Source organism: Lathyrus oleraceus, chromosome 6, assembly GCF_024323335.1.
Source record: "Lathyrus oleraceus cultivar Zhongwan6 chromosome 6, CAAS_Psat_ZW6_1.0, whole genome shotgun sequence".
Classification (NCBI taxonomy): domain Eukaryota; kingdom Viridiplantae; phylum Streptophyta; class Magnoliopsida; order Fabales; family Fabaceae; genus Lathyrus; species Lathyrus oleraceus.
Genome location: NC_066584.1, coordinates 400869872 through 400941960, shown reverse-complemented (window position 1 = coordinate 400941960; position 72089 = coordinate 400869872). Strand labels below are relative to the sequence as shown.

General features: G+C 36.2%; 3 protein-coding genes across 4 annotated transcripts in view; 2 read left to right on the top strand and 1 right to left on the bottom strand.

The window, feature by feature from the left end:
- The window catches only part of LOC127095849 (uncharacterized), a 10043-nt gene extending 4236 nt beyond the window's left edge, over positions 1–5807 (bottom strand). The window contains exons 1-2 of the mRNA XM_051034481.1: positions 5286–5807; positions 4414–5198 (exon numbers count right to left, since the gene is read on the bottom strand). Coding sequence (XP_050890438.1) covers positions 4414–5198; positions 5286–5807 — 1307 coding nt within the window. The remainder of the gene's footprint in view (positions 1–4413; positions 5199–5285) is intronic.
- A 30929-nt stretch (positions 5808–36736) lies between these two features.
- Positions 36737–44295, top strand: LOC127092527 (uncharacterized). 2 transcript variants are annotated; one of them, XM_051031429.1, is made up of 15 exons: positions 36737–36990; positions 37088–37133; positions 37211–37581; positions 38480–38718; positions 38958–39114; positions 39754–39831; positions 40159–40233; positions 40333–40452; positions 41186–41350; positions 41489–42011; positions 42091–42247; positions 42665–42774; positions 43103–43215; positions 43344–43701; positions 43841–44295. In XM_051031429.1, the coding sequence occupies exons 3-15, from the start codon at positions 37252–37254 to the stop codon at positions 44143–44145; spliced, it is 2730 nt and encodes a 909-aa protein (XP_050887386.1). In that variant the 5' UTR covers positions 36737–36990; positions 37088–37133; positions 37211–37251; the 3' UTR covers positions 44146–44295. The 2 variants fall into 2 exon arrangements, with proteins under 2 accessions (XP_050887386.1, XP_050887385.1); XM_051031428.1 differs by lacking the exon at positions 37088–37133.
- Positions 44296–58161: 13866 nt separating this feature from the next.
- On the top strand, positions 58162–60239 carry LOC127093589 (uncharacterized). Its single transcript, XM_051032535.1, has 3 exons — positions 58162–58476; positions 59140–59536; positions 59800–60239. Exons 1-3 carry the CDS (start codon positions 58320–58322, stop codon positions 60086–60088), a joined length of 843 nt encoding a protein of 280 aa, XP_050888492.1. The 5' UTR covers positions 58162–58319; the 3' UTR covers positions 60089–60239.
- The last annotated feature ends 11850 nt before the right edge of the window (positions 60240–72089 follow it).

The window sequence follows — 72089 nt, the reverse complement described above, 5'->3', positions numbered from 1 at the left end:
GGTACCATTCGGAGTAAAACTCCCAACTTAAAATTTGCCGATTTAACGAGGCATCAAGGCTTAAGCCTTCAACTTTTAACTTTTGCCAATCCAGGCCAACGTGGTGTGAGCAAAGCTCCGACTTAATGCATATGAATTTACATGACATACACGACTTTAAAATTCTGACAACATAATAATAATAGCAACACAACAATGTTTTCAACATAATCAACTTATAATCAACTTTGGCTCACCAAGCTTACAACTCAGTATCTTTAACAACTTTCCGTACACGGAATAACTTAACAACTCAGTCATACTTGTATCGACACTTCATAACATAAACCCAACAAAATTACTCATCAAAATTAACTATAATATTACCCGACTCACCCCGACGAATTTCATTAAATTCTGAGCAATTCGATTTTTTTCACTTTTCCAACAGCGTTAACCCGTTAACGTCCTGGGTTAACCCGTTAATGCAAGACAAAATACAATTTTTTTCAGTTTTTCAACAGTGTTAACCGGTTAACGCCCTGGGTTAACCTGTTAACGCAAGACAGAATGCAATTTTTCAGTTTTTCAACAGCGTTAACCCGTTAACGCCCTGGGTTAACCCGTTAACGCAGGACAGAATCCACTTCCTGGCAAATTTTAACAGTGTTAACCGGTTAACGCCCTGGGTTAACCGGTTAACGCAAGACAAACAACAATTTTTCACAATTCATAACAGTGTTAACCGGTTAACACCCTGGGTTAACCGGTTAACGCAAGACAGAAAGCTGTTCCTGCGCTAACACGAAGCAGAATGCAGAATTCTCCGCATTTTCCGCCGTTGGAGGACTTCCGGACCTCCGATTCCAATTCCGTAAAAAGCTACACTTTCGGAAAATCAAGACTCATCCAATTACAGATTCAATTACAGCTTTTAACATAACTTATTCATCTCAATTTTTCAGCATTCAACATCCCAATTAGGGTCAAATCAATGGCTTATCACTACCCATTACATGTTAACCCATAATCCCCATTAAACGACGATAAACCCCCCTTACCTTATTATTTTGGATCGAAGGTTGCTCTAAGAATCGGATTCCGGAAGTTTTTCTCTCCTTCCCTCTCGTTCGTACAACAGTTCTCAAATTCCTCCTCTGCTAACTTCTCTCCACTACTGTTTCTTTTTTTTTTTATCACTTCTTTTATTTTCTCTTTATTAAATTAACTAAATATCCTAATCTCTAATGGGCCTAATATAACACCTCTCATTTTACTAATTAGCACACAATGATAAGCCCACTTACTCAAATAACACCACAATTATATTATTATTTCTTATAATAATTTCTACGACTTTCGACTAATTTCCGACTAACCACAATAATTACTTAAATATTAAAAATAACAAATAATTATTTTTGGGCGTTACAACTCTCCCCCACTTAGAATATTTTCGTCCTCGAAAATTTACCTGCTTCAAACAGCTCAGGATAGGAGTCTCGCATCTTGCTCTCCAATTCCCATGTCATGCTTTCGCCCGCAGCTCCCAACCAAACGACTTTAACCAACACAATCTCTTTTCCTCGAAGAGTCTTTGTTTCACGATCTTCAACTCGTACAGGCTTTGTCTCCATTGTTAAATTATCCCGCACTTGCACATCATCCATACTAACCACATGAGACGGATCTGAGACATACTTCCGAAGCTGTGACACATGGAATACATCATGCAAATTCGAAAGATTAGGTGGTAATGCCATCCGATAAGCAACTTTTCCAACTCGTTCTAAGATTTGATACGGACCAATGAAGCGAGGAGTGAGCTTTTTAGACTTCAAAGCCCTCCCAACACCGGTCACAGGCGTGACTCTCAAAAACACATGGTCACCAGCTTGAAATTCTAAATCCTTCTTCCGCTTGTCATGGTAACTCTTCTGCCTACTCTGAGAAGCTTTCATCTTCTCTCGGATAAACTTCACTTTCTCGGTAGTTTCTCGAACTAACTCTGGTCCAAGTACTACACCCTCACCAGATTCGTGCCAACACAACGGAGTTCTACATCTACGACCATACAATGCTTCAAAAGGCGCCATTCCGATACTAGAATGGTAACTATTATTATATGTGAACTCGATCAATGGAAGATAAGTGTCCCACGAACCTCCTTGTTCAAGAACACAAGCTCTCAGTAAATCCTCCAATGACTGAATAGTTCTCTCAGTTTGGCCATCAGTTTGAGGATGATATGCCGAACTCAACCTCAACTTAGAGCCCAACGAATCTTGCAGACTTTTCCAAAATCCCGATGTAAACCTCGGATCTCTGTCTGACACAATACACAGAGGAACACCATGCAACTTTACAATTACTCGGATGTAAATCTCTGCCAACTTCGCAATTGGGTAAGTGATGTTAATAGGTATGAAGTGAGCTGACTTCGTGAGCCTATCAACGATCACCCAAATCGAATCATGCCCTCTTAAAGTAGCAGGCAGCCCCGTTACAAAGTCCATAGAAATGCTATCCCATTTCCATTCTGGAACTTCCAACGGTTGCATCAACCCAGCAGGCTTCTGATGCTCAATCTTCGACTTCTGACAAGTTAAGCACGCATACACAAAACGAGCCACATCTTCTTTCATTCCGGGCCACCAAAATATTTTCTTTAAATCCTGATACATTTTAGTAGCTCCTGGATGAATACTCAAACTGCTTCTATGACCCTCTTCTAGAATGCTTCTTTTCAAAATCGCGTCATCAGGAATACAAATTCTTTCCCCTAATTTCAACGCACCTCTCGCATCAATCTTAAAGTCACTCTTCTCTGATTGACCACAACGATTAAGGATATCTACTAATTTCACATCCAATTTCTGTGCCTCTCGGATACTATCCATAAAATCATTATTAATCTTTAGCATTCCTAGCATTACACTCTGCGGGGTTACTTCGCAAACCAAACTCATATCACGAAATTGCTCAATTAATTCCAACTCCTTAATCATCATTGCTGACACATGCAAGGTCTTTCTACTTAAAGCATCGGCCACAACATTTGCTTTTCCTGGATGATAATTCAAACCGAAATCATAATCCTTAAGCAATTCTAACCACCTACGTTGTCTCATGTTCAGCTCTTTCTGATCAAATAGATACTTTAAACTTTTATGATCGCTGAAAACTTCAAATCTGGAACCATAAAGGTAATGCCTCCAGATTTTTAGCACAAACACCACAGCAGCAAGTTCAAGATCATGCGTAGGATAGTTCTTTTCATGAATTCTTAACTGTCGCGACGCATAAGCAATTACTTTATTATTTTGCATGAGCACACCTCCTAAACCCATCAATGAAGCATCACAGTAAATTATAAACGGTTCCTCCGGATTTGGCAAAGTCAAAACCGGCGCCGACGTCAATCTCCTTTTTAATTCATTAAAACTCTCTTCGCACTGAACATCCCACACGAAAGCTTTACCTTTACAAGTTAATTTAGTTAACGGAAATGCTAACTTAGAAAATCCTTCAATAAACCTTCTATAATATCCAGCTAATCCCAAAAAGCTTCTAATCTCGGTAGCCGACTTAGGAGTCTCCCATTGCAATACAACTTCTACCTTGGAAGGATCTACAGCAATACCTTTTCCTGAAATTACATGGCCGAGAAAACTGACTTCTCTTAACCAAAACTCACACTTGGACAGCTTCGCATACAATTTCTTATCTTTCAAAACATCCAACACTAATCTCAAATGTTCCTTGTGCTCTTCTTCGGACTTAGAGTAAATCAAAATATCATCAATAAATACTACCACAAAATGGTCCAGATAAGTATGGAAAATATGATTCATGTATTCCATAAATACTCCCGGCGCATTAGTCACACCGAAAGGCATCACAGAATACTCATAATGTCCATACCGAGTTCTGAACGTTGTCTTCTGGATGTCTTCATCTTTCACTTTGATCTGATGATAGCCCGATCTCAAATCAATTTTACTGAACACACAAGCACCCACTAATTGATCCATCAAATCATCTATTCTCGGTAGTGGATACTTATTCTTGATCGTTACTTTATTCAATTGTCTATAATCAATACAAAGCCTCATACTACCATCTTTCTTCTTTACTAGCAACACTGGAGCTCCCCACGGTGACACACTTGGTCTTATAAACTTCTTCTCAAGTAAGTCTTCCAATTGCTTCTTTAATTCATACAATTCAGATGCCGACATTCTATACGGTGCCATCGAAACAGGCCTAGTACCAGGTACCAGATCAATAGTAAATTTAACTTCCCTCTCTGGCGGCACACTAGGAATTTCATCAGGAAAAACTTCAGGGAATTCTTTCACCACTAACAGTTCCTCAATATTAGCTTTACTCTCAACCGACAACGTCGCCATCAAAGAAAACATCTGAGCTCCCTCTTTCATCAATTTTCGCAATTCTCTGAAAGGTAATAAGTCAACTCCTTCCTCTTCAGGAGTGGAAAACCTCACCGACTTATGATGACAATTTATATGAACATAATTATACTCTAACCAGTTCATACCAAGAATTACATCCATCCCATCCAACGGCAAACATACTAAATCAACATAGAAATCTTTATCGAAGATCGACAAAGGACATTTTAAACATACCAAAGAAGTAGTTATTGATCCCTTAGCTGGGGTCTCAACAATCAATTCACCATCCAAAGCGGACAATTTTAAACCCAGTCTTCGAGCACAGTTAGCAGAAATAAAACAGTGTGTAGCACCGGTATCAATAATAGTAATTAAAGGAGTACCATTTATGAAACATGTACCTCGGATAAGTCTGTCCTCACTGGAGGTTTGAGTTCCGGTCAATGCGAACAACTTTCCAGTTTGAGATTTCTTTGGCTTCTGACACTGACTTCCAATATGCCCTTCTTCGCCACAATTAAAACAAATCATTTCCTTGTGCTTGCAATCAGCTATTGCATGGCCAGTCTTACCACAGCGAAAACACCTCTTTACTTCAGCAGTGCATACATTACTCTTATGACCAGCCTGACCACATTTGAAGCAAACTATACCAGCAGGAGCACCTCCTCTACTAGTCCTCTGAGCCGGAGCAGCTCCTTGTTTCCCTTTTCCCACTGGAGCATCATACGGCTTGCCACGGTTTTGATGTTGCTTGCCCCTGCGGTCACTGACAATCTTGTAATGAGCATTATTGTCTTCTTCAAATATCCTGCAGCTATCAACCAATTCAGTAAAAATGCGTATCTTCTGATACCCAACAACCTTCTTAATTTCAGAGCGCAGTCCGTTTTCAAACTTGATGCACTTTGAAAATTCAGCACCAGCACCAGTGTAATGAGGATAAAATTTGGACAGCTCCACAAATTTTGCAGCATAATCAGTGACAGACATGTTTCCTTGCTTCAGCTCAAGGAACTCAATTTCTTTCTTACCACGGACATCTTCCGGATAATACTTTCTCATGAATTCCCTACGGAATACATCCCAAGTAATGACTTCACCTGCCACGGTCAACCTCTCGTGAGTCTCTAGCCACCAGTCATCAGCTTCGACTGCTAGCATGTGAGTACCATACCGAACCTTCTGAGCTGGAGTGCAATCCATAACACGGAAGATTCTCTCGATCTCTTTCAACCATCCCAAGGCTGCATCAGGATCATGCTTCCCTTTAAACACCGGCGGATTCTCTCTTTGAAAAGTCGCCAAGCTACGTGATCCAGCATCTCCACCAGTATTTGGCAAGTTCTGCACAGCTTGTGCCATCGCTTGCATTGCGGCAGCCATTGCAGCGTCATTCCTTCCAGCCATTTCAACTTATCACTACAACACAACTTAAAAGTTAGATTAGTAACAATACACAATTGTTAAACAGTAACGACACGACAACTGGCCGGACAGACCGACCTGCTCTGATACCACTAATGTAACACCCCATTTTCTACCCACGAGTTATAACAACAAAATCAGAGTCGTAAAATTTTCTATAAATGGAATATTACATGTTCAACTTTAAACAATTTCCACTTTAAGGAATCATAACAATATGTAACACTTTTCTTAATTCGACAAAATAATGTCATTCACTCCAATAATTCAACTTCATAAAATCTTACGCAGCGGATTCATAAAAAAAATTCTTATCATCTTTAAGCAACATAAATACGACTTAACTTAAAGAGTAAACAACTATAATCCTTCAAACAATTTAAATTTTATTAACAATTAAAAGATCCACAAAGTAGACACGCGACAATCCCCCCGAGTGCTACGTATCAGAGCGACTGACCACTGACCCGACCAACGGTAACCGGCTACTTCTCAGGATTACCTGCACGTTGTCACATAAGGACAACATTCAACAGAAGGGGTGAGTTACAATAATTATAATCAGTATATGAAAAACAATACAGTAATTAAGAATCGTACACAAACACCACTTCTCAATTAAATTAAATACCCATACAACAAACCAACAAAAATGCAACTCTAATGAGACTCGACTCGTCATGCATGTGGTACCATTCGGAGTAAAACTCCCAACTTAAATTTTGCCGATTTAACGAGGCATCAAGGCTTAAGCCTTCAACTTTCAACTTTTGCCAATCCAGGCCAACGTGGTGTGAGCAAAGCTCCGACTTAATGCATATGAATTTACATGACATACACGACTTTAAAATTCCGACAACATAATAATAATAGCAACACAACAATGTTTTCAACATAATCAACTTATAATCAACTTTGGCTCACCAAGCTTACAACTCAGTATCTTTAACAACTTTCCGTACACGGAATAACTTAACAACTCAGTCATACTTGTATCGACACTTCATAACATAAACCCAACAAAATTACTCATCAAAATTAACTATAATACTACCCGACTCACCCCGACGAATTTCATTAAATTCTGAGCAATTCGATTTTTTTCACTTTTCCAACAGCGTTAACCCGTTAACGTCCTGGGTTAACCCGTTAACGCAAGACAAAATACAATTTTTTTCAGTTTTTCAACAGTGTTAACCGGTTAACGCCCTGGGTTAACCTGTTAACGCAAGACAGAATGCAATTTTTCAGTTTTTCAACAGCGTTAACCCGTTAACGCCCTGGGTTAACCCGTTAACGCAGGACAGAATCCACTTCCTGGCAAATTTTAACAGTGTTAACCGGTTAACGCCCTGGGTTAACCGGTTAACGCAAGACAAACAGCAATTTTTCACAATTCATAACAGTGTTAACCAGTTAACACCCTGGGTTAACCGGTTAACGCAAGACAGAAAGCTGTTCCTGCGCTAACACGAAGCAGAATGCAGAATTCTCCGCATTTTCCGCCGTTGGAGGACTTCCGGACCTCCGATTCCAATTCCGTAAAAAGCTACACTTTCGGAAAATCAAGACTCATCCAATTACAGATTCAATTACAGCTTTTAACATAACTTATTCATCTCAATTTTTCAACATTCAACATCCCAATTAGGGTCAAATCAATGGCTTATCACTACCCGTTACATGTTAACCCATAATCCCCATTAAACGACGATAAACCCCCCTTACCTTATTATTTTGGATCGAAGGTTGCTCTAAGAATCGGATTCCGGAAGTTTTCTTCTCCTTCCCTCTCGTTCGTACAACAGTTCTCAAATTCCTCCTCTGCTAACTTCTCTCCACTACTGTTTCTTTTTTTTTTATCACTTCTTTTATTTTCTCTTTATTAAATTAACTAAATATCCTAATCTCTAATGGGCCTAATATAACACCTCTCATTTTACTAATTAGCACACAATGATAAGCCCACTTACTCAAATAACACCACAATTATATTATTATTTCTTATAATAATTTCTACGACTTTTGACTAATTTCCGACTAACCACAATAATTACTTAAATATTAAAAATAACAAATAATTATTTTTGGGCGTTACAGGGAAGCTCTGCCCTAGAGTTGTCATGCAATGTGGACCTATGTGTTAGGGTTTACAATGGGGGAACATCTACCTAATGTTAACATGCAAAGAATAAGGGAATTCTACCTATGTTATCATACAAAGGGTTCTACCTAATGGGTGCTACCTAAACGGAACAAGAGTCGACGGATGGAGCAAGGAGAGGAACCGAGGATAAGGGTAGATGGTGATACCTGAAGCAATCAACTTACAGGTAGATGGCGATGCCTGAAGCAATCGACTTACAAGAGAAATGGCGATGCATGAAGCAATCGACTTACAAAAGGATGGATGAATACGTGCTAGTTCTGTTAAGTTTTGAAAATGATTACTCGGCGTTGGATCGAGCTTTTGATCTTGTTTTGAAATGGTTATCGGATGTTCATTTTAATTCTTGTATTAATAGATGAATAAAGAATGAAAGAATAAATATTATACACTTCATGGGAGAGGGGTACATTTGTTATGAATGGGGATTGTTCATGGCAATCAAACAATAAGAATATATGCCTCATACATCATACAAGTAGGCAACAGTTATTAATCAAATCAGATAAGTAAACAAGTGTATAATCAAATCAAAGAATCAAATAATGGAGCATTAAACAATGCATGGGAGTATAAACATGTTAAACAATCAAGCAATAGAAAACATGGATGAAAGAAACAAGTGCAACAAATATCAGATGTATCAGACGGATGAAAATATGTACCAAAAGGGTTCACTGAATAATTAAATCAGGAAATGAGGTAAGGATCAAATAAAATCAAGATACAAGGCCTCTAATACATGGCATATGAGATGAACAAGGGAAGATCAAAAGATCTCTTCAATTGCCATAAGCAATCCCTAAGTCAAACATCGATCATAAAGAAGTCAAGTGAAAATTCAAGTCAACTTAAAAAATATCAAATAAATAGTAAATTAATCAAGAAAATTATGAAAAATTAAACTAAGTTAGGTGGGGTCAGGACATCATTATCCCCCAAAAATATTTTAAAAATAATGAGAATTGATGTATGAATTAATTGAAATAAAATAGAGGTCAAACTAAAAGTCAACCAACAAAGTAAATCAAGAATAAATTGAAAATGGGAAATAAAATTCCAAGAAAAGGTCAGGTTGACCATGGGACAGTGGTCAACCTTCATCCTAAAAATCAAGAACTAAAAATAATTTTAAGTCATAAAAATAAAATTAAGAATTAAATATGTGCTAAAATGGACCATTTAGAATAAACAATTAAAAATAAAATATTAGTATTAAATAAATACGAAAATAAAAATTAAATAATGCATCAAGAATGTGGAAAATATTTTTTGGGTATTTTTATGAATAAAGAAAATATTTTAAATCAATTAAAATCAAAACAGAAAATAAATGTGAATTGAAAAAAGAAAATGAAAAGAGATGTGTATTTGTACTGATGGGCCTTGAAATGCAGGGTGTGAAAAGCAAATGGCGTTGGCCCATGGTCCAATCTAACTTAAATCCAGCGTGACACATACTAAGTGAACATTTTAATAAAAATAACATGTAACATGATGTCGACTGGTCACGTTTCACTTAAACACTACAAGACAAAAAACCATGGGCGGCCACGATTAAAACAAGAGCATTGGATCTAGCGGTCCTCAAGGCGACACGCCATCGTCTCCTTCATTGGACCAGAAAAGCCCTAGCACCATGCTCATGCACACGCGAAACATGCAGTGGATTTTTCCAATCTTCAACTCAAAAACGCAAACATGATAGTGCACCAAAAACCATGAAATAAAAACCAGAATTCAAGTATGGAATGTGTAGAATAACATGGTATCTTGTTTTAGGTAAAATGATGGCTTAAACATGGAGAAATGTTGTCAACAAGGTGACAACATGGGCACGGGTATGAACATAAAAATAACAACACAAACTCAGCAACATGGACAAGCATATGGTTGGCATTGTAAACAAGCATGAAACAAACATGAGCATGATTAGCATGGAAATGATGATGAGCATGGTAAACAACATGGTAATGGCATGGATGTATCAAACATAAGAGTGAGCAAAACAAATAGCCATGGAGTAAGATGATTACCTAGTGGAAGCTAGGTCCACTTCCTCTTGGTTGTGGAGAAAATGGAAGAAGAAATGGTGCTTCAAACTTGAGAAATGGAAGAGGAATGAAAACAGATCTCTAATGCTTCTTGCCTTGCTTAGCTCGAAAATCATAGCCACCTTGCTTTCAGGTTAGGGTTTAGGCTTAAATATGATGGGTCAAGTGTCCTTAATGGGCTCAAAATGATCTGTTTGTGAGGTGAGCAAAATGTGCATTTGGTGGCAATGTGAGGTGGTGTTAGAAAATTGCTCATTTTGGCAAAGTTTAAGTGAATGGGAAAAAAGATGCATGGCCAAATGAGGTAAAAATGTGGGCTGGTTTGCTTGGTCTGGCTGCAGCATGGCTTGGAATTCATTTCAAGATGGTGACTTTGTGGCCATGTATCTTGATGAGCAAGCCACCAAATGATGAGATGATGCAAACAGTGGAAAGATCTCATGGAGCATAGCATCTTTCATGTTGAGCACAAGTTGAAATGATGAATGGAAGAAGGTGAAAAATGGCCCTCAAGATCATGTCTCAATATTGCAAAATGGTTGGGCCAGTTTGGCCTAACATGCTGCCTAGAAATTCAAGTCATGATGCCAACTTTAGATGAATGCATCTCTCAAACCATGGATCCAAATGAGATGATTCCAAAAGGAGGTGAAAGAGGACATGACAAGGTATAATTGTTGTGAAGAAAACATTTTCAATTGGTGCCTTGAAGTGCAAGAAAACTAGCCAAGAAGTCTTGACAAACTTTGAAGATTTTGAGACTAAGAAAATTTTCTAAGTGTCCTAAAAAAATGTCTCACTTTGACCAAGCATAACTTTTTCAATTTTGATCCAAATGGAGCAAACTTTATATCTCTAGAAAGCTTGGAACAAGAGGAACAACTTTCATGTTGGAGAAATTTTCAAATGGAGCTTTTATCTTGATGGAAAATGGGCTTAAAGTGAGTGCAACAATCATGAAAACTTGCCCTAAATGGAAAGTCAACCATTTCCAAATTAAGTAACTTTTCCAATTCATGATTAAATGATGAATCTAAGATCCAACCTTGATCAAATTTCACATGTAAGCTCCCCTAGGCATGGACTTTGAGATTCCACTCTCAAAATGTCAGGAGTTGACTTTTCTGGCCCCATAGTTGACTTTTCCCAAACTGTCTGATCCCGATTCCAATGATCAATTGAAGCACTTCTGGCTCAAATAAAAAGATGATTTTTTGTATGTAGACCCTTGTGGACATATGGAGGGCCATGGAAAAGAGTTTCACCCAAAGAATCAGAAATAAACTGATTTTATACCAAACCCTAGTTTTAAGGCAAAATGATCAAGAATTGATTGCACTGATTACCAATGGATCTTTCTGAGATAATTGTGAGTCTTCCTAGGCCAAGATGCCTCTCTAATCATGACATGGATGAGCCCCTCTACTTCCAACCAAATATTGCTTGTTGCAGATAGCCATGAAACCCTAATTTCCTGATTAAATCCAGATGAACACTCTGATAGCTCTGAATCCTTCACTGATGAATTGAGGACCATAGTAAGATACCTGGAGCCCCCCGAGACCCTTGAGACTTGTATATTTAGAAAATGAAGTCCAATTCTCAATCTTGCTTTGTGTAGGCTCCTTCTGTTAAGGAGTGATCAATCAAAACCTGATTCCTAAGTCACTAATGCAGTATGTAATGAGTATGACCTAGTATGATACTAATGAAGTGTAAAACACAATCCCATGCTTCCAGGAAAAAATGAAGGGTAAATTTTGGGGTATTACAATTAGCACGTAGTAAAATCTCATAGGTTCTTGTTTATCGCATGATAAAACCAAGTTTAGGTTAAAGCTTATCCTGATATTAAAAGCTTGTTTTGGTTCGAGATCAGCTCGGTGGTGAAATCTCACAGGTTATTGGTCAGTCCACTATAAAACCAAATTTTAGGTTCGAGAGCTCATTTCAGTTTTAAAAGCTCCCAAAGTTCTTTTGAAGCTTTAAGACTATCCGCTCCAAGATTCTTGTGGAAAGGAGAGTAACCGCTTCAATCCTCCGTTTAGAAGGAAGACTCGCTTATTTTCTTCCGTGTTTGATGTTTGGTTGGATGTTAGTCATAAACTTCATTTTTTCTTATATAAGGGGGTTCAAGAGTTTAACCTATTAAAAGATTTTAATTTGATTAGATACTCTCACGATCAATTCTTGGGGAGAGGATTAGTTATTTTTCTCTTTTGACCGAACTTCTATAATTTCTCGTGTCTTTTCTTTTCCCTTAACTCTTTAACTTCCGCACTTTACATTCTGCAATTTTATTTTTCTACTGCTTAATCTTAAACACTTCACTAAAAAAAATTCAAACTCTGATTTGAAATCTTAAAGTTTTTCAAAACCATATTTTTCTGAAACACATAATTTACCATCCTCTTGTATGTCAAGTCACATGAACAACAAGTGACATTAAAGCCTAACTCCTATTTAAGGACTAATCGTCTCATGAGGAAGATGACTTCTAATAAGATATCATTTTTAAACACACCACCACTCTTCAATTATAGTATATTTTATATTTGGCAAGATAGGTTTAAAATGTTTATTCAAAGCATCAATCATGAATTATGGGAAACAATCAATGATATGTTTATCCCTACTTACCAAGTAAATGAAAAAGTAGTAGATAAACTTGATTCCCTCTGGACCAAAGAGGAAAAGAGAAAGTTTGATATAGATTTTAAAACCAAGAGCTTTATAAAAATGTCTCTAGATGATAGTAAATTTTTCTATGTTCATCAATGGAAAACCGCCAATAAAATATGAGATACTCTTTAGATGATATATGGAGTCTCTCCAAGTATCAAACAAGAGAATATGAACACATGAGGCAAAGAAGATGAAGATACCACCTTTAGATGTTTTTTAAAATTTCAAAATATTAGAAATTATATTGGAACATTCGTCACTAACCAATGTCTAAAAATTAAGAATTGGAAGTTTAATCTAATCCTTAAATCAAAAGATGAAAGATGAGAGCCTTCATAAATTTTAGGAAAAATATAGAAAAAATGAGATTATAGATAAGTTGATTGAACTAGATCAATTACTCAAACATGAAGAAACAAAAACAAAGAATTCATCATACTCCTATCATACAACTCCAGTAGAATCCTTTGAACGAACATATTCAATAGTTGAACGATCATCAGAAGATTCAACATCAAATGAAGGAACCTCATGTTTAAGAAATGGTGAATAAGAATAAGTTTCTTCAATATTCAAACAAATAGGAGGAGGATAGACCTCAACCTTGGGGTAAAATATGAAAGAACCATCTTCCAATGAAGAATATGAAGTTTACTCAAGGGCATCCTACGAGGTAGATATTGTTCCATCAACTAATCATCTTACGAATAACTATTTTGAATGAGCGGTCACTAAGAGAGAAAATAATAAAATTAGGGAATGTACTTTAGGTCTTAAGGAAACTATAAGATATCTTGAAAAAATTATTAAAACATTCAAGATAGAAATAACTAAGATCATAAATTCAAAAGAAATATGTGAGAAATGTGTCTCCCTGAAAAGGGAAGTAATTGATTTATGCGAGACCATATGTAAGTTTACCCAAGGGAAAGAGAAACTTAACTTGATCCTATCGGTACAAATATTTACCATAAACAAGAATGGACTAGTATTTAAAAAAGATAGAAAATATAGTAAAGGTTTAGATTATAAAAATTGTCCATTTTGCAAGTGCACAGACTACAAAAGAGTTGGCTATTTAGTGCCTTTTTGTTTTTAAAAATTGAAAATATCTAAATGCAAAAACCTTAGATCTTCTGGAGCTAATGTACCTGGGCCCAAGAAGTTGCAAGCAACAAATGTGAAACCTTTGTGTTTTACAGGTACGCTTTGCAACTCAAAGTTCTAGCGATTATCTATGGAGTTATGCAAAGAAAGAATATACTTCTAAGTATATAATATGTATGAATTATTTGTTCCAAGAATGCACAATGATGGGAAATATCAAGTGGAGTGATCAAAGAAAAGGTTATTGAGAATATATCAACATTTATGAACCTTAGTGATCATTTGAGTAGACATGTATGTAATGGACTTATTCATCTCATTGTTTATACCAAATCCTGTATCCAACGATGTGTAGAGATATTCACACCATAATATGCTTGGTGTTTCCCTTTAAAGGGAGTTTTTTTTATCAAAACCTTTTGATATGAGAGGTAGTACACCATTTTAAGGTTTAAATGATCGGAAAACTCTGATTAAATCCTTTAAAATAGTGGTTTTATTCTTTGCTCATCTCGATAGAATATTTCCACTAACCAAAAAGATGAGTTTCTAAATGTTTTTAGAAAGGAGGTGCAATAAAGTTAAATTGGGGTGTAGAAAAGCAATTAAAATCCAGCACAATACCTAAAGGTGCACCAAAGTGGTTGAACATTGAAAGCCCAATCGATCGATATTGTGGCAATCAGTTGCAGAAGCTTGACGCACCTATTTTTAGATCATATCCAAGCCAAAATTTCTGTCTAAGCAAAGTAAATCTTAACATTGATGATGAACGTACAAAATACTGAGAGATTTGATTCACCAACCTATTGAAGCCATTAGCCAATCAATTGACACTCTTGTTTTGAAAAGATTTCACCTTGATTTTTAATTAGTATAATCTTCATTGACTGCTTGCCAAAAATACATAATCAAATCATCATATGACACACTATAAATAGGTATTCATCTTTCATCTTTTTGCATTGCATATATCTGTAAGTACGAGATTGTTCTTCAAAATCATCATGGCTCCCCAAAAGATAAACTCTATCACCAGTCATTTCTCTGACTTTTTCACTACCAAACAACAAAAGATAATTTTTTTAGAGATTTTGGTGATCGATCCCTTGTAAGAATTCAGATCCTAGATCCAAAAGACTTCAAGGAATGGGAATTCTTTAAAACCTTCGAAGAACTCAATCTATCCACCTTCCTTTGTATCCCCTCCCAAAAGGTATATCCATCTTTAGTCAAGATGTTCTACTTGAATCTTCACCTCACAGATGGAATACTTCAAACTGAAGTAAAAAGGTATAGAATAACTCTATCAGTAGAAGAATTTAGAAATATTCTAAGTCTTCCTCATGAAGACACCATCGTCGAACTCGGAGACAAAGTAGACAGATACAATCACAAGCTCGCTGCATCCTTTATAATGAAAGAGCCATCACTCACCATACTAAATCCCTTCACGGTTGGATATATCCACCCTAGGAGTCTTATGATTCACTATGTAATCAATCACATACTAAGAAAAAGCAACTTTAGCCTCATAACCCAAGTTGATCTAGAAACAATATGGTTAATAGAAAATAAAATCAAGTTAAACTAGGCAGAATAAGTGATCAAGTACATGATGGAAAACAAGAAAGAAAGAGTATGAGTGCCATATGGAAATCTAATCATGAAGATTCTTGATACAATTTCAGAGATGAAGAGTTCAAGTAATAAACAACTAAAATAGGAGAATCAGTCCTACCATCAATGAAATTTAAGATGATCAATGGAAAAATAACTGAAAAAGCCTCTCTCAAATAAGAAGAAAATAAAATAAAATAGTCAAAAAGCACCCATACCATAGAGTTAGACGACTTCAACTACTGTATTGCTCAACTTCCAACAACTAATGACATGCTCAAAGTCATAATTGGAAATATAAATGTGATTAATGACAAGTTTGACTTCGTAACCCGACACTTCATCCCAGGCCAAACACAATTACCTGAAGACTTGTTCTTCTATGATGATCTTGATGTATAATAGTCTCACCTATGTGTTTGAATTCATGTTATTTCCTACTTTCTGTAACTCTTAAAACCAACAACTTTCCTTCTTGTACTTTAAATTCGTAGTAATTTCTATTAATAAAACAAGTTTTTCTATACCTAGAGGCTTAATTACCCATGTCTGGATTTTAAATTTATCGTAATGCATCTTTACTCGCCTTTTTGATTTCAACAAAGGGGGAGAAGTATACCCTCAGGGGGGAATAAAGTATTCTCTCTACTAAATTTAAGGGGAGTTTGATTACCCCAAATATTTTTTTGTTTCTTTTACCACATCCATGAGAGATGAGTTGTCATAAACAAAAAGGGGGAGAATGCGGAACCTTGTTTTTCAGGTCATAGAACATGATTTTGATGATGACAATTATTAAATATGATTATGCCTTAGATAGTGATAAAAACTAAAGTCAAGCATAAAGTAGTTAAAATATTAAAGATGCAAACCAGGATATTTAGGTTTGATGGACTTGAATATCAGATGATGGCAACTAAATGGAATGTAACTCAAGCCTCATCACCAAAGTAAACTCGAGTAAGTGTCTCTAAGGATGAAACATTGGACAAGTCTTGAAGTATAATAAATCCCTACCTCAATTAGTCTGAGTGAACACTTTGTAAAGCATAAAGGCATTCTCATAAAAGTGCATGGCTAAATATCACACTCACGAAAACAATTTTTAAAATGATTCTCTCAAGAATTTTTTTTCAAAAATGTCTTTAAGTCGTGCCAGGTGAGTTAAGAGTTGTCAAAATAGTTTTGGGTAAAAATTTGTTTGTGCCAATTGATTGACACTTTATCCCAATCGATTAGGCCAGTTCAAAAATATGCCTTAAGCAATTAGGACATCATCTTAATGAGGTGTAACAGCTAAATATATTTCATTTCCTTTTTTAATTTAGTAGTCAATTAATTTGAAGGCAATAAATTGATTAGTATATGTTTCCAATCGATTGGAGAGTCATAAAAGGCCATACAATCATTTTCATTTTTGTGCCAACCTCTAGACTATAAATAAATGTCCCTTCCCACTTTCAAAATCATCCAAAAATATGTTTTTACTTTTCACTTCTCTTTCTCTCTCTAAAACTTCTTTTGTTTACTTTCTCTCAATATGAAATTAGCTGAAGTGCTTTTCGAGAAAATCATTTTACGAGTGTGGAAGTTATAGTTCTTGAAGGCTAGCTTTGTAAGTTCACCAAGGAACTTTTTTTATACCTTGGTTTAACATTTTATCCATTTAGGGATTATTTTTTTGGATTTGAAGCTAAACCTATAAAAAAAAACTTAGGTTTGAGATTTGTATGATCAAGTCTCTTGTTTAGGTTCGAGATTAGCCCGTGGTAAAATCTCATAGGTTCTTGTTATCCCGTGATAAAACCAAGTTTAGATTAATGCTTAGTCTGGTATTAAAATCTTGTTTTAATTCGAGATCAGCCCGATGGATAAATCTCACAGGTTATTGGTTAGTCCAATAAAAAACTAAAGTTTAGGTTCGAGAGCTCATCCCGGTGTTAAAATCTCCCAAAGTTTGTTTGAAGCTAGAATACCATCCTCTCCAATATTCTTGTGGAAAAGAGACTAAAAACTTTGATTCGTCATTTGGAATGAAGACTCACTGCTTTTCTTGTGTGTTTCCTATTTGGTTATAAGTTAACCATAAACTTCATTTTTCTTTGTATAAGGGAGTTCGAGAGTTTAACCTACTAAAAGATCTTAAGTTTATTTGATATTCTCATGAATAATTATTGGGGTGAATATTAGGTCTTTTTCTATTTTGACCGAACCTCTATAATTTTTGATGTCTTCTCTTTTTCCTTAACTCTTTAATTTCTACTATTTAAATTCTGCAATTTTATTTTTCCTCTTCTTAATCTTAAACACTTTTCTAAAAATGTTTTCAAACTCTGATTTTAAATCTCAAAGTTTTTCAAAACCATATTTTTCTGAAACACACAATTCACCGCCCTCTTGTGTGTGAAGTCACATGTCCAACATGAAGTCCAACATACAATATTGTCTTAAGAAGCGACAAAGATCTTTGCTATGAAGTCCAACATACAATATTTCCTTAAGAGGCAACAATTATCTTCACTATGAAGTCCAACATACAAAATAAAGCCTTAAGAGACAGCAAGGATCTTTGCTATGAAGTCTAGCATATAAAATATTGAGAAAATGTTACTGTTTGTCATAAACGTTTCAGAAACTGTTCACAAATACACAATTATAATGTCTATTGGAAATTACAATAATCTAACTGTAATAGTATTTAAGATGAAGGATGTTCCAAGTTTAAGGTAGGAGTTCTTCATCTAAATCCTACAACTTGTACATCCCGTGAGGAAGCTTTTGGAATATGTGATATGATCCTTCCTAGTTGGTTGCAGTTTTCCATATTGAGTGGGAAGAACCACTTGCTTCAAGACTAGGTTTCCTTCTCGCATCTCCCTAGGCTTGAATCTAGAGTTGTACATTCTAGCGACTTTGTGTCTAGCGGTGAATTCTCGTACATAGGCGTCTTCTCTCAATTCGTCGACCAAATCCTCCATGCACTCCAATCTTGCCTTATTTACCTCTTGATTAAATTGAGAACGTCACCACAAGGGCATTTCAATCTCTTCGGGAAGAATTCCATCTACTTCGTGCAACATGGCAAATGGGGTTTCCTTGGTAATGGAGTGAGGGGTGATGTGGTATGACCATAATATTTCATGGAGCAGTTTCGCCCATAATGAAGGTTCAAAAACATAATAAATAGGGGGTTTGAATTAACTTTCTAGATTAAAACTTTTTTTCAACCCAAGAGCACAAACATAAAATATTCAACAAAGATAAAAGGCACAATTATGTTTATCCTGGTCCGCTGTTAACTAAGATACGTCCAGTCCACCCACCAGAGTGGTTTCTCCTTCTCAATAAGGACTTAATAAACTAATCAAAGACTTGATTACAAACTCAATGACAACATGTCAAAGACTTCTTGAGAATCTTGACTATAAACTAGTCTCTCAAGGTATTTAACCAAAGGTTAAGAATATAAGATTTTATTTACAAGTTGCTTCTAAAATAGGCAAATACATAAATTAAAAATCAAATATTACACTTAAGAAATATTTTCAAGAAATTATTCTAAGAATATGAACATGATAGTTTTCTTAGTGTAAAAACTCTTCTTTATTTCTTTTACGTGTGTTCTTCAGTGTTATACAATGTTGTCACTTTTCCAATCTTTCAAAACCTATTTATATAGATGATTAATAGATCCATCAGAGGGTGGAATTGGATTATCCTCAATATCAAAGATGTATGTGAAGGTGAGAAAAACAAGAAAGGGGGGTTTGAATTGTTTGGAAAATAAGCGCTTTTTCAAAATGAAAATCACACAAGGATTTTATACTGGTTCGCTTATAACACAAAGCTACTCCAGTCCACCCGGCCAAGGTGATTTCGCCTTCAACAAGGACTTAATCCACTAATCTTGAAAGATTGTTTACAAACAACATCTAAGAGAAAGATCTCTTAGTCCTCTCAAGTCTACAGACTACACAGAGTCACTTGAGGAAAATAAAACAATAGATGAAAGCTAATGTAATCTAGAGTGCTTCTAAGATAAGCAAATATTACAACAATAAGAACAAAGTATTTCACGTACTAAGCAAAAGCTTCGTGAAGATTGAGAGAATAAACAGTATTTTTATGTGTTGATGTTTCAGTATAATTTTTTTCTTGTATGTGTTGTATGCTGAATGTTGATTTGCAGTCCTTTATATAGAAGAGAAGGATCCGTTGAAAAATCATGGCAGATAATAACTCTTGAATAATAATTAGTGCCATATCTTATGTTGCTTGTTGTCAAAGCAACTTTCACTTCTTGAATGACTACTTACCACAAATAGTTCCTTATCATTTGTATTTTTGGAGTTAACGTCTCTTCCTGTATTAGGAAATCCATTTCCATAACTTTATTTGAAGTTAACGTTACTCTTCCTTATTTAACAATTTCATAATCAGAGTCTTCATGTTTCTGGAGATCTTGGAATCTGCTATCTAGCTTCTGATGTTGATCTTTTGAGTTCTGATGATTTCTTCAGATAGCGCCAAGAGCTGCTGAAGTTTGACATACTGTTGTTCAGAATCAGAACTTCTAGAGCGTACTTCTTGTTCAGATGCTTCTGATATTTTGCTGTTTTGCTCAGAGTTGGACTTTCTTGAACGTGTTTCTACTTCAGATGCTTCTGGTCTTCTGATAATTTGTATCTGATCTGGTTCTGTATCTGATGACATCATCAGATCTCTTCCTTCTTTCTTTAGAACCCTGCACACTTAGAAACTTTTCGTTAGGGTGCCATTTTTGGTTTCATCCTTTGTTATCATCAAAATCATGGAATCTGTTGTAGAACAATTTTTGTTCTTACAATCTCCCCCTTTTTGATGATGACAAAACAATCTTAATTAGCAGATGAAACATATGAAATATCAAATCAGATAGACAAGAGCTCCCCCTGAGATAGTGCTAGGGAGTTCAGAAGTTCTTACCAGAGCTTCTAAGTAAAGAGGTTTCTTGATACCTTCTGCAATTTCTTAAGTCCAGGTTAGATAAATTTATTTTTAAGAAAAATATGTTGCAGAATGCTTAAGGTATTTAGACAATATTTTCATCAGAGTTATTGATGACTTCTCCCCCTTTTTGTTAGAATCAAAAAGACATAGCAAAAAATAAATAATTGAAGAGAAAAATATTGTATTTAGATAAAAAGCAACAGAGGCAAAAAGAACAAGTAAACATCAGAAACAGAGAAATCAGAGCAACAAGCAATAAGTCCTAAGTGCCTAGGGGTTCGGAGGCGGAGGCATTCTCTGAAGCAACATAGCCAGCATGTTCTGAATGTTGTCGTTGACAGTGTCTTGTTTATCCATTCTGGCACGGAGTTCATTTTGATCTTGCTTAAGTTCTTTCAGCGTCTGGAGAACCATAGGGATAACAGAAGAAGAAGACTCCCCCTGAGTCAGAGCCTGCTATGCTTCAGCAGCAGCCTGTGCTTCAGCAGCAGCAGCAACATCAGCCAGAGCTTTAGCTTCAGCTTCCTTTATCCTTAGAATTTCAGCTTCTCTTGCTCTTTCTTCCTCCAGCCTTCTAGCCTCTTCTTCAGCTTCTCTTGCAAGTCTCTCTTCTTCCAGCCTTCTGGCTTCAGCTTCTCTTGTAAGTCTGTCCTGAAGTCTTGCCTCAGCATCTCTGATGTAGCCATTTCTGACTTGTTCAGAGATGTTCTTCAGTCTAAAAGCCTCAGAGGTCATCCAGCCAATGACTCTGTTCCAGTGTGTCCTTACAGAGTCAGGATCATCACTGACTTCAGAGTTAGTGGTCAGAGACTTGACCTTTTGTACTGAAGCCCCTGCGACCAGCATTATGGCTTCCTCAAGGGTAGGTACAGAAAAGTTTGGTTCAGAGGTTTGAGGTGAAGAAATTGGAGGGCTGAGATTTAATGTGAGAGGTTCAGATTCTGCTTCAGGTTGAGGTTCAGATCTTAGGGGTGAAGCGTAAAGAGGGTTTAAGTCTAAAGGTTCAGTTTCAGCTTCAGGTTCAGGTTCAGCGGAGGTGTTTGGAGGGGTGATATCAGAGGTGTGGAGGTCAGAGGGTTGAGTTTCAGAGGGTTGGTCTTCAGAAGTAATGTTGGTTGTTTGTTCTGGTGGAGGTGAAGTTGCTTCAGAATGTGTTTGTGTTGGTTGTTGTGAAGCAAGGTTTTGAGCCTGAATTTGGGCTAAGGTTGGGGAGTCAGGGTCAGATTATTCTTGGTCAGAGGGGATTTCAACGTATGGGGGTGATTCTGGGGCTGAAGATGATGAAGAGGAAGTGGTAGTGTGAGAAAGATTAACATTTGGTGGAGGTTGTGAAGTTCTGGTTATAGAAGGTGGAGTTTCAGAGGTTGTGTATATGGGTGGTGTTAGGAGAGGATTAGAAGAAGAAGCCAAAATGTGTTCAGAGGGAATAGAGGGAGCAGACATACCAGTAGTTTCTTGGAGAGGCGCTGGAGATCTGGTCCCAGAAGTTTCTCCTATTCTTGCCTTCTTTGCCTGTGATGCTATCTTTTTCTCAGAGAGACCTCTCTTGTACCTGACGAAGTCTTCTTCTGAATCTAGACAATCGTCGAGTTTGAAGTCAGAGATGTCAACACCTTCATCCAGCAGACGCTGAAGGTAGATAGCAACCGCATCTCTGGGTTCATTCTTGTAGAACCTAGCAAGACCATGGGGCAGCTTCCTCTGATCTTTCAAGGTATCCCAGGAGGTATCCATAGTGGGTCTGACTTGAATCTTCTTTATTATTCCCATACTCTTGAGATTTCTGGCGTTCAGAGGCTTTCCAGTATCTATCGCCAGATCCTCCATCAGTTTGGCCTTCTCCAGATGATCTACCAGCCCATTCTCGATGAAGACATCAGATAACAATCTTCCCAGAGGGATGTAGGTTCTGAGCTTCATGTTGTTTCTGGTCTCCCTGACAGAGTCTCTGAGGTATCTGAAGAATAGTGCAGGAAGGCAGATCTTCACACCCTTGTGAATGCAATACAGAATGCACTTCTGATCTGCATTGATGTAGTCAGAAGAGTTTGATGCTGGGCGGTGGTGAATAGTTCCCAGAATGATCTTAAGCCATACTCTGAGGTTCTGATGAAGCTCTTTGTTCTTTGAAGGATTTCCTTCAGTGTTATGTTTGAAGATGGTTGGATTGATCACTTCAGCAATGCGCCTTGACCTAGGGTTGATGTTGTAAATCCTTTTTCCTCCATCTCTCTCCATGTTCAGCAAAGAAGCAATTGACTCTTCAGTAATTACTATCTTTACCCCCAAAACATAATAGACGATGAAATGGTCATCAGCGTCTGCAAATCTCCAGAACTCCTTGATGAGAAGTGGGTAAACAGGACCATAAAGCCTTTGGAAGTAGTTTTCCCACCCTTGTTGACGAAGTTCTTCAGTAAGATCAACGCCATTTCTCTTCATGTTTTGAAAGTCTACTAGAGTTTCACACAAAACTTCCAATCCCTCAAATGGAGTTGCTAGGTTTACGTGAGGTAGACGATCAAGGATATGGGGTTCCTTGTACACTGGAGTAATGGAGACTCCTGTAACAGTTGGAGTTGGAATGCTTGAAGTTTGAGCAGTTGAGCTTGATTCCATTTGTTGAGAAAAGTTGAAAACTTGTTGTTGTTGAGCGTCCATGGTTGAAGAAGAAGATGAAGATTGATGAAGATGAAGTGTTTGTAGAAATGCTTCAGAGAGGGTTTAGAAAGGGTTTGAGAGTGAGTGAGAGTGATAAGTGTGTGAAATGTGAGAAAAGTGTTTAAATACCCTAAGTTAAAACACATGCAAAACGACACATCATTCAGCGTTAGCACAAAATTCAAGTTAGCATGCTTGGGGGAGAAATGATTAAGGCTAATTAATGAATGTCTAATCCCAACAGTACGCACACTGCTCGAGGAGATTTCAAACGTCTGTCCTTTGAATTTCTTTTGACAGAGGTCTAGAAGTTCTAGGGTTAGACGCTCAATGCTCCACGTGTTTTGATGTATCTGATCTTTAGGAATACCAAAGGATTAGTTACTGAAGATTTCTAACTCAGATATCTTCTTAACTTGGTAGAAGTATCAGAGTCAGAGGCAGAAGTACATTTGTTTACATCAGAGTCTCATTTTACATTCTCAGAGGCACAATTCATTCAGGACAATTTTGAATGTTCAGATTTTTTAAGATAAAAAGAAATCTATCTTCAGCTAGAGGCTTAGTAAAGATATCTGCCCATTGATGATCTGTATCAATGAACTTCAATGTTACTATCCCTTTCTGAACATAGTCTCTGATAAAATGATGTTTTATTTCAATGTGTTTGGCTCTGGAATGTAGAATGGGATTCTTACTTAGACAAATGGCAGCAGTATTATCACAGAAGATAGGAATGTTACTCTCAAAAATTTGCAGATCTTCTAACTGATTCTTCATCCAGAGCATCTGAGTTGTGCACAGTGATGCTGAGATATATTCTGCTTCTGCAGTAGATAGAGCAATAATTGACTGTCTCTTGCTAGCCCAGGATATCAAATTGTTTCCCAGAAGCTGGCAATTTCCAGATGTGCTTTTTCGTTCTAATCTATCTCCTGCATAATCTGCATCACAGTAACCAGAAAGTCTATACTCTGATGTTTTCTTATACATCAGGCCCAGGTTAGGAGTTCCTTTCAGATACTTAAGAATTCTCTTAACTGCTGTTAAATGAGATTCTCTAGGATCTGATTGGAATCTGGCACAGAGACAGACACTAAAGAGAATATCAGGACAAGTAGCAGTCAGATAGAGAAGAGAGCCTATCATACCTCAATAGAGCTTCTGACGAACCTTTGCGCTTACTTCTTCTTTTTCAAGAATGCATGTTGGATGCATTGGAGTTTTTGCAGAGTTGCAGTCAGCCATGTCAAATTTCTTCAGAACATCTTTAATATATTTGCTTTGATGAACATATGTAACTTCTGAGGTTTGGTTAATTTGAATTCCCAGAAAGAACTTTAGTTCTTGCATTAAGCTCATTTCAAATTCTGCCTGCATTAACTTAGAGAATTCTTGACAAACAGAGGCGTTAACTGAACCAAAAATAATGTCATCAACGTATATCTGGCATATCATGAGATCATTGTTAAGGTTCTTACAGAAAAGTGTGGAGTCAACTTTCCCTCTGATAAAATTGTGTTCCAGAAGAAAATTGCTTAAACGTTCATACCAAGCTCTGGGAGCTTGTTTAAGTCCATATAAAGATTTTTTAAGTTTAAAAACATGTTCTGGAAAGTTTGGATTTTCAAAACCTGGAGGTTGGTTGACATACACTTCTTCTGATATATAACCATTAAGGAATGCACTCTTGACATCCATTTGATATAATTTAATAGAATGGTTAATAGCAAAAGATACAAGAAGACGAATAGATTCTAACCTTGCGACTGGAGCAAAAGTTTCATTATAATCAATACCTTCTTGTTGACTATAACCTTGAGCTACCAGTCGAGCTTTGTTTCTGACAACTTCTCCTTTCTCATTCAGCTTGTTTCTGAATACCCATCTGGTTCCAATAACGTGAGTGCCTCTGGGCTTTGGAACAAGATCCCAGACATCATTCTTTGTAAATTGATCTAATTCTTCTTGCATGGCTGAAACCCAGTCGTTATCTTGAAGTGCTTCATCACAGGACATAGGCTCAATCAGAGACACTAGTCCTAGAGGAGTATCTTCAGAGGTCCTAAAGGTAGATCTGGTTCTGACAGGTTCGTCCTTGTTTCCCAGAATCAAATCTTCAGATATGTTGATACGACTTTTGACTTTCTTTGGGATTTCTGGGGATTTAATTTCTTCAGAGTTCTGAGTGACAGTTGCTTCTGGAGTTTTATCAGATCCTGCAAGAGTGATTTCTAAATCTGCAAAATCTTCAACTAGCTTTGACTTTTCAGGGTCAAGCTTATCATCAAATCTGACATGAATTGATTCTTCCACAATTTTGGTTTCTGTGTTGTATACTCTATAGCCTTTAGAGCGTTCTGAGTATCCTAACATAATACCTTTCTGTGCTTTGGAATCAAACTTGTTCAGATGTTCTTTAGTGTTTAAGATAAAGCAAGAACATCCAAAAGGATGAAAATATGAAATGTTTGGTTTTCTTCCTTTACACAGTTCATAGGGAGTCTTTTCCAGAATAAGTCTTATAGAGATTCTATTCTGAATGTAACACGTTGTATTTACAGCTTCTGCCCAAAAATGCTTTGCCACATTAGTTTCATTGATCATGGTTCTGGCCATCTCTTGGAGTGTCCTATTCGATTAGTCTTCCCAGAGTTTCTTATAACTTTGGGTTTTCTAGCATTTTCAAATTTTTGTTCTTGTGTGTGTGTATAGTGATATGAAAATGGAGATTTAAGTTGGTCACTAGAAGAAGTTTTAACTTCCTTAGGATCATACCCAATTCCCTTTTTATTGTTCTGACTAACTCCATAAATCATGGATGCCATAATACTCCTACCTATTCCATTTTTCAGAAATTCTTGAAAGGCTTCTTCGTATTCAAAAATAATTTTATTTGAAGTTTGTGGTGCTTGAGACAACGCTTCTTCTAATTCTAAGCTTTTTCTTTTTGCTCCATCTCTTTCTAGTGTTAAAGATCTGATTGTATCTTCTCGCGCTAGAATTGTCATCTCAAGCTTGCCACATTCTTCAAATTTTGCTTTAAGACAGCCTTTTATGTTTTTAAGCTTTTGTTTTAGTTTCTGATATGAGCTAAGAGTTTCTGACAAGCATGATTCTAGATCAGATCGAGAGAGTTCAGAAAATACCTCTTCAGATTCTTCATCTGAGCTGCTCCTGGATGTGGTAGCCATAAGTGCCACGTTGGCCTTTTCATCAGAGTCAGATTCTGATGACCCAGATTCACTATCATCCCAGGTAGCCATTAATCCTTTCTTTGTCCTGAAGGTATTTTTCTTGAAACTTTCTTTTCTAGGATTGTCTTTCTTTAGCTTGGGGCATTCATTCCTGTAGTGACCTGTTTCTTTACATTCATAACAAGTAATATCTTTGTTAGTTTTACCTTTGAAGGTTGATTCTGATCGATCCCCTCTAGGTCTTGATCTTCTGAAGTTGTTGTTTCTCTTTTTCCAGAGTTGTTTAACTCTTCTGGTCAGGAGGGACAATTCTGCTTCATCATCAGAATCTTCTGGTTCAGAGTCATCAGTATCTTCAGTTTCTGCCTGGAGAGCTTTGGTTCTGTCAGGTTTGCGTCTTTCATATCTGGACTTTAATGCTACGGACTTGTTCCTTTTCTGAGGCTCATCTTCCTCTAGTTCTATCTCATGGCTTCTGAGGGAACTGACAAGTTCTTCAAGACTTATATTGTTCAGATCCTTTGACAGCTTCAGAGCAGTAACCATGGGTCTCCATTTCTTTGGCAGACTTCTGACTATCTTTTTGACATGGTCTGCAGTTGTGTATCCTTTGTCTAGAACCTTGAGACCTGCAATCAGAGTTTGGAATCTAGAGAACATTGCCTCTATGGCTTCATCATCCTCCATTTTGAAGGCTTCATATTTCTGGATAAGCGCCAGAGCCTTTGTCTCTTTGACTTGAGAGTTTCCTTCATGAGTCATCCTTAGAGAGTCAAGTATGTCTTTGGCTGTTTCTCTGTTGGTGATCTTTTCATACTCGTTGTAAGATATAGCATTTAGGAGTATGGTTCTGGCCTTGTGATGATTCTTGAAAACTCGTTTCTGATCATCTGACATCTTACTTCTGGGAACTTCAGCTCCATCCTCTGTGACAGGAGGTTTGTATCCATCTATGACAATGTCCCAGAGATCAGCATCATAGCCTAGAAAGAAACTTTCAATTCTATCTTTCCAGTAATCGAATTTCTCTCCATCAAAGACAGGAGGCTTAGCATTGTAACTATCCTTTTCATTTGTGTGGGCCATAGTTTTTCTCTTTCTGGATCTCTCTACACTGTTAAGTGTTTGATTAGAAAATCAATAACAGAGCCGGAGCTCTGATACCAATTGAAGGTGAGAAAAACAAGAAAGGGGGGTTTGAATTGTTTGGAAAATAAGCGCTTTTTCAAAATGAAAATCACACAAGGATTTTATACTGGTTCGCTTATAACACAAAGCTACTCCAATCCACCCGGCCAAGGTGATTTCGCCTTCAACAAGGACTTAATCCACTAATCTTGAAAGATTGTTTACAAACAACATCTAAGAGAAAGATCTCTTAGTCCTCTCAAGTCTACAGACTACACAGAGTCACTTGAGGAAAATAAAACAATAGATGAAAGCTAATGTAATCTAGAGTGCTTCTAAGATAAGCAAATATTACAACAATAAGAACAAAGTATTTCACGTACTAAGCAAAAGCTTCGTGAAGATTGAGAGAATAAACAGTATTTTTGTGTGTTGATGTTTCAGTATAATTTTTTTCTTGTATGTGTTGTATGCTGAATGTTGATTTGCAGTCCTTTATATAGAAGAGAAGGATCCGTTGAAAAATCATGGCAGATAATAACTCTTGAATAATAATTAGTGCCATATCTTATGTTGCTTGTTGTCAAAGCAACTTTCACTTCTTGAATGACTACTTACCACAAATAGTTCCTTATCATTTGTATTTTTGGAGTTAACGTCTCTTCCTGTATTAGGAAATCCATTTCCATAACTTTATTTGAAGTTAACGTTACTCTTCCTTATTTAACAATTCCATAATCAGAGTCTTCATGTTTCTGGAGATCTTGGAATCTGCTATCTAGCTTCTGATGTTGATCTTTTGAGTTCTGATGATTTCTTCAGATAGCGCCAAGAGCTGCTGAAGTTTGACATATTGTTGTTCAGAATCAGAACTTCTAGAGCGTACTTCTTGTTCAGATGCTTCTGATATTTTGCTGTTTTGCTCAGAGTTGGACTTTCTTGAACGTGTTTCTACTTCAGATGCTTCTGGTCTTCTGATAATTTGTATCTGATCTGGTTCTGTATCTGATGACATCATCAGATCTCTTCCTTCTTTCTTTAGAACCCTGCACACTTAGAAACTTTTCGTTAGGGTGCCATTTTTGGTTTCATCCTTTGTTATCATCAAAATCATGGAATCTGTTGTAGAACAATTTTTGTTCTTACAGTATGAAGGTCACTTAATTTTACAATAGTAGAGTGACGCTTGCAACATAGAGTGGATGAGAGGGTGGGACAAAAGGAACCACGTTGGTACAATAGTACAATCTGTTTTCCTAATCTTCAGGGTAGTGGAAAGGATATTTGATATTATACTGATTATACTATTTCCATATGTTCTTCTTACAGCCATTGACTTTTAGTCATTAACTTATAGTCAGAGGATTCATATTTAAGATGATGAAGCTTGAATATAGTTCAAAGTCTATCTTTAAAATCGAGTGAAAATAAGACTTTAGAGTCTATAGAGTTCAGAGTCCTGAGACTTCAAAGGCTTGAATTATCAGAGTCTTTATCATAGTCTTTATCAAAGTCATTATGGATAGATTCTTGCATAAGCGTTGACTTTGTAATCCAGATGCTTGACTTTCATTTAAACACGCCTTTGTTTCTTCCTTTAGTTTAGAGTGTGTCTATATTTCACAGTTTGGATGTCCATAGTTGACTTCTTTAGAGTCAGAATTTGTTTTCTATGATTTATGCACTTAAAAAAATAATTAGAGTACAAATTTTTTCTCTACATATTATGCTTTGTTATCATCAAAACTTAAGGATAGTTGCAGAACCAAACTTGTTCCAACACATAAGTCTTTGGCATCATCGAGCTTCTTTTTGAGCACCTTTAGAATTACCTTTTTTGTTGATTCCTCTTGCCCATTGGCCTGCATATGTACAAAAAATATGAACTTTATCTACACTCCTAGATTGTAGTAAAATCAATGACCATGGCACTGGCGAACTGGGTTTCATTGTCGGAGGCAATAGCTACAAGAAGGTCAAAACTACACCTAATTTTATACCAATAGAAACGAAAAACTCTTTCACTTATAATTTTAGCAACAACTTCTGCTTCTATCCACTTGGTGAAATACTCAACTCTTACTATCAAAAAATTTATTTGGATTAGTGCTAGGTGAATGAACCGAAGATGTCCACGCCCTACTGGTTAAAAGGATGTGGCAAAGTCATTGACTGAAGAAGCATAGATGAGGCGTGATGAAGGCCAACGTGCCTCTGATACTAGTGTCACTTCTTGACAAAGGCGATTATATCCTTCATTAGGGTGGGCCAATAGTATCCCGCCTTAGGCAGTTTATGGGCGAGAGCTTTCTTGCCAAAATGGTTGCCACATGCTCCTCTGTGTACGTCGACAAGTACTAGGGTGGTTTCATACTCTCACAGATACCGTAACATCGGAGTGGCTCTCCCCATTTTGTAATGTTTTCCTGAGAGAATGGTATATTTAGAAGCATAATTTTGGATTCTCCTTGCTTTTCCCTCATCCAATGGGAGTCTGTACTCTTGTAGGTAACATAGTATAAGTGACATACAGCTAGACTCAAGGACCTCTTCTAAGGAGTAGATCTCGCCATCCTCGATATTGGGAAGGCGAGAGTCTTCTGGATCAATGTTTTGTTGAACCCTGATGTCTTCGAGGTGGCCAGTTTAGGAAAAAAGTCTGCTTTGAAGTTCTATTCACGGGGGACATATTCTATTTCAAAAGAAGTAAAGCAATATGGTTGACTTTGTACCTTTTGCAAATATCTTATCAACTGAGGTTCTTTAGCCTAATACTTTCCAAATACTTGGTTGGGAACCAATTGGGAATCACTCTTGGCTTTCACTTGGGAGGTTCCCATTTATAGGGCGAGGACCATGTCGACGATGAAAGAGTCATACTCTACTTGGTTATTATTGGCTTTGAACTCAAACTTCACTGCTTGCTCGATCAATAAGTAACAAGGTCCTTCTAACATTATTCTTGTGCCTCTACCTTTTACATTAGAGGTGTCGTCAACTTATAATGTCCATTATGGGGTTTTCTCTTTGTTGACGGGCAATCAAAATTTTGCAACAAAAGCAGCCAAAGCCTGTGACTTGATGTTTCATCTCAGGATGTCCTGGATGTCATACTATGAGAGTTCCATGACCCAGGACACCATTCTTCCTGCCAGATTTGGATTTTTTAGGACCTGCCAAACATGATAGTTGGTTCTCATGAAGATATTATACCCTTGAAAATAAGGGTGCAACTTTCTCGCTGTGACGACGACAACCAATCTCAGCTTCTCGATATTTTAATACTGTGCTTTGGCGCCTCCACCTTTCTCATAAAATACACATGCCTTTCAACTTTATTAGTCTCCTACGCAAGTATTGACCTCATCGTCGGATATGTGACGAAGAGGTAGAAGAATAATGGTGTTTCATCCCTCTGACGAGTGAGAATGAGAGGTGACACGAGGGATGCCTTTACCATTTGGAAATCCTCCATGCATTATGTCGTCCACTAGAATCTTTCCTTGTTATTCAAGGCAACAAATAAAAGGAACACCTTGTCGCCCGCACACGAAAGGAAATGAGATAAGGTAGCAAGGAGACTTGTAATTTGTTGCATTTCCTTGATGTTGTTTAATTTGGATTGGCTGCATTATGCAAAACAACATGGAGTATGTTCAAGCTATTTTTGGTGCAGAAGTGACACATATGGAACACGATGTTCCAACATGTGTGTTGCAACATCTGGTCTCTGACAATAGACATATGTTATTGAAGTTTTGGTTTAGATTTATTTGATACAAGATTCACTCTACAAAGAAAATTTATAATTCATGAAGAAAGTTAATTTGGATGTTCCGGTGCAACATGTGGAACACGATGTTTCGGCATATGTGCAGTGCAATATCTGGCCCCTGTCAGCAGGACATGATGGATGTTCTTAGGTGCGAAACTTCTAATTGAGATTCAATCAGATTTGTTGCAGACTGTTTAGCAATGTTTGTGTGATTTGTTTAACATATATTGAAGATAAAATCATATTTAAACAGAGATTTAAATTTGAAATTGAAATATATTAAATCATATTGGAAATTTTTATAGAGCATATCAAATCCAACAGATCCATATATTATTCTGGACAAAATTAAAACATAAATCTAAAGGAGAAAATCCCAAAATGCATTGCTATTTAACGAGACTCAAATCTCATGTTTGAGAGAATTTTTGTGAGCTTGGATTAAGTTATTTGTGCTAGTGTTGTTAAGTCTTTTGTTACTTATATTCCACACTAATGCTATCACTCATATCATAAGGATTAATGTTGGATCTTGTTTGTGTACACCATACTATTACTTTAGTAACTTGGAATAGTTATTGGTTTGTCTTAGTTGAGTTGTAAATTCAACATTCAATATTGTTATATTATTGTCATGCTGGTTTAACAAGTTGAACCAGTTGTCCTAACATCGTGTCTAAGATTTGTCCCCCCAGGAACACAATTTCACATGATGTTGGTAGGGATTCTCATGGTGATGATTGCCTGACACTTATCTGGGTTGACTTCAATACCTCTTTTCGCCAACATGAACCCTAGGAACTTTCCGGCTTGAACCTCGAATGAGAACTTGGCGGGACTCAAGTGCATATTATACTTCATGACTGATTGTAAGATATCCTTCAAATCCTCAGCATGGATGTGCCTCCTCAGTGGTCTTTACTATCATATCATCAACATAAACCTCTACGTTCTGTCCAATTTGGTTTGAGAAAACAATGTCCACGAGTCGTTGGTAGGTGATGCCATCATTCTTGAGGCTGAAGGGTATAAAGTTATAGTAGTAGTTGTCGTGATTCGACATGAATGAGGTTTTTAGGGATTCTAGGGGATCCATCTGGATATGTTTATACCCCGAATAGGCATCCATGAAGCTCAACGTCTCGTAGCCCGAGGACCCGTCGATAAGGTGATCAATATCTGATAGCGGAAACAGGTCCTTGGGATACACGATGTTCATATCGATGAAGTCAACGAACATGCTCCATCTATTGTTTACTTTCCTTACCAACACCATGTTGGCCAACTAGGTAGGGTATTTTGTTTTTGTAATAAAGTAGTTGCTAGATAACTTTCATACATTCTCTTCAATGGAGGCTCTTTTTTCCTCGCCAAATTTCCGCTTCCTCTGAGCTACTAGCTTGGCAAAAGGGTCGATGGTGAGGCGATGACTCACTACTATTGTATCTATCTCGTGCATGTCAGAGGGAGCCCATACAAACAAGTTGACATTTCTAGTGTGTTGATCGACTAGTTTGTGTTCTTCTTCCTCGATGAGTGAGGTATCTATCTTCTTCCCTTTCTATCACTAAGATATTCTGATAACATTCTTGAGCTATCCATTGATTTCCTCCTATCGTCCCAACTTGCCCACAAGACAATGTCTATTTTAGCAACATGTACATAGTGGAGATAACCGCCCCTAGTGTATTAACGGTGGGGCGACCGAAAATGATGTTGTAGGTCAACACAATGTCTATGATAATGTATAAGACATCAACCGTCTTGGCGTCTGCACCCTCACCTCATGTTGTCTTTACGGTCACGTGGTCCCTTACTTGTACCTGTTTGTCTGATAATCCTATTAACAAGCCTATGAAAACTTTGACCTCACTAGCATTAAGCTAGAGCTTCTGAAACGCATCCCAGAACAGGATATCAACCGAACTCTCAGGATCTATCAAAACTCTCTTGATATCCTAGTTGCCATGTTGTACAATAATGAGCAAGGGGTCATTATCATGAGGTTTGGTTCCAATGACATCATTTTCGGAGAAGGTGATGCTAATCTCTATTAGCACTCATTCACCTCTAGGGAACCCATAAGATATCACATTTGTAGCAAGCACCTACCTTGTGTGTTTCCTTCGGGAAGAGTTGGATCTACCACCACCAGCGAAGCCTCCAGCTATGTTCGAAGGTAAGATGGAAAAAGTGAGATTGAAAGAGGTGTGACCTAGGTTAATATTACCATAGCAACATGAGGGCACCATTGTATTGGTAAAAACTTACATGTGTGCATGTTACCCCTGCAAGGGTAGGGGTGCTCAGAGGACTTAGTAGGTTTATAACATTTTGTAAAGGTTAAGGCTTGTCTCTGTTGTCAAACTTGGCCAAAATGACTAAGATATCAGCACGGAATGGCGCAACCAGCAAAACTGTGTCAAACAGTGCCGAAACGGCACGAACGGCTAACACGGCTGGAGCGGCCGAGAAAACCTGATCGGAAACGACACAGAACGATGAAAAACAGGTTGAAACAATCGTTTTTTCATTATCCAATTTTTAAAACGTATAAATATGATGGAGACTCGTAACAATGGAGAAAGAGAAGTAGCAGTAACAACAGTGATAGAGAAAAGAAAGAAGAAGGGACATTGAGGGAAAAGTGGAACAATTTATTATTAAAAAATAATTGCAAAGTTAAAAAGTTTATTTGTGTTCAGAAAAGTACACTAAGTCCCTCACCAAACCCAATGTATATACAAGTGTAAAAGACTAATCAATGGCTATTTGTGACTATTGGTAACGATTTACAATATTTGTGACTATGTTGATTATTTTTAATAGTAATAAATTAAAATAATAACATATAAATACTTAAGCACATAGTGGCAAACATATAAAATAAATAATAATTAAAATGATAATATTTGTGTTTTAATTACTTTAGTTAAGTAATTTTTTTAATTTTATTTGATATTTGAAAGTATGTTTTGTTTAAGATTTATGATTTTTATTTTTAATTATGAATGCTTTATAAATTTTGAGTAATTTATTTTAGTTTTTATCTATAATGTGTTTATTAATATTAAAATATTAGTGTCTACATCAATGAAATAATGTCCGTTATCCGAATTAACAACAGAGGGGCTTGCCCACAGTGGCAAGAACCCCTATATGGTGGTTTCACAGTGGTTTTAAAGGTCCCGCTCACGTGAGGTGAGAGACTCGGTTCTGCAAGTGTGTTGATTTAGGTGTTAAATGTGTAAGTTATGATTTGTCTTCTCTCGTTTAGGGGAGAAGTATTTATAGAGGTTTTTGGGCCTAGAGTCTTTTTGGGAATGATCACTGCCCACTCAGTCAATGGTGGGTCGTTTGTTCCCTATTTCCTGGGGGACGTGGTCCATCTACTCACCCTGACTTCTCTTTGACCAAGAGACATTATTTCTTTAGTTTCCTAAAACTCTTGGGGGTTGTCCAACTCTTGTCCTGGCTAGGACCATTACAAATGTAACAATACAAGTTTCATCATAGACTTAATAATATGATGACTATTTAAACAACACACATGATCTTGACTTTTAGTTTGAATTATGTTATGAGAAATTATATGATTGCTTTGACCTTTTAGGGATTTTCACATATATCTCAATGAAACTAGATATATCATTAGATATCAGTTAATACACTAAAAGGCGACGACTGATATTCTAGATAAAAAAAGTCAAATGGTTAAACAAAAACATGAAAGTGTTTGGTTTAACTGAGAAAATTCTTTTAAAGATATATTTTCTTAAATGACTCTTAAATAATTGATTAACTTTACAAAAGTAGGTGATTCATCGATTAAGGATATAATCTTTTGGTTATATTTATCAATATTTTTTGAAGATTATAATTCTCATAATAAAGCAAAAAGGAAGGTTTACATTTAAGTCATAGATAGATAACCATAATCCTAAGACTATTTTTTAAATAAAATTCTTAATAAGTCAAAATATCTCAAATTAACTTAACAGTTTTTTAGCTAATCATCAAATACACAAAAAACGATAATTCAAATAATCCTTAGCATAACGATATTTTAATACATTAATATAACCGTGCACTTGTGACCTATCACTTTAAAACATAAGAAAAATAAATAAAAGACGTAATCAAATATACTATTGAACTTTACCTATGAACAAGAGCTAGAATGACATACTAACTCTAGATTCTATTCCCCTAGACTAATCTGTCACTTACTTTTATATATTATATATATATATATATATATATATATATATATATATATATATATATATATATATATATATATATAAGACAGGGAAATATCCGAGGTATAACAAGTTAGAACAAAGCTCAAGAAGACAATAAGAAATGGTAACATCAATCCAACAACAAAGGCAAAAATAAAAACAAGAAGGAAAAACAAGTCAAAAGAATCGGAAAAATCTGCAGATCATCAAAATAGAGGAAGCATAAGAACTCATCACTTCAATAACTCCACCCAAGACAACCAAGTTAGAGCTCAAAATTACTGATCCACCAACAACATAAAAAGAAACAACAGACAAAAAAAACCAACCACTGCGACTTCAGGAGGGGGACCGATCTATAGAACCACTATTAAACTGGTTCTCATGCTGTTTTTATAAGGTGTGTTGTGTTTTTCTAATGTCATGTTTTTGGAGTTTGTTCTCTATTTAAGGGATATCCTCCCTATATAGAAGGCGGTGGAACATCATTTTTCTTAACAATTTGTTATTAGCTACTGCATGATAGTTAGTTTGATTGAAAGTCTGGTTTTTGTTTGGCTATTTTACTATTAAGCACGAGATAGGATTCTAAAGGTGATCATAGAAAAAGAAAGATATCACATGTGACCTGCAAGAAAACCAAGTCTAAGCCAAAAAAATACTCTTATCTACCACCTCTTTTACATTTGTTGAAACATTGTTAAAAAACTTACCATTGCACAAATACCAAATGGTCCAAACCACTTAATATGAGTTAATACAAAACCCTCTCTAACTAGGGATGTAAATGGATATCCATGGGTGCGAATAGTATGATATATGTGTCTATCTCGTTGGATAAATATGATATTCATATCCGTCTCATATCCGTGTGGGTATCTGCTAAGCGGATAATTCACGGATTTTAAAATATCCATGAATATTTAGAGATATCCATAAATAATATTTTTTGAAAAATAATATTTTCAATTTTTTTTAAATACACAAAAAATTATTATCACATGACATTCATATAATTCGCTCTCAATTTAACAACAAAATTTCACACATTAAATACAATAAATTAAAAATATTTAAATAATTTTTATAATTTATTATAAGTATCATCAAATCCCCATTAATATCTATTAAAAAAATAAAAATTTAAATATTTATTTATTTTATTCACAAAGATTCATTAAAATATTTGGTCTTAACATATTTTATTCGCGGAAGAGCTCAAAACGTCAGTATTGATATATAAAGTTCCAAAAAATGTACTTTTGAAAAGTGAATTAATTAGAGAATAAATTTAGAAAAAATTCCTTAAATTTATCAATTCATCTGCTAACCCTTCTTTTCTTGGGACCAAAATGTATAATCCCTCATTCATCAAATAAGCAAGCACATACATGTGATTAAATTATTAAAATTTAAATCATTGTTCCAAATTCAGCACTCACTCACACACAGATTCTTGTTTTCTCCGAAGACTGTCACTTCTTCTTTGTTATCATTCTATTTTTTCCATCCAATTCAGTTCTCACAATCACACACAGGTTCTCTCTTTCATTCATATAACTTTTATTTTTTCTTTTGATTTCTCTATTTCATTCTGATTCCTTGGCCAATCATGGGTTTAATTTCGGTTTACAGATCATCATATTCACGAGAAATAAATTTGGTCCTTTTTTCTTTATGGGTAATTCTATTCACGTTAAAGTCAACGTTGCACTCTGGGTGTTTGTTAAAAGTCAAAACTTGTTTATTGTTGTGCAGTTTGGGTTGATCCGTAAATTGGTTACTAGAATTCACTAACAATGCGGAAGCGGCGCGAAACCGCGCCAGTAGCATCGAAAGAGTCCAACAGTGGTGATGCAAGTGAAAAAAAGTCTGCTGAAATTCGAAACAATGTTGTTGTTGGAAGCTCAAGGAGGTCTTCAATTGCTTGGCTGGCCTTGTTCTTTGTCATCGCTTATTCATGTTCAGCTATTCATCAGTACCAGTTTCAGAATATGCCTCTGCCTCTTACCGCAGAACAGGCTGGAAAGAGGGGTTTCTCTGAGATTGAAGCATTCGGCCATGTTAAGGCTTTGACTGAGGTTGGCCCTCATCCTGTTGGTTCTGAAGCTCTGCATCAAGCCTTGCAGGTTGGATTCTCTACTTTGTTAATTTTTACTTTCGATTGTTTTGTTGCAATGTTTATGATTCCAATTTCCAAGATGTTTTTTATGTTGACTCTGACAAGTTCATGTAGAATCTTATCATACATTATGTATGAAGGCAAGGTTGATGAATTTATGAAGTGTTATAGATGTTTTGACTTTAACTGATCCCTTGGATCTCTAGAAATGATTAAGATGCCTGCAATGTGTGAGTGTATTTCTCAAAGGAAATAAATAAAAGGAAATCTGTCAATCAAATTCATTTTCCACTGCCTTGTTTGTTTTTCTTGACGTAAAAATCCTTTATGTCGAAATTTTGAGCTCGCGGTGTTAGTTTATTATACGTGTGAACCATGACAAGGATATTGAGAATTTAGATGACTAGCTCTAGGCTCATGTTATATCATGTATTATGTGTATAAATAGGAAAATAACTTGTGGATCCTGAATATTTGTTATCTAATAACTATATGTTTTAGGAATCTTTATTAATTTGATAAAAGAATTTCAGTCTTTGTTACATGTTTTGTTTGGGCGGAAAAATTTAGTGTCTTAAGGTTAGGAAAAGTTGAAAACAATATAGTTTTATCTACACATTCTGTGTTGTTACATGGATAGTAAAGGGCAAAATCTTGGTTCTCTGCATTGAAAGTTGAGTTATGTCGTGGGGCTGCCATATAACTGCTTCATACCTTTTAAGTTATCTGGTATTTGATATGTTTATAACATGTCATTTCAAATGAGATGTATTTACTTTCATTATTTAAGTTACTGAGTTTGTTCATGATCAAAGGGAGTAGCAGAAATTTATCCAACTAATTGTGGTTGTTTCTTAGTCCGTTGTCTGTTAATATGTACTATCTTAACCTGCTTCCAACTGCAGTATGTTTTGACAGCATGCGAAACTATTAAAAAAACAGCACATTGGGAGGTGGACGTTGAAGTGGATTTTTTTCACGTAGAATCTGGTGCAAATCGTCAAGTAAGTGGCTTATTCGCGGGGAGATCACTTGTTTATTCAGATCTGGACCATGTCGTATTAAGAATCTTGCCAAAATATCTATCTGATGCAAGAGAAGAAACCATCCTTGTCTCATCTCACATTGATACTGTTTTTTCAACGTATGTTTTCTTCATCTATTTGTTCTCATTTTTCTGCTTTAGACAGCCACTTTTGTCTTTCTTTCTGATATGATGTTCATAGATTTCTGGGATGTATTTCACACGAATAATATATGTGTATATATAATCTTGTGTGAAATGTCCTCACATTGGTTGTTCTAAACAGAGCGGCATTCAATTTCTGATTAGTTAAAAGCACTGTTATTTTTGTTGCTAAACATATTGCATTAATTCAACAGTGAAGGGGCTGGAGATTGTAGTTCATGTGTAGGTGTTATGCTTGAACTTGCTCGTGGAATTTCTCAATGGGCTCATGGATTGAAGAAAGGTGTTATATTCTTATTTAATACCGGTGAGGAGGAGGGTCTTAATGGTGCTCATAGCTTCATAACCCAGGTATGGAATTACTTGGTAATGCATCGTTTTGTAGGTTTCATATTTGCTTCTCAGCCGTTTGAAAGACATGAATCTTTCTACTGATGCTGGGATTAGAACAAATCTAAACCTTAAGGTTTAAACATATTACAGAGAAGTTTATGGACTATATCTAAATTATGAAGGTTTAAGGAATAAGTCCTTTTCCTTAACATGTTTTAGAAAATGCACATAGCAATAATAATTTTAAAGGTAGTATTTTAATGAGGATTTCATAATTTTCATCTCCTCCTCACAAATGCATTTTTTTATTCCTTTGTTGATTGATTGTTATTGGGAAAATCAAAATACCCAAGTTGCAATTCTCAACACTTAATAGTATTTTTATTTCTTGAAAAGAAATTTCGAGTTGTTGACATGTTAATTATCTATATCACTCATTCATATAACATTAGTGTGGGAAGCACAAAATAAAGCACAATGATGCATGAAATCTGTTATTTTTTCACTATCTATTAGTGTGAGAAGTTCTCTCAAGCTGTTCTATATTATTATTTTATTGATAATCCAGCTGTTCTAAATGTTAGAGTGATTTTCTTGCCGGTATGTGAAACACAAATATTATGTAAAAATTCTTATCTTACCATTTTTTTAATGCAGCACCCTTGGAGTAAAACTGTTCGTATGGCTATTGATCTAGAGGCCATGGGAATTGGAGGGAAGTCTAGTATTTTTCAGGTGTGGAAACTGTAGTTTGTCCAACAACTAGTCACTTTTACTGGATTTTACCAATGAACTTTTGTCCCTGGATTGATATACTGATACATCTAGTTGTTAATGGCGGTCAAGGTCAATCATATCTTACTTTCAATCTTGATTGCCTCGCCTTCCAAAAGGAGGCGAAAGTGTGTATTTAACCTTAAAAATTATTGATCAATCTTCATTCACTGAGACTTGGAAATCTAATTGCTTTTTAGTTCTTTGACTTCCAAAACTTATCATTTAGAGAGTTCTCTGAAATCTGTTAAATTCTGACTATAATTTTGTTCCACTTGCATCTAGTAGGCTGGTCCTCATCCAGGGGCTATTGAAAGCTTTGCTTCAGTAGCAAAGTACCCATCTGGTCAAACTGTTTCACAGGTTTGCAGGTTTCCTTCATTATTCTTTTGCTCTATAGCAAATTTTTTATTTTCAAATTTTTTTGCACCTACACTCAAATTAACCAAGATTATGCTGCAGGATCTTTTTACTTCGGGGGTCATAAAATCTGCAACAGATTTCCAAGTGTACAAAGAGGTTGCTGGCCTCTCTGGGCTTGATTTTGCGTATGTCGATAATACTGCTGTATATCATACCAAGGTTTCTTTCTCTCCTTACTGTCGTATGAAATATTTAGGTATTCTTTTTGTTCTGTATTCTATTGCAAATCTCGAAATTCATAGCTTGTTGTCGCCGCCCTTCAGTTTAGTTTTATTTGCAAGTAAAATTTACTAAGATTGCAGAAACTCTTAAAATTAGAGTTGGACAAAACTGGCTTGTAAGGTGAGTGTTACCCAAACATATAATCACTACACAGGCCATATCTCTAAGCAATGTGGGACTAAATCCACCCCTTCAAACCCAACACAATGAAGGTGTTGGAGGCTGCAATGAAGGGAAGCGAAATGCCACAATTAGGCAACTAGGGGCGGACTGCAATGAAGGTGGAAATTCCAACAGAAACTAAGCCCAATGCTGAAGTAAGTCATTGGGTAAAAATATAGCAACACTAACTTTTTACTAGGTAAGGAGGAAAATGATAAGAAAGTAATGCATTGATAGGTGAATGTATATTGTGTCTTGTTGATTAAGTTATTACCAATAATGGGTATTAAGATAGTTCAAGTTAGTGTAAATTATTAGCTAGGTACATTTAGGACTGACAATCATACCGAAGACAACAATGTATTAACTATTGAAGTATTGATTGCAAATGGCAATGTTGAATGACATAAGGTAGTAGTGAAAAGTTGTCTTTCAAGAAAGAAAAAATTTATTAACATATTTTCATATCTAATGACTGCAATAAAATGTTACCTTTTTCTTAATGCAGAATGACAAATTAGAGCTTTTAAAGAAAGGATCTCTTCAACATCTGGGGGAGAATATGCTTGCTTTCCTGCTTCATATTGGTGCATCTTCTCATTTTCCAGAAGACAGCTCAACAGAGTCAAAGGAAGATATGAGCAACAACAAAGCCATATATTTTGACATTTTGGTAATTCTCGGTTATGCCGACCATTTGCCATTCTGTGCTTTATGTATTAGTTTTCCATCTGATAGGTGTGATTATAGCTTGCTATGCCGCTTTCATATCATTAGGTTCTAATATTTGGTAACTTTCTGATCTTTTCAGGGAACATATATGGTTGTATACCGTCAAACGTTTGCTAATTTGCTTCACAATTCAGTAATAATGCAATCACTTTTAATATGGGTTACATCATTGATTATGGGTGGTATACCAGCTGCGGTTTCATTGGCCTTGTCATGTTTGGGTGTTCTCCTCATGTGGCTGTTTTCCTTAGGTTTCTCTGTTCCTGTTGCCTTTCTTCTACCTTTGATATCTTCATCACCAGTTCCATATGTTTCTAGCCCGTGGTTGGTGGTTGGGTTATTTGGTGCACCAGCTATTTTGGGAGCATTGACTGGTCAACATTTGGGTTATCTTCTATTTCAAAAATTTCTTTTGAATGTACATTCTAAGAGAGGGCAATTTCCCCCCATTATTCACGCTGAACTGGTCAAGCTGGAGGCTGAAAGATGGCTCTATAAAGCTGGATCCTTTCAGTGGCTTATCCTTCTCATTTTGGGGAACTATTTTAAAATTGGGTCTTCATACTTGGCTCTTGTTTGGTTAGTTTCTCCGGCATTTGCATGTAACTATCACTGCCTCATCTTTGTCCATGTCAAAACTACTTTTGTTACCTGCTACTAAACTTTGGTCGGAATTTCCAGATGGTTTTTTTGAAGCAACGCTAGCCCCAGCCAGGTTTCCGAAGCCACTCAAACTAGCAACCCTAGTTCTAGGGTTAGCCACACCAATTTTAATTTCTGCTGGAATTTTTATTCGGCTTGCTGCTACAATCATAGGGGGTATGGTTCGACTCGATAGGTAAATCTGTGTGTGCATGTGTGTGTTATTGCCTATCAAAAGCAAATTCTGGAAATGTTCAACGTTATTAAGTTTACCATAACTCATGCCACCTTTTAATATCTTGATTCTCTTGTTTAGTTTAAAATTTATGTTTTGATATTAGTTTCATACTATAGTTGGTTGTATTACAAATGTGTTATAACCCCGTATTGGTGTGATAGTATTTGTGTCCTATGTCATATCCATACTTCTTGTTAGGTTTTGTCCCTATTACCATGCTATTATTATAACCATCGCTTTCTTTTCTATCTTCGCTCTGCAGCCACTATCATCACCACTTTGACTTAATTTCACTCACATCCATATTGTCACATAAATTTAATTTTTAAGTATAGTCGGCATCTAATTGCACTTCTTTACTGCGCTGCTGTGCAGGAATCCTGGCAGTACTCCTGAGTGGCTAGGAAATGTTGCGATTGCTGCATATATTTCTGCTCTCTTGTCGTTAACCTTGGTGTATCTTCTTTCATATGTCCATCTTTCAGGTTTGTTTACTTTATAGATCCTTTGCAAGTAACATTGAAAATTTAAGATCTTATTATCGTGACAATGGGATGCTATTTGCTTCATTTTTGTTAAAATTTTCAAAGAAATTCTCATGTCAAACAACATGTTGTTTGAACTTCATAAAATTTAGAAATGGGTTGTGCCTATTTCCTTTTTTTTTCTTCTTTTTGGTTGGGTGGGTGAGAAAGATGTGAGGGTAAAAGAGAATTGATGGCACCGTATACTTCCAATTTTCAATGCATATGATATTTAGTATTTCATCATTGTCACTTTGAGTTTATGAACAATTTGTAACTTGACTTCTAGGTGCGAAAAGGACCATCACCGTAGCTACTTTGGTACTGTTTAGTTTATCTCTTGCAGTTGTGTATTCTGGGGTTGTTCCCCCATTTTCTGAAGACACTGCCAGAGCTGTGAATGTAATTTTCTTCTTCCCTCCTGACCAAAATCATATAATTTCAACAATGATCTGTTTTTTGTGCTGAAAGTCAACAATTATCTAACATGAACGAGTATAATAAAACAAATTACTTCGGTGTACTTTCAGGTCGTACATGTTGTGGATGCAACAGGAAAACTTGATGAAAGACATACTCCTGTATCATATGTTTCTTTATTTTCTACCACTCCTGGAAATTTGAATAAGGAGGTAGAACAGATTAATGAAAGTTTTGTATGTGGTAAAGACAAACCCGTTGATTTTGTTACTTTCTCGGTTAAATATGGTTGTCGGACATATAATGACATTATGAATGGTTGGAGTGAGGCTGATATTCCTACAATACATGTCAAGAATGATGCTAAGGAAAATGGAAGAATTACACAGGTTTCAATCAACACAAAGGATTCTATTCGGTGGGTTCTTGCTATCAATACCGAAGAAATAGAAGATTTCGAGCTTAGAGGTACTATTACTCCTGTTAACAATAATATTTGTAGTTTGTATTTCTAAATAATACTATAATGAAAATGGATTCATGTATTGATTAGAATGGTAGTTCTATGTTATTTTCAAGTCTGATGTATTGTCATTCATTGAACCAGATACTGTGAATTCTGAAGAATTGATACCGGTGGACAAAAAGAGCGGTGTGGATGGTTGGCACATAATTCAGTTTTCCGGAGGAAAGAATGCACCAAGATTGTTTGATCTGACGCTATACTGGAGATCAGGTTCAACACAAAGCACCGATAATGGTTTTCTCTTGAAACTTAGGACTGATGTGAACAGATTAACACCGATAACTGAACGGATTCTCGAAAAGCTTCCTCGATGGTGTTCTTTGTTTGGCAAGTCTACCTCTCCCCTTACCTTGGCTTTTCTTAGAAATCTTCCTATTAACTTTTAAGTGTATCCTTCAATTCTAGGTGTTATATGGCCAAAACAGAAACATGTTAACTTAATTTTGTGCAATCATATCATAGGGTTTCTGATTCTTTGTAGCATACAATTTTTGTCTTATTTCTTATAAAAGGCAACAATATTTTATTTTGGATAATGATGTTGTTTATTAGCATTTTTTATATACAATGTTAGTGGAATGAAAGATTTACTGCAGTGTTAAGTTTGGTTTTTATGTTCACATCAAGTTACTGAAAAATATTTGAAAATATCATCAGTTTCTCACATAAACAGTTTGGTTTTTACCGATGATTATATTTGGATTTTTTCTTTTAAACTTTACTATTTATTACAAAAGCTTAGTGCACGAAATGTAAGAATAACATACAAATCTCTTAAAAAGAGATATGGGAAATATCTAGCAACCGTTTGCCAGAAAATATTTAGCAAATTTTGTTTGAGTCATAGTTTTGAGGCTCTTCCTAACGAGTCTTATTGGTAAGACAATAAGACTCATTCATCCGATAACTTTGCAAAAATAACAATAAATTAGAGTGAATTACCTTTTCCTAGTATGAGAAAAACTTAAATTACATTCTTCTCTTTTATATTAAAATAGACTCCCTTTGTTTTTTATTTAATAAATCATTTTGGGGGAAAATTTATACCATAATATAAATTGTTTTATAATATCAATAATTTTTTTTCTAATATATCACTAGATATTTATTATCCTCTAATCTATCAATTATGTAAACTTATCTTCTCCATTCAATTAGGTTTTGTTTGAAAATTTGAAGAGGAGGGAGGGAAAGACTTCTAAAAACAAATTTTTAATCTGCGTATATAATTTTTTTTTAGGACTTTATATTTTTGTGGAGGACTCATATATACTTCTTCGGCCAATTCTCCATGCAAGAAGGCATTGTTAACATCCATTTGGTGTCACTGGAACTGTTAACAAGCATCTGATTGTGATCATTTTGGCCACTGGTGCAAAAGTTTTATTGAAGTTATCACTTTCTATATGTATGTAAACTTTAGCAACTAATCTGTCCTTGTACTTTTCAATCTCACCTGTAGTTTTATGTTTGATTTTGTACATCGATCTACATCCTATCAATTTTCTTCCTTGCGGTAAATGAGTTAGTTTTCATGTCTCATTGTCTTCTAGAACCTTGATTTCTTGAGCCACGGTCTCCCTTTAAACTGTATGTGCTTGTCTGTTTGGGTATATGATTGAGGTTCTTCGCCATTAGTGATGGTTGTAAGGTAAGTTCTATGTTTTTGTGAAGACTTATCATAATTTACAATTTTTAAGATGGGATATGTGATACCTTAAGAGGATTCTGGAATTGATGTCATGCACTTCGGATTTATGTTTAATTTGTCACAATCATAGTCTTTTAGATGATTTGAATGTCACTTTATGTGTGACATGTTCTGAAGCTCCCCTCATTTGAGACTTCTCCTTCACTTTTACTTGATTTTTTTGAGTCATTTGTGACTTTCTCGCGCCATTTATGGATACATGTTCTTATTTTATAGGTCCACCCTCAATTTAACTTGTGTATTCAGACTCATAAATGGGTAAACTTTCTATAGGACCTGATGTTCGATCATTATGAGGAATTTCCCCAAGGCTTGATACTTCAAATTTCACATCATTATAGAGTGAAGACTCATCATTGAGTTTATCACTTGATGAATTATTTCTAAAATTATTAGATTCATTATTCTCTTGCATATGGTAATGAAAGATATGCTCAAAAAACACTACATCTCTCGATATGCAACATACACGAGTCTTTGGATTGTAAATTTTCCATCCTTTTTGTCCTTGTGGATAACCAATAAAAATATACTTTTTAGCTCTAGGATCAAATTTATTGATTTCCTTGGAGTCATTTTTCTTGTAGCGCAAGTAGTCAAAAGTTCTCAAGTGCTCATAGTTTGGTACTCTCTTAAAAAGTAACTCGTATATAGTGATTCCCTTATTTGCCATTGTATGGGTTTTATTGATTAGATATGTCGCCGCTGTCGATACACAATATCCCCAAAAATGCAATGGGATATTTGCTTGAAAACGCAAGGCTCGTGCTATGTTCAAAAAATTTCCATGCTTGCGTTCCACACGTCCATTTTGTTGAGGTGTGGCAACACAAATTTTTTCATGCACGATCCCTTCTTTTTGAGTGAAGCATTTGTTAGTAAAGTCGATCCCATTGTAACTCCTAATCCTTTTGATTAGATTGCTAAAACTAATCAAATGTTGTAAAGTGTATGTCTTGTGCTTCATTAAATATACCCATATTCCACGAGTGTGGTCATCTGCAATGGTTAGAAATTAATGTGATCCATTGTTTGTGACAATAAAGTATTTCCCCCATAAGTCACCGTGAATCAATTCGAGAGGTGCTTCGGTTTTATTAATACTTAAAAGGAAAGATTATCTACGTTGTTTTGCCTTTGTGACAATACATCATAACAGTTTGCTCTATCAAAATTGCACTTGACTAAATGTGAAATATGTTGAAGGACTTGATTTGAGGAATGTCTCATTCTGGTGTGTCATAAGGTTGTCGTGTCCTTCCTAGTCGCACCCATGAAGCCTTGTTGATGTCGCTTTGTGAACACATAAACCCTTTTATGCAGGTCACCTGATTCAATCTTTCTCTTCGAGGCTTGGTTTTGTATTGTGTAAAATATTTGATCATAAATCACATGATAATTTAAACCATATGTTAGTTTATGAGTTGAAATTAGACTGTATTTAAAGTTAGTAACCAATAACACATCTCTTAACGTAAGGGAACTTGATAAATTCACATCTCCCATATTTTAAACTAGAAAATTTTACTTTATACCCCTACATTTATCCATGTACCCCTATATTTTATAAAAAATACCAATTTTACCCTTATATATTTTAACTAATTTATTATTTTATTTTTAAATATTTTTTAAATTTTATTTTGCGTACCGGAAGAGTTTACAAAAGAGTTCTGGTAATATTTTTTAATTTTTTTTGTGTGTATCGGAAGACTTTGCAAAAAAGTTTCAGTGCACAAAAATTGACTACCGGAACTCTTTTATAATGTCTTCCGGTATACAAAAAAGATTAAAAAAATACTTGAAAAATGAGTACCGGAACTCTTTTGCAAAGTCTTCCGATACACAAAAATTGACTACCGGAACTCTTTTCCAAAGTCTTCTAATACTAATTTTCAAGCATTTTTTAAATTTTCTGATTTTCTTCAATATTTAGGTCAAAAGAGTTGTGTGGTGTGAAACACCACTATTAAGTATCCAATTGAAATAATATTCAAATTTATCCGTCATGTTTCAGATTTGGAGGTATTTTTCTTCTACAATATCTCTTCCGAATCAGAACCAAGCTCAGATGTCATAATAGAAAGTAAACTTGAAACATATGTTGTATTCTTATTGTTTTTTTATGACATGTTACAAAATTTTATATATAGACCTATCTTTAATAGCTTGAAATTAAGGTCAACCCTAACAAACCTAACAAACCATAATATCAATAGTTAGGAAAAATAATATATATATATAATATAATATATATATAATATAATATATATATATATATATTATATATAATATATATATATAATATATATATATATATATATATATATATATATATATATATATATATCCTTCTACTAAAATCCACTCAAATAATAATATGTGAAAGAAAAGTAAATATTGGTTAATGTGGAAAATAAACTTCAACAAATTAAAAACTCATCTTATAACTGTCATTTTTCTTAATTTATAACTAGTGTTATTTACCCGTGCTAAACACACGAGCATGGAATAATATAGGATATCAATAAATAGAGGTTAGATTATTCTAAACAAACAAAAATAAGCTCATTTTAATATTATTTTAGTTTGGCAAAACTGCAGTAAGATTCTTAACTTAAATATTTGTGTCAATATATAATCCTTAGTATGCTTTATTTGTTTTAACTTGGTACTTTTTTCCGTATTAAGTTAGTTTTTATGTTTAAAAACGTCAATAAAGTTAATGAAATTGGATCAAATCTTATTATTGTTTTATATGTAAATTTGGGAGTTTGAACTATATACAGTCCCACTTACTTTCTTCTTATGTTGTCTGACAGATTTTTCCTATGGATCACCTTTCATTGACTCTGACTCTATACATTAGCCATTAGTTTACTTGAGTTTGAGTAATATTTATATTTTACCATTTTGTTGCTTCAATATATATCTAGATCTTCTATTTTTGCTGTTTGATTTTTCTAGTTTGTTCAGTAATTTTCCTATTTTGTAGCTTTATTTGGATTATTCATGTTTATTTTTCAACATTACTTGGCTAGCATGCTCACTGGTCTGGCTATTTTGGTTGCTTGTTTTTACTAAGTTTTTTCTGCTTTATTTATATGATAATCAAACTGAATTGTTTACACTATATGTGTTTTTATAGGAAAATCCAAGTGGAAATGAAAATAAAAGTGATATTTCCCACATATTTATTATATTTTTTTTAAATGAAAATTGAAAATTAGGTCGGTTTAGTTGTAACTTTCATTTTTTTAAATTGGTATGTTGAAAATTGCGGCGGTTATAGCCGCCGTTAGTCACAAAAACAGAAGCGTCGCTTTCTACAAGACGATGTGTGTGGCGATTCCTACAAAACTTCGTTTTATACATAGCGGCATCCAAATTACGGAGTTTTCAAAAAATGTCATTTTCGTGAATTAGGCAATTGAAACTGCAGTAATAGTCTAATTTTCTAGATTTTTTTGTAGTTAGTGGTAAACACTACTAGGAGCGTCGAATGGACAACCAACTCCCCTACTATTCTGGAGGACGTGATCTTTCCCTTTGACTCCTTTTTTGCACCGTTATGGATTGATACACATCATTTTCCATGTTCCTATTAATCAGACGGACAATCTAGAAAATAAGTGGCATAACTAAGAAATGGGTGTTTGTTCCACTAAATGAGCAGATAGGAAACAAGTGTAGGCAAAATGTCATGTCGCCCTCCTTAAGTGAAATTTTGGGCTGTCTTTTGTGGATCATTTACAAATATACAAATACCCTTTTCCTCAAGCACGAGAGCTTTGAAAGTATGAAGTGATATAGTTTGCCTTCCCCCCACATATCTAGATGACTCCCACAAGTAGGGGGCGAGTCCCTCAAGCACCGAGGGAGTATTTTGGGCATGGAGTGCATCCTCCATATATGTGGTGAGTCCCTCAGGCATGGGGATCATCGTTCATACCTAGAGTGAGCCCCTCAAGCATGACTTTGGATGCATTCCCAAGTGTCAACGAGGTGAATCCTCAAACATCAACCGAGGAAAATCCCCAAACGCCAATTAAACTGAAAAGAAAGAGAGGCATTAAATGCAATCAGTGATGATTTAGTCTCGGGACGCCAAATTTCCCTTAACCTCCTGCACATATTTAAAAGTGTGTATAGCTTTACGAATCTGATGGAAAACCTAGGAGACCCTTGATCATCCATAGTCTCTAAATTGTATTAAAGGGGTTCAACCTTAACTCTTCTACTTTTTCACACATTTTTTCTCCGAAATCCTTGAGAATTTTATCTGAACCCTTCAATATTCCTTCAATGTTATCCAGTTCAAGTCTATATTCACAAGTACAGGTTCAATACCCTTTCTTATTTCTTTACTAGATTATGGTGATAATTAGGTATTTAAACGAGAGTGGAAACCTAATGGAGACTTTGACTCGTAATACACATATGGCTATAAAAGCTCCAAATGTCCCGACGGGATAGTTTACTACAAATTGTTGGAGCTAGGCATGTTTGGGAGTTGCAAGAGTTCCACTAACTCCGACATTGATAATAGAGGTGGTATCGATAATGACTCTTTTTCGATAGCATCTTAAATTTTCTTCCTTAGGTGATGAGAAATAAGTCATCCTGGAGATGTGTTCTACAATGGAAAGGGAAAATATGGTTGTTTTGAATGATTCTCTCAGTCCATACTTCTACCTTTACCTCCCTGTCGTTTCTCACATAATGGTTCTCATCCTCTTCTCCCCCTTTGAGGCAGAGTTTCTGAAAGTGATCACTACCAAACCTTCCTAAACCACACTCAAAGATCGGAGCTTGATATGGGTGTTTGGGGTCATATGTCAGTGATTGAGGGTTCATTCTACTATAGGTATGTTCTTCTCCTTAAATGGCACCAAGGTGGTCGTTATAGGGAGCTAGTGGCCCTAAGAACCTTACTTGGAACTATGCATCTCTTTCACAACAATGACAACATATGATGTATGACATATAATAATGCAACGACAACAACTCAACAATGATTACATCCCCACATCTGACTATAAACAATCATGCATTTAAAACCATCAACGGTAGTTCTCACTTCGAACTATGCATCTTAACAAACATTAGCAAGTATGTACGATAATTCACATAATTATACTTGCACTTCACAATATATATGCACATATCAAACCAAAATCCACATAGCACTCAATCATATCAATTCGTCCATTAAACACGACCAAACAACAATCAGCAGTCGCTAAAATCAGAGACAGACCGACAATTAGAGTCAAAATGGAAACTTTGCGTTGTCACGCTCGCTAAGCGACCTACAACTTCACTAAGCGAGACCCCAAAACCAAAAAAAGTCACGCTCTGTACATGCTCGCTAAGCGATACCCTTCTTTGCTAAGCGAGGCTTCATCCTCGCTAAGTGAGGTCGTCCATAATATCAAAAAACCATAATGTAATTCCACCATTAGAGCCCTATCAAAGCTCCAATTTGATCCCTAATCACCCAAATCCAACAGAAAACATCATATCCATATCACATCATGATTAACACATCATATACTCGTTAATTAAACATCTAATTCATCACTTTAACATGAATTTAAGGTTAGAGGAACAAAATCCCACCAAAAATCAAGCTTTTTGGTTTGAGGTTGTTCCTCAATAGACTTTCAAGCAGAGATCAACTATATAAGAGGTATTTTAACTATCCTTTATGATTTACCTTGTGATCTTTGTTTTTTGGAGGATGAAAATATCCAGTATCTTTTGTTCCATTGTCCCACATCTAGAAATATATGGAAAGGGGTGGAAAACTGGTTAGGATTTGGGATCTCCTTTGAAGCGGATCAACCTAGTTGGTTGTACTTGAATAATTTCAAGAAGGAGTTTGTAAGAACAAGATTTGGTTCTGCATCTAGCCTTTAGTTTTGATGATAACAATGCATTATTTCTTAGAGAATAATTGTGTACACTAATGGTTTTTATCTAGTGTGTAGATTTTGCTAACAGATTCTGACTCTGAAGCATTGACGTGTGACACCATTAGATTTTGGAATAAAAAAACTCTGACTCTGAAGAGATACAAGTGTTTTACAAGATGCTGTCAAGTTCTAGAAAACTCTTAGACAACGATTTTGACGAACATCTGTGCTAAAGCTTCTGACTGTGACTCTGATTGAAGAGCTTATGAAGGATTGTATACCTTCAAGATTTTATGCTAAAGTTCTGAAGAACAAGATCCAAAGACTCTGAATACTAGGTTATGAGGAACTATGTCAAGACTCTGAAGACCAAAGTTCTAAAGATTCTGCCAACTAGTCTCTTGATCCTTCTAAGCATGCTTCAACATCATTTAATTAGAAGCCTCTGAAGATTTGAAGATAAGATCAAAAGGTTTCCATCATAAAAATAGTACATAGTACAAGATCACCATTCCCTCCACTACGCTGATTTTATGGACTAAGAACAATACTATTATACCATTTTGTCTCCTATATGCAAACCGTTACACAAAGAGACAACTGCAATTTTCTATTCTAATTCTACCCTCGAATGGATATTTTAACTGCCTATATAAAGCATTATTAGAAGATTGGAAGATGTGGCTAATGCTTAGGCTATTGCTTACGCTAATTCACTGTGCTAAAACTACGCTCATAAACACGTTTTTGGTGAAGTAAATATTTTATGTATAGTCTTTGTAAACACACAAGAGTTGTTACTCGTTATTGTGTGATCTATTCTTTGTATTAATATTGTATTAATATGCTTTATTAGAAGAATTCTTTGTAAACACAAACTTTTAAATCTCAAAGTTGTTTGAGTGGTTTTCTTGAGTGACTAGGTTTTAGCTAGATAGACTCAAGAAGACAAAGATGGTTTGTCTTTGTGGTGTCTGTAATCAGGTTTTAATATAGTGTATTAAGTCCTTTTTGAGAAGACGAAATCACCTTGGTAGGATGGACTAGAGGTAGTTTCGTTACCAGTAAACTAGTATAAAAATAACCTTATTTTTCTTCTTCGTGTTATTGCTTTATTGAGTTGGTTTTGGAAAAAAAAATTAGAAACCCAATTCACCCCCCCCCCCCCCCATTTCTTGTGTTTCTTGCCACCTTCAATTGGCATCAGAGCTCTGTTTCTGGTATGGATAATATTATCAAACACTTAATAGTGTCAGATAAAAATCCAGCGTGAAACACAATGGTTGTTTCACCATCACCTACTCAAACAAATGATAGAGATCATTACAATGCTAAACTTCCAGTTTTTGATGGAGATAGATTTGACTATTGGAATGATAGAATAGAAAGATTCTTTCTATGTCATGATGTTGATCTATGGGATATGGTAGTTGATGGCTACGTACACCCAGTAGATGCAAGTGGCAATAAAGTTGAAAGAAGAGTGATGAATGATCAACAAAAGAAAGACTATAAGAATCATAACAAAGCAAGAACCGTTTTGCTAAATTCTATTTCATACACTGAGTATGAAAAGATCACCAACATAGATACTGCCAAATCTATATTTGATTCTCTGAGAATGACGCATTAGGGGAATGCACAAGTAAAAGAAACCAAGGCTCTTTACTTGATTCAAAAATATGAAGCATTCAAAATAGAGGATGAAGAAATTGTCAAGAACATGTCCTAAGGGTTTCAAACTCTTGTTGTAGGATTTAAGGTTCTGGATAAAGGGTATCCTACTGCTTATCATGTTAGAAAGATCATCAGAAGTCTACCTAAATGATGGAAGCCTATGGTAACAGTTCTGAAGTTATCAAAGGATCTTAAGAACACTTCTCCTGAAGATCTGGTTAGTTCTTTAAGAAGTCGTGAGATTGAGCTCGAGGAAGATTAGCCCAAGAGAAAGAGCGAGTTTATTGCTCTGAAGTCTTCAGGAAGACCTGAGAAGATAAAAGATCTTCAAGCAGAAACTGATGAAGATTCTGAAGAGGAATCAGAAGAAGAAGATGATGATGATGAATTGTCTCTTCTGTCCAGACGCATTAATTAACTTTGTAAGAAAAGGAAAGGAAAATGCAGAGGACAAAGAAGGATATGTGGTCATTCTGAGTCCATTTCTGAATTCAATAAGACTGGAGTTGGCAAAGAACTCATGTGCTTTGAGTTTAAGGAGCCTGGACACTCCAAGAATGAATGTCCCAAGTTAAAGAAAGAAAGGCACAGGAAGAACTTCAGAGGAAAGAAGAAGGGTCTGATGGATACATGGGATGATTCAGAGTCTTCGGAAGACGATTCTGAAGAAGAGAAAACTAACGTAGAACCGATGACTTGCACATAAGCTCCTGCAGAAACGATTCAATCAGAATCAGAATCAAAGTCATATTCTGAAGAGGTATTTTATGAACTTTCTAGTTCTGAGCTTGAATCTAGTTTATCATAAGTTCTGGAAAAATATCAGAATCTTCTGGACAAATACAAGGATCTAAAGAAGATTCGTGTATCTGAAACAGAAGCTTATTGTAAGCTTCAGAAAGATTTTTCAAGTTTGAGTGAAGAAAATCTCATTTTGAAAAACAACAACTCTATGCCTCAATGTAAGAGTCTCAAACCTAAAAAGAATTTTTTTTCTAAAGCCTCTACAGGTTCTGGTGATATTATACAAAATATGATAAATCTTTCCATTAATTTCTTGCTAGAATCCTGAATAGAAGCTTGATGGCTTCCATGATTTATGGCGTTAGCAGAAACGGGACAATGGGTATTGGCTATGATTCTGATGATGAATCTAATTCTGAAAAAGATGACAAGCCAAATACTCTTTAGTCACATTTTATTCCTTATGGGAAACAAAATGATGTTAGGCCTAAAGGTAGAACTATTTCTAAACCTAAGGCTAAAGAAAATACTTATGCCCTTTTTAATCATGCATTCATGTATAGATATCCTGCACAGAAATCAAAGTTCGTTAAGAACTCTGGGAAGACTAACCCAAAAGGACCCAGAAATATATGGGTACCTAAGGATAAGGTAGTATATGTTGCAAATATTCTTAGCAGCAGAGTTAAGACACTAGTCATGGTACCTGGACTCTGGATGCTCGCAACACATGACGGGAAGAAGGCATATGCTCCAAAGCCTGGAACTTAAGCCTGGAAGCATCGTCGATTTCGGAGGTGATCAGAAAGGGAAGATCATTGGCTCCGGAATAGTAGGTAACGATACACTTCCTTCCATTAGTAATGTTATTTTAGTTGAAGGATTAATGCATAATTTGTTCCATAAGTCAACTAAGTGATAATGATTATGACATTATTTTCAATCAAAAGTCGTGTAAAGTTGTCATTCAAAAAGATGGCTCAGTTCTTTTCAATTGAAAGAGGAAGAACAACATTTACAAGGTCAAACTTTCTGATTTGAAAAATCAGAATGTAAAATGTCTTATGTTTGTAAATGAAGAGCAATGGAAGTGGCATAGCCGATTGGGCCATGTTATCATGAAGAGGATTTCTCAGCTAAATAAGCTCAATTTAGCCAGAGGTTTGCCTAATCGAAAGTTTGCTTCAGATTTTCTTTGTGAAGCATGTCAGAAAGTCAAGTTTTCTAAAACTTCTTTCAAGGCTAAAAATGTTGCTTCAACCTACAGACCATTAGAGCTTCTTTACATTGACTTGTTTGGTTTAGTGAAAATTGCCTTTGTTAATGGTAAGAAGTATGGACTAGTCATTGTTGATGACTACAGTAGATGGACATGGGTGAAAATTTTCAGACACAAGGATGAGTCACATTTTGTGTTTTCTACCTTCTGCTCCCAAGTGCAAAATGAGAAGGATATCAAAATTGTAAAGTCATAAGTGGTCATGGTGGAGAATTTAAAAATAAAGACTTTGAAAAACTCTTTGATGTTAATGGCATTTCCTATGATTTCTCCTGTCCTAGAACTCCACAAGGAAATAGAGTTATAGAGAGGAAGGATAAGACTCTGTAAGAAATGACCAGAATCATGGTCAATGAGACTAATGTGACTAAGCACTTTTGGTCAGAGGCTGTCAACACAGCGTGTTATATTCAGAACAGGATCTCTATGAGACCTATTCTGGGTAAGACTCCTTATGAATCGTTGAAGAATTTGAAGCCTAACATATCATATTTTCATCCTTTTGGATGTTCTTGTTTTATGTTGAACATAAGGAGAATCTGAGCAAGTTTGGTTCTAAGGCACAAAAATGCATCATGTTAGGATACTCTGAATGCTCAAAAGGCTATAAAGTATACAATACTGAGACACAGATTGTTGAAGAATTAATACATGTCAGATTCGATGGTAAGCTTGACTCTGAAAAGTCAAAGCTAGTTGAGAAATTTGCATATCTAGAGATCACTTATTCAGGTTCTAAAGGAAAGACTTTAGAAGCCAAAGAAGCTGAAGCAAAAGATTTTGAAGCTCCTCAGCCAAAAGATGTTGAAGCTTAGACTCCTATAAGAAGGCATAGTCAGAGATCTTCATATTCTGAAGATTTGATTATCGGAGACAAGTCTGAACCTATCTGAACTAAATCCTCTTTCAAACCTTCTAAAGAAACTCTTTTGGGGTTAGTCTCTTTAATAGAGACTACATCAATTGATGAAGCGCTTTTGGACACAAAATGGATTCTGGATATGCAAGAGGAACTTAATCAATTCTCCGGAAATGATGTGTGGGATATGGTGCCAAGACCCAAAGGAACTCGCGTTATTGGAACAAAGTAGGTCTTCAGAAACAAGCTAAACAAATAAGGAGAGGTAGTAAGAAATAAGGCTCGACTGGTAGCACAAGGTTATAGTCAGCAAGAAGGGATTGAATATACAGAAACCTTTGCACCAATTACCAGGTTAATGTCTATTCGTCTCTTAATTTCCTCTGTTGTTAATCATAACATCATCTTATATCAGATGGATGTTAATAGTGCCTTTCTGAACGGTTACATTACTAAAGAAGTGTATGTACACTAACCCTTTGGTTCTAAAAATCCTAAAAAATCCAAATTTTGTTTATAAACTGAAGAAATCATTGTATGGTCTGAAACAAGTTCCTGGAGCATGGTATGAAAGACTGAACAGTTTTCTATTAGAAAATGATTTCACCAGAGGGAAAGTTAATACATCTCCTTTCTATAAGTCATTCAAAAATGACATTCTTATTGTTAAATTTACGTTGATGATATCATATTTGGTCCTGTTAATGCTACCTTATGTAAGGAATTTTCTAAGTCTATGCAGGAAGAATTTGGAATGAGTCTGAAGGGAGAACTTAAGTTCTTTCTAGGGATTCAGATCAATCAAAGTCTAGAAGGAACGTACATCCATCTGAGCAAGTACACCAAAGAACTTATGAAGAAATTTGACATGTCAGAATGCAAGATGTCAAAGACTCATATGCATCATACATACATCCTTGAGAAGGATGAGGTAACTATTAAGGTAGAACAGAAGGTATACATAAGTATGATTGGTTCTCTCTTATACTTGACTGCTTCTAGACCTGACATTTTGTTTTGTGTTTGTTTGTGTGCTCGTTTTCAATCAGATACTAGAGAGTCCCACTTAACAATTGTTAAGAGGATATTTATTACACGTCATATTTCATCTACTATCTGGTCCAGTATCAAAACTGAGGTTCCTAATCTATTTCTTAATTCTAGTTGGTTAATTGGTTCAAGTCACAAGATCCGCTTCTAGAAAGACTCTTGGGACAGTGATCCGCTAATTCATAACACTGATTTGGATTTTCTGATTCAAAAGCAGATTAACCCCAATATCCTGATTTCAGATCTGTAGCTGCAAAACTCTTGGAACTTTCCTCCTGACTCGTTCATTTGGTTCCCGTTTCTACAACCCTTAATCGATAAGTACAAATTGTAGGTCAGCAATGATGAGGATTTTCTTTTTTGGAACTTGAATGTCAATGGTATTCTTGACCTTAGAGAAGTTTATTCCTTCAAATCTATTCGGCTGGAGATTATTACTTGAAGTAAAAACCCCTGGAATGCTCACATCCCTCCTAGTAGATCTATCCTCATTTGGCGCATGTTTCATCTTAAACTTCCTACGGATGATTTTATCATGTCCAGAGGTATTTTTTTGGCGTCGCATTGGCCTCTTTGTTGTGTTGCCCCTGAAGTTTCCATCACTTGTTTTTCGATTGTGGTTTTGCGATTGATCTTTGGAGCTGGTTGAGTTCTTTATTGAACTTTTCCAACAATCCCTCTTCTATTGATGGTTGGAAGATGCTTTGTTCTAAGCCTGCTTCGCCTCAAGCAACTGTTGTTTCTGTCGTTGTCGTTATAAATACCCTCTTCCAAATACTATAAATAATGTGAAATATGGGAATCATAAAGCTAATGTTGAAACGTCCAAGAAGTGGATTTTGCACCAAGTCCAACTTTCATGTAGATTGTTGATGTAGTAAATATATTTTTTTAATCTTTTTGTAACTTAATTTTTTAATTAAAATATATAATTATGTAGTAAATATTCTTATTTTTGTAAAAATAAACAAAAACTGTAGAAATAAAAAAAAAATTAAGTAAATAATTGCATGACAAGTGTCTTGCCATAAAACATATTTTAGATCACATAATTTATCTTTACATTTTGAAAAAAAAAAAGATTACAAAATTTGAATTACACAAAAAAATGATAATTATCTAATCATAACATTTCTAGCAACTCAACGTGAATCTAAAACAAAATAAAATCAGAAGACAATGTTACAGATCCAAGGAATTTAACTCATGTCTGTCTCTGAAGCTGTCAATGTGAGTGACCCCACATATTTGGAAACTCATAATCTAACCCTTCTCTTCTCTACAACATTCTTTCATTCACCTCAAAAACAACCCTCCACAAAATGGGGTCAATTCCTCTTGGAACTTCAGTATCTCCAACTCCTATATACACTTCAAAAATCTCATCTTTCAATACTAATTTTAAGAAATCAAGTGCTTTCCCATCTTGGGTTTCACCTTCATCTCATGAATTATCAATTCTTTCTCCCTCCCAATCAGGTACTTTGTTCAATTTTTTAGCTTAACTTGTTGTTCTGTAACTTCTTCTGTTACCATATTTGACTTATTGTTGTCAAATTCTTTAATTGTGTTATTGGATGAAGTGGAATAATGGTTGAAATTTGAAAGCTGATGATGATGTCTATGAAATTTGAAAGCATTGGATCAACTTGTCTTCTGAGAAATATGGGGAAAATGAATTAAACTGGAAGATTTTCAATTAGTGTTGTTAAAGGGAGGTAGGTTTGATTGAAAAATGAAATATTGAAAACACTGTTTATTACTGCAATTAAGGCATGTTTGGATTAACTTATTTTAGATTATATTATGACATAAGTACTTGTGAGGCTTTTTGGGAGAGCTTGTGTAAACACAACTTATGATATGTCCATAAGCTATTGTCAGCTTATTCGCGTTAGCTTTCCAGCTTATAGCATATATGCAAACTGTATGACTTTATTTTATCTTTTGTTATAGAAATAACTTATACATAATCACTTATATGATTAGTGCTTAATTAAGCTGTTTGTCCAAAGAAAGCATATATCTTTAATAAGTTGGACTGTAAGTTAAAGAGAAAATGGATATATCGGGTGCTGGAAAATTTCATAATTTGCGATGTTAAGTACGGTAGGAACTTAAAGTAATGGTGTTTGGATGTAGGATTATGCAGAGCCAGTCAAGTTGTTGATTTGTTTCCAACTGTGTCTCCTGAAATTACTGTTAGAGAGGCGAGATTAGAGGACTGTTGGGAAGTGGCGGAGACTCATTGCAGTTCTTTCTTTCCTGAATATTCATTTCCATTAGATTTCGTGTTGAGGATGGATAGATTGGTGGCTATGTTAGCAGGATTCTCTTTGCCGAACGGTTGCAAAAGAACCTGTCTGGTTGCTGTGATCGGCAATTCACTTGATCAAACTTTCTTATTTGGAAGTGAAGATTTCAAAATTGCGGGATTTGACGGGAAGTTAAGCCTCAACAAGGGATATGTAGCTGGCATATTGACAGTGGATACCGTTGCCGACTTTCTTCCTAGAAAGGGACCGCTGCGACAGAGAAGGTGAGTTAAAACTTGTTTCTGAAAATTGGGTTAGTGACTGAGGATTTATGGCATGAATGATGAATCTGGCCTATATGTTGTAGTAAACTTTTGAACTGTGCTTCCTTAAGTGTGTGTTTGGCTCTATAGTACCGACACTTCCGAAAAAAGGTGTGTCTGTGTCCGAAACTGACACTGACAGTGTCATGTTTCCAGTGTCCGTGTTTGGTTCATAGGTGATGAGAATTGATTTTGTAACTTTTAAATATAAAAATATATTGTAGGACTGGAGTTGCATACATATCAAATGTGGCAGTGCGAGAAAAGTTTAGACAGAAAGGAATAGCAAAACAGTTGGTGGCTAAGGCAGAATCCCAAGCCAGAAGTTGGGGCTGTCGCGCAATTGCATTACACTGTGATTTACGAAATCCTGCAGCGACAAAGTTATACGAAGGGAGAAGTTTCAAATCTATAAAGGTTCCAGAAGGAGCAAACTGGCCACAACCAAAGACCTCACCAGATGTTAAGTTCAACTTCATGATGAAACTTCTGAACAAATCAGCAGTTTCTTAATACTAATTAGATACTTAGTAGATAGAATTTTTTCTCTTGTACAATGTTATGTAAATGAAGAATTTAAGTTAGAAATTGCTGAGTCACTCTAATTTGCATATTACTTTATTCCTACTCATGAAGTTTTATAAAGGATACATCTTATACTCTACCAAGATCATGAGCTATGCTGATTTTGTATACATATATTTTAATTAGTGTGGTATATTATACTTCTTACTTTTTACACCATAATTATCTTTTTTTTTCCTATTTTATCCTTAATTTTATATTAATTTTTTTAATTTTTTTCTCTCTATATAATCAATAAATATGAATAATTTTGACAAAACAACAATTAATACTTTAAAATGACATTTAAAAAACAACACTTTTTTCTTTTTAAAATATGATACTTAAAAAGGAACCGATGAAGTATAATTCTATTATTAGTTCGCTTTTAATATTTTCAATATAATTATTAATTTAAGTTAGTTTTTATTTTATTGAATATATTTATAATGTTAGACTAATTTCTATTGATCTATGCTCATGAAAATAAAAGAATAACAAGTGAATAAATCATTCTTAGAAAATAGAAATTAAATTTTGTCTTCAGCCATTGTTACACTATTGCGAATGCAATTTATTTTGATTCTTCCAAGTTCTTACTCTCTAAATATAGATGGTGTAGCGTACTTGTGATACTTCATTTTTTATATTATTTGGTTTTAAATAAAATTTATGGTTTTCTCAAATATCAATATAGTATATTTATGTGTTTTAATTTTATTTATTGTATTTTAATATTATTTTTTGTTTTTTCAATTTTTTTATAATGAATCTAACCATTTAGTTCTTTACTCATACATTTTTATAGAAAATTCTTATTTCTTATTAACGTATCTGTATTTTAAATTTTAAAAAAATGTCATATCATATATCGGTACTAGCACCAAATACCGTATCCATACATATGCATCATAGGTGAAAAAGTGATAAAGAAAGCTTCACCAAAATCACATTATCTATGAACCACCTTAAAATTGATTTTTACTAATGATTATAATTATTAAAAATGATTATAATTATTTACATTTTCTAACTTGGTTTATAGAATTTAATTATAGGCATAAATATGTAAATATAGTTTCGCTAAAAATTAGTATTAGCATCTATGTACTACAACATATTTATTTTTCAAATATATAACTAATGTAGTAACTAAACTTCATGAATAAACCGATGTTTCCTCATGATCCAAATATAATATATTTTCTTAAAATTAGTGTGCACATGAATACGAGAAACATCGCAATATAACAGTTTTTTTTATTAAGTTACTATATTAATCATGGTCATATTTGATCTTGTCATATATTAAGTTGCTATATTAAGCATGATCATACTTGATCTTGTCATAATGAATATCTCTAAATTAATTCTGATTACCATAAGTTTAACATGATATTTTAGTAAAATAAATCATAGTTTTGTTGTATAAATATAGCGTTTAGAATTAATAGAAAATACATAATTCACCTCCATTTATTTCTTTAAGGTATCAGAGCAAATCCTGGTCTAAGAAATTGGTTGTCTCGTTTCTTATTTCCATGGATGGAGAAGAAAACAAAATCACATAAAACAAAAAAGAAGTTGTTGTTAATAGAGAAAATGGCAAGAATGTTGGTGAAAGAAAGGTAAGAAAAACCATTTCTCCCTATGAAATAACACCAAATGGTAATCATAGAAGCTTGGTGATGCAAGTCCAACTAAAAGGAGAAAAATATGATAAGTGGAGTGGGTGCGCTCACTCCGAGCTGCATTGAGATTTAGAAAGAAATTTGGCTTTGTAGAAGGAACTATCAAGAAACCAGATGAAGATTCAACGGATCTTGAAGACTAGTGGATGGATAACTCGTTGTTGGTCTCGTGGATGATAAATATCACCAAGCCTTTGCTATGTTCCACCATGTCACACATGAAGGTAGCGCATGATCTTTGGATGGATATAAAAGAGAGGCTTTCAGTTTTCAATGGTCTGCGTATACAACAGTTGAAGGCAAAACTTGCAAACTGCAAACTGAAAACATAAAGGATCCACTATTGTGATCTATTTTGGTTGACTGAAAAAGTTGTGCGAGGAATTAGAAAATTATGAGCAAATACTGACTTGCAAGTGTGGAAACTGCACTTGTAACATTGAATTATGCTTGAAAAGAAACGTGAAGAAGAAAGAGTGCACCAATTCACTCATGCTTATTTTAACATATACACCATGTTCAGTTGTGCATTTTACAAACTCTTTCTCCCACATAAATCCTTCTATCTTCTTATTTCAATCTCTTAGAGCTTGTTTAAATACATACAAGGCTTTATGCAACCTGTATACCTTGGTTTCTTGGCCTTGCTTCATAACACCGCCTGGTTGTGCTACATAAACTTATTAATCTAAGGGACCATTCAAAAGTGAACCTTTCATATCCACGTAACACATGTACCTGTTTTTCATGTTTGCTAGGCCATCAACCAACCTGATTGCTTCAATCCTAGCAACTGGTACAAAAACTTCATCAAAGTCGATTCCTTCTCTCTGAAGAAATCCTTTGACTACAAATCTTACTTTGTGTCTGGTTACTTCTCCTTTTGGATTCAACTTCACTTTGTAAACCCACTTCACATCAATTGCATTCTTAACTTGTGGAAATTTGACTTGTGACCATCTTTTATTGACTTCTATGGACTTCAGTTCCTCTATCATAACTTACATCCATTTCGATTCCTTCAATGCCTCGATTACATTGACTGCCTTAGTGTATGCATAGAAATCATAATGTATCAGTTCACCTTTATCATTTACCAAATAATTTGATGTGATCACACATTCCTATAGCCTTGTGGTCATGTTTCTTGTCTTTTGAGGCCTGCTTGAACTCCACCTTTTTTGGTCAAATTCCACAGTCAATTTCACTAGCTGGTTCATCGCATAGGATTATTATTGAATCCTCATTGACGCTATCATTCCGGTCTCATTCCTTCAACTCATATATGATCATATCTCTGCTGATCACAACTTTCTTGCCCACATGATCATACAGTTTGTAACCTCCAATCGAATGATATCCTATCAGTATCATTAGATTTGACTTGTCATCAAGTTTTATCCTCAATTGATCAAGCACATGTCTATGTGTTATAGATCCAAACACCGTTAAGTGACTCATTCTAGGCTTGAAACCAAATCAACATTCTTATGGTGTAATCCCCTCAAATCTCTTAGTTGAACATCTATTAAGGATGTATGTTGTAGTCGACACAATCTCATGTCATAACTCAATAGGCAAGTGCATGCCTCTTAGCATACTTTTTATCATGTTCATAATGGTCATATTCTTCCTCTAAATAGTTCCATTTTCCCATAGAGTGTAGGGTGGCACCACCTCATGAATAATCCTTTCCTTTTCACATAGAACAACAAAATCATTGGAAACATACTCTCCACTATAATCAGTCCTTAAAGTCTTGAACTTTTGACCACTTTGTCTATCTACCATAGATTTAAACTTTGTGAACACATCAAATGCATCACTTTTCTTCTTGATTAGGTATGTCCATAATTTTTGGCTGAAATCATCAATGACTATGACAAAGTATATCTTACCTCCAACTGGATATGACCATACACATTAGGTTATATCACTTCAAGAATAGCTTTAGAGTTTCTTCCTTCATCCTTGCTAAAACTCTTCTTGTGTTGCTTGGTCTACAAACATTCTTCACATACTTCATCTAGAATGTGAATCTCTGGCAGTCTTAGAACCACGTTCTTTCTCTTCAAGTTTTTGATATCTTTTAAGTTAAGATGACCAAGTCTGTAGTGTCATAACCATTCATCCCTGCTAGGTGCAGTTGCTAAACACTTGTGCTCCATCACATAGAGTTCAATCTTAAGGGTTTGGTTCTGGGACATAGGTGCCTTCAATATTAACTTGCCACCTGAGTTGATTTCATCATCTTATCTTTGATCAACACTTTGTAATTCTTCTCGATTAGTTGCCTTATGCTGAGAAATTTCTATTCATGCATGACATGTACAATACATTGAAAATTACTATTTGTTTGCCATCTTTCCTCATAATAAGAACATCGCCAATATCTTCAGCAGCTAGAGTATTGTCATTTGCAAATTTCACCTTATTTTTCATTTAGGGGATAATGATGACTAACTAATCTCTCATTCCAGTCATGTATGTTGAGCAACCCGAGCTTAAGTATCATTGGTCCTTGAATCTTTCTTCTTCTTTTGTTATGACCATCAACAACACTTCTTCTTCTTCGTGTTTTGCAAGTCTTGCATAATGACCATCATCATCACTTTCTCGATTATTTCTTTTATTTTATGGGTAATCAGTAGCATAGTGACCATGTTTTTGAAAATTGAAACACTAAATATGTCTCTTATCAGGTTTCCTCTCACCTCCTTTCCCTCTATGGGGTGTGTACTGGGGCAGCATGACGAGTCTGGCCAAAAAGAGCATGCAATCTACTACCTTAGCAAAAAGTTTACCGAGTGTGAAACAAGATATTCACTGCTCGAGAAAACTTGTTGTGCTTTGGTATAGGCTGCTCGCCGACTGAGACAGTATATGCTGGTTCATACCACTTTGTTGATTCCCAGGTTGGATCTGATCAAGTATATATTTGAGAAGCCAGCATTGACCGGACGGGTTGCGAGATGGCAAATGATTTTGACTGAGTAGGATATTCAGTATACCTCTCAGAAAGCAATAAAGGGGAGTGTATTGTCTGATTACCTCGCCCAGCAACCTATTGAGGATTATCAACCGATGAAGTTTGAATTCCCTGATGAGGACATCATGTTTCTCAAATTGAAAGATTGTGAGGAGCTGATCCCGGAGGAGGGGCCTGGCCCTGAATCCGAACGGATTCTGATGTTTGATGGGGCCGTTAACGTGGATGGTAACGGAGTTGGAGCTGTTTTGGTTACGCCAAAGGGATCCCACATTCTTTTTCCTGCCCGGCTAATGTTTGAATGCACCGACAATATGGTTGAATGTAACCTTTAAGAATTGACACGAGATGTTGCCGGTTGCATTGAACGGGTATCGAACCTCGGTGCGTACATCTACTGGGGCAATGCCTCTTTCGCTTGTTTATGGGATGGAAGCCGTGCTACTAGTTGAGGTCCAGATTCCGTCATTGAGAGTCCTGATGGACGTGAACTTGGAAGAGGCTGAATGGGTAAGGACTCGGTACGAAGAGTTGAGCCTAATTGAGGAAAAAGGGCTGGCAGACATTTGTCATGGACAGTTGTACCAGCAGCATATGAAGCGTGCTTTTGACCGAAAGGTGCGACCTCGTGTGTATCATGTGGGAGATATGATGTTGAAAAGGATCCTTCCTCCTCAGAACGATCGTAGGGGAAATGGACACCCAATTACAAGGGTCCATTCGTGGTCAAGAAGGTTTTCTCTGGCGGAGCCTTGTTGTTGACGACCATGGATGGCGAGGATTTTCCATCCCCTGTGAATGCGGACGCGGTTAAAAAATACTTCGTATAAGAGACCCACTGGACGAAAAGAATAAAATAGTCCAGGCAAAAATGGGCATCCCGGCGAACCAAAAAAAAAAGAAAAAGGTTCGGGCAAAAATTAGGGATAAAAAGGAAAAAACTGTACACCCGGCAAGTCGAAAACCCCACAAGGGCGGCTTGGGGAAAAAAGGGTATCCCGGTGGACTAAAAACCTGGAAGGGTGGTCCAGGCAAAAGAGGGAATGAAACGAACAACTGCGTCCAGCATGATCGTTTGTACTTTGGATATGACTATGGATAATCCCCGGCAGGGATCGGTCGGAAGCGTCTTGTTCAGAAGGCAGAAAGTGCGGAGAGTCTTGAGGACATATGGGTTGTAACCGAGTTGGAACCCGATGAGATCACGGGTTCACATTGCCATTAGGATAGATTTTTCCTTTTGTGCGCAATTACCTCTTTTCAGGGATTGCTTCCTGTGTACTGCTCAGCTACGAGCTACCTTTTTCAATCAATAAATGCATGCTCAGTCAAATAATTTTGTTTTTGTTTTCATTACCGCTTTGATTGCAAAAACATCCGTTTATTTTGATAAAGAATCTTTGCATTTTGAGACATAGGGGTCCCTTCCAATGCATGTTTATAAGATTGAAAACCGGAAATCTTATTCGGAAGGTTGAGTGACCTAGATGTTGAAATTTTGGCACGCCTGGGGCACGTTTTTATCTAACGATCTCTTTTGCAGGTGCTGTTAGATATTTTCACTCACTTGCAGGTTGTGACGCGAAGTGTTTCGACGAAAGATTCCTGTGAAGTCCAATCAGGGACGAGGGATAGAAAATGGTGAAAAGACGGCGAAAGGATTACGACGATCCTAGAGGGTAATCAAGAAGACTCTTCAAAGTCTGAGGACTAGGGAGTTGGCCCGGATCTGAGGAGATCGATTGTCTCGAAGAAGAGAAAAGCCGATAATACAAGGCGATGAATCAGAAGAGACCGGATGAGTCTGGAAGCTCTCGAAAGTGGAAAGTTGACACCATGGTTACATGGTGAATACCAGCGTTCGACGAGTCGACAGGTGTTCCGCGTCAAAATTCCGTACCTCCCCAGCGGATTCGAGATCGGTGTCTCCTCGAAAACCAGGCCTGAGGTTTGTTGCTTCCCCTAGCAGGTTTGGGATTGTTATCTCCCCAGCGGGTCCGAGATCGGTGTTCCCTCGGCAGCCAGGCCTGAGGTTGGTTACCTCCCCCAGCAGGGTTGAGAGTGTTTTTCCCCAGCAAGTCTGAAGGTTGCTGTTTCCCCAACGGAGGTGTGCGTTGGTAGTTTTTCCCCAGTGAAATCCCCAAGCAGATCGGGTTCAGTGGAGATCGTTCCTAGTGAGGATTATCCTTTCCCCAACAGCAGTGTTATTCCCCAGCAGGGTGGAGATTGGAGTGATATTGAGTTCCTCGAGCTCCCCAGCGAAGTCCCCAAGCGATCGGGTTCAGTGGAGATCATCCCCAGTGAGGATTATCCTTTCCCCAGCAGCAGTGCTATTCCCCAGCAGGGTGGAGATTGGAGTGATATTGAGTTCCTCAGCAGAGTGGCTCGTGCAGCCCCCAGAGGGGGATATCTCTTTTATGCATTCATCATTTAGAGAAGCATAGCATATTGCATCATTAATTGCGTAGCATTTCCATGGTTATGGAGCATTACGCTGTAAAATTCATGCATCAGCATTGCAAGCATAAGCTAGTCCCAAGCCGTGGTTACCGTTCGAGGATTGGTTTAGCTGGTTGGTGAAGATGTTACTCTGAGGAGTTTAGCATCGCGACGTTGGGTTATCCAGGTCGATTTCAGAATTTGTCTCTCCAACATGGTCGAGAGGTTGGTGTTTCCCCAACAAGTGACTCCCTAGTTGAGTTGGTTTCTCTGCCGTTCCGAGAATGTCAGATCAGTAAGTATCCCCAGCAGTGCTACTCCCCACAGAGTTGGGAGATCGAATCAGGAATTGTGTGCTCAGCAAAGTGATCATTTGCTTTCCCAGCAGGAGTTTTCCTCCCCTTGCATCTTGCAGGATTGAATCATTTCCCCAGCAGAGGCGGATCATTTTTCAACATCTGTATGATACGTTTGCAGCGGTTGCTCTTGACAACATTCAGAATTGACAATCCCCAGAGAGGTTTATTTCCTCACCCGTCCGTGACAGGAAAGCTTGATTCTCCCCAATTTAGTCCCTGGCAAGTGTCTGCCTTGTTTTGACATATATAGATGTCATCCTTGCGATACCGGTGAGTGTCGTGTTGATCCCCGTGTGGGTCCTTTCTTTTGGTGTCAGTAAACATCATCTCTCGATGGTTGATAAGCATCGAGTTTCTTCCCATTCATCGGTAGATGTCTGGTCGTGGTTTCTTTATTCCCATTCATCGAGAGATGTCTGGTCGTGGCTTCTTTCTTCCCATTCATCAAGAGATGTCTGGTCGTGGTTTCTTTCTTCCCATTCATCGAGAGATGTCTGGTCGTGGTTTCTCTCTTCCCATTCATCCGTTGATGTCTGGTCGTGGTTTCTTTCTTCCCATTCATCGAGAGATGTCTGGTCGTGGTTTCTCTCTTCCCATTCATCCGTTGATGTCTGGTCGTGGTTTCTCTCTTCCCATTCATCCGTTGATGTCTGATCGTGGTTTCTCTCTTCCTATTCATCTGTTGATGTCTGGTCGTGGTTTCTTTCTTCCCATTCATCCGTTGATGTCTGGTCGTGGTTTCTTTCTTCCCATTCATCCGTTGATGTCTGGTCGTGGTTCCTTTGTTCCCAGTCATCGATAGATGTCTGGTCGTGGTTTCTTTCTTCCCATTCATCCGTTGATGTATGGTCGTGGTTCCTTTATTCCCAGTCATCGATAGATGTCTGGTCATGGTTTCTTTCTTCCCATTCATTGGTAAATGTCTGGTCGTGGTTTCTTTATTCCCAGTCATTGGTAAATGTCTGGTCGTGGTTCCTTTATTCCCAGTCATCAAGAGATGTCTGGTCATGGTTTCTCTCTTCCCATTCATCCGTTGATGTCTGGTCGTGGTTTCTTTCTTCCCATTCATCCGTTGATGTCTGGTCGTGGTTTCTTTATTCCCAGTCATTGGTAAATGTCTGGTCGTGGTTCCTTTATTCCCAGTCATCCGTTGATGGCTGGTCGTGGTTTCTTTCTTCCCATTCATCCTTTGATGTCTGGTCGTGGTTTCTTTCTTTGGTTCCCCAGTAGAGTCGTCGGTAAACGTTTGGTCTTGTTCCAGTGGTAAACCTCTTTTTTTTCCTCCTCCCCAGTAAAGCCGCCATCTGGTAAATGGCCTCGCTTTCTTGTTTTGAAGCCGCCATCTGGTAAATGGCCTCACTTTCTTGTTTTGAAGCCGCCATCTGGTAAATGGCCTCGCTTTCTTGTTTTGAAGCTGCCATCTGGTAAATGGCCTCGCTTTCCTTGATATTGGAAAATATCAAATCTTGCAGTGGAAGCCGCCATCTAGTAAATGGCCTCGCTTTCCTTGATATTGGAAAATATCAAATCTTGCAGTGGAAGTCGCCATCTGGTAAATGGCCTCGCTTTCCTTGATATTGGAAAATATCAAATCCTGCAGTGGAAGCCGCCATCAGTAAATGCGCCTCGCTTTCCTTGATATAGCCGCCATCAGTAAATGCGCCTCGATCTCCTTGATATTGGAAAATGTCAAATCCTACAGTGGAAGCCGCCATCAGTAAATGCGCCTCGCTTTCCTTGATATTGGAAAATATCAAATCCTGCAGTGGAAGCCGCCATCAGTAAATGAACCTCGCTTTCCTTGACATCGGAAGATATCAAATCCTGCAGTGGAAGCCGCCATCAGTAAATGCGCCTTGCTTTCCTTGATATTGAAAAATATCAAATCCTGCAGTGGGAGCCGCCATCTGGTAAATGCGCCTCGCTTTCCTTGATATTGGAAAATATCAAGTCTTGTAGTGGAAACCGCCATCTGGTAAATGGCCTCGCTTTCTTGTTTTGAAGCCGCCATCTGGTAAATGGCCTCGCTTTCTTGTTTTGAAGCCGCCATCTGGTAAATGGCCTCGCTTTCTTGTTTTGAAGCCGCCATCTGGTAAATGAGCCTCGCTTCCTTCACTTCGTCGCCTGCAGAGTGCAAATTTTCCGGTTCTTTTGGTATTCAATCCCTGTTTACCTTGAAAGTCTGATAGCCGCTGCTTTCGTCCGTTCAGGTTCACAGTTGATTGAATAGGGGAAGCTGTAGCACCTCAAATTTGCCCTCCCCATTCATGCATTCATTTCATTTTTTAGGTCATTAACATTACATATTGCATTGCATCTTGGCAGTCAGCACTGGCATCAAGAGAATTCCTTAGTGCAAAAGAGCAAGTTTTTCCTTGAGATGAAGGCCACATGATTATTCTAGAAAGCTTATATGAGCCAAGATTCATTTTGAAGCAACTTTGCCAAGTGGTAGAGGTCCAAAGTCATCAGTGCATTTTCAGGTCATCTGAGGCCCGTACAAGTCAACTGTGCAGTCAACTGAGGGCTTTAAGGTGGAGAAATGGTTTGAGACATTTCATTCATGTCCAAATAAGGCTTATTCATCATGTCAAACATCTACCTTGAAGATTTTGAAGTCAAATAAAAAGTTTCCAAAAATGGAAAGTGACATGTAATTTCAAGTTTCCAAAAATGGCAAGTTTTTGGACCACATTCAACTTGACTTTTCAACATCAAATAAGCTTCAAATGAATTTTTGGTCAACATGAAAGTTGAAGATCTTTCTCTCCCATTTCCAAAAAGTCCAAGATCATGAGCATCTGATGAATGGTTGAAGAGTTATGAGCAAATGATCACCAAGTGTACATGAAACTTCAAAGTGACATAACTTTTGCTACAAAACTCCAAATTGAGTCACTCTTTTTGCAAATTGCTTGTCATGACCAAGATATTTCAAATCCATCATTGCATTGCATGAAATAAAATCACATGATCAATTGTCCATTCAAGTACATTTTGGAGGGAAAGTGCATAATTTGAAATTGGTGAATCATATATGCAAAATTCCACTTCTATGTTGTTCTTGAGCCGATTTTAAGTGACTTTGAACCATGCATGTGTGTAAGACCCCAATTTTGTCCCTAAGATCCCTCATGGCATCATATCAAAACATTGCATTGCCTCAAGGATCATTGGACACCTTGCTTCCTTCCCTGTGGGTGGGATCTTTTTTTAGAGTGGTTTTTGATCACCAAGCATTGATTGCATTTGTATATCATTGCTTTTCTTTTAATCACTAACCAAAAATGTACAAAAATATGTCATCTAACATTTGTCTTGCAGCTTAAGCAGTCAACAGGTCAAAGCATCAGGTGAATTCATGGTACAAAAGAGCAGATGGTATTTTCTTGAGATATGGATCATGTGATCATTATTTTGAGCTTATGTGAGCTATAGGTTCATTTTGGAGCAAATTCCCCAGGTGGTTGATCCTCAAATTCATCAGAACATTTTCAGGTCATCTAAGGGCCAATGCAGTCAACTGAAAGTCAACTGTGGGTTTTGAATTGAGAAATTGAGTCTTCATCCCATTCATGTCCAAACAATGCTTATTCATCATGTCAAACATCAACATTGAAGAATTTGAGGTCAAGTCAAAAGTTTCCAAAAATGGAAAGTGACCTATAATTTCAACTTTCCAAAAATGGAAAGTTTTTGGTCCAACTTCAACTCAACTTTCCAACATCAAAGAAGCTTCAAATGAATTTTTGCCCAACATGAAAGTTGAATATCTCTCTCTCCCATTTCTAAAAAGTCCAAGATCATGAGCATCTGATGAATGGTTGAGGAGATATGGTCCAATCATTGCCAAGTGTACATGGAACTTCAAATGGCCATAACTTTTGATTCATAACTCCAAATTTGGTGCCTCTTTTTCTAAAATGCTTCTCATGACATTAACTTTTCAAAACATTCATCACATTGCATGAATTTCCATCATATGATCCTTTGCCATTCCATGCCTATTTTGGAGGGAAACTTGAAAGTTTAAAATTGGTGCATCATGGGAACAAATCACCATTGCCATTGTGTTAATTGGAAGTTTTTAAGTGAAAATGATCAAGCACATGGCACTGTTCACGTGGGATTACTCCATGCACCATGCAATTTTCATTTTTTGCCAAACACCCTTATTTTGCTTAATCTCAAATTAACCATGATTAATTTTAATTAAAATGAGATTAAGGTAGAGTATATAAACAAAATCCTAACAGAATTTCTGGGATTCACCATTTTTAGATCTAGTTTTCATCTCACATCAAAAATTTTCTCTCAACCAAAACTTGAAATTTCTTCACATAACCTTGCATTTTTCTTCCATATTCTGAATCATTGAGTGTAGTAGATGGAGAATCAAGCCTTGGATCATTGATTTTGGTCAGAATTCATGCATAATTCAAGCAAGAACACGAATATGGAAGTGGTGAATT

What these genes read in the sequence shown, in the direction of transcription:
- LOC127092527 (XM_051031428.1), top strand. Translation starts at nt 37,252, where the DNA reads ATGCGGAAGCGGCGCGAAACCGCGCCAGTAGCATCGAAAGAGTCCAAC. An exon ending in ACACTGCCAGAGCTGTGAAT is followed by an intron (nt 43,216 to 43,343) that starts GTAATTTTCTTC and finishes GTGTACTTTCAG; the next exon opens with GTCGTACATGTTGTGGATGC. An exon ending in AGAAGATTTCGAGCTTAGAG is followed by an intron (nt 43,702 to 43,840) that starts GTACTATTACTC and finishes TCATTGAACCAG; the next exon opens with ATACTGTGAATTCTGAAGAA.
- LOC127093589 (XM_051032535.1), top strand. Translation starts at nt 58,320, where the DNA reads ATGGGGTCAATTCCTCTTGGAACTTCAGTATCTCCAACTCCTATATAC. An exon ending in TCTTTCTCCCTCCCAATCAG is followed by an intron (nt 58,477 to 59,139) that starts GTACTTTGTTCA and finishes GTTTGGATGTAG; the next exon opens with GATTATGCAGAGCCAGTCAA. An exon ending in GGACCGCTGCGACAGAGAAG is followed by an intron (nt 59,537 to 59,799) that starts GTGAGTTAAAAC and finishes AATATATTGTAG; the next exon opens with GACTGGAGTTGCATACATAT.